Source organism: Platalea leucorodia, assembly GCF_965183815.1.
Source record: "Platalea leucorodia genome assembly, chromosome: 26".
Classification (NCBI taxonomy): Eukaryota; Metazoa; Chordata; class Aves; order Pelecaniformes; family Threskiornithidae; genus Platalea; species Platalea leucorodia.
The window spans coordinates 2,076,010-2,143,830 of record NC_138848.1 but is presented as its reverse complement, the minus strand read 5'-3'; the positions used below and the strand labels follow the sequence as shown (position 1 = coordinate 2,143,830).

The following is a 67,821-nucleotide window of genomic DNA, read 5'->3' as shown; positions in this document are numbered from 1 at the left end:
CCTGCCCCCTGTGAGTGGGTCCCAAGCCCCGTGGGCACCCATGGGTGGGTCACCGCCCCCCCCGTGGGTGGCTCTCTGCCCCCCGTGAGTGAGTCCTAGGCCCCATGGGCACCCATGGCTGGGTTCCCATCCCCCGTGGGTGGTTTCCTGCCCCCCCGTGGGTGCCGGCCGCCCGTGGGGCTGACCTCAATAGGAAGTCGCCCATGCGCAGCCCCGCTCGCCAGGCGCCGCCACCTTCGTCCACCGACTCCAGGTACGGCAGGGCCGGGAAGGCCGGGGGGGGGGTGAACTCGATCCCCTTTTGGGTCAGATTTGGGTGCCCTGGGTCCCTTTTTGGGTGGGATTCGGGTGCCTCGGTGTCCCGATCCAACGTCGGGGGAGGTTTCGATCCGATCCCAAGGACGAGATGAAGATGCTGGGTGAACTCCTCGATGGGGGTCTGCGCTGCGGGGGGGGTCAGCCCCCGGCACCCCTCCCCCATCGGCAGCCACCCCCTCCCCCCGCCTCACCCCACGGACGCCCTTGACCCCCCCAGGTGACCCCACGGATGCCCTTGACCCCTCAGGATGCCCCCAGCCCCCCCAGGTCACCCCACTGATGCCCTTGACCCCCCCAGACCCCTCAGGAGCCCCCCCAGACCCCTCAGGGACCTCCCTACGAACCCCCCCCAGATGCCCTCAGGGACCCCTAGGGACCCTCCAGACCCACCCAGACCCCTCAGGGACCCCTAAACCCCCCAGGACCCCCCCAGGGACCCTCCAGACTCCCCCAAGAACCCTCAGGGACCCCCCAGAGACCCCCTCCAGACCCCACAAATCCCACAAATGCCATCGGAGCTCCCCCCAGAGCCCCCCTAAACCCCCCCATATGCCCTCAGGGACCCTCCAGACCCCCCCGAGACCCCCTCAGGGATCCCCCAGGACCCTCTGGGACCCCCAGAAGCCTCAGGACTCCCCAGGACCCCCTCCAAAACCCCTCTGGGACCCTCCAGACCCCCCCCAGGTGCCCTAGGACCCCCCCCCCGAGCAACAAGTGAACCCCTGGTACCCCCCAGGGACCCTCCAGACCCCCCAGACCCATGCCAGGTGCCCTCAGAGCCGCCCCCGAGCACGCAGGGGCCCCCATGGACCTGAGATCCCCCGCCATGGCCCCAGGACCTCTACCCACGGACCCGGGACCCCCCCCATGGCCCCAGGACCCCTACCCAGGGACTGGGACCCCCACCCCAAGGGACCCAGCTGTTGGGGACCCCCATCCCCAGGGGACCCATGTGTCAGGGACCCCCCCACCCACCCGCAAGGGACCCAGGGCTCTGGGACCCCCCACCCCCAGGCATCTGGGACCCCCCAGCCCCAGCCCACCCAGAGGTTTGGGACCCCCACCCCCAGGGCACCCAGGGGCCACCCACCTCGGGGCTGAAGAAGCCCTTGGGGCGACTCTTGCCCGGGGGGGGCAGGGGGGCCCCGGCCCCTCCCCCGTGCTGATGCTCTGCTGGGCAGCGGCTAGGATCTCGTCCAGTTTGTGTGGGGGCACCCAGGGGTCCGAGAGGGACCCCCACCCCCCACACAACCCCCCCGGGGCACCCACCCACGGGGGATGGGAACCCACCCACGGGCACCCATGAGGGGCAGAGACCAACCAACGGGGGGCGGGGACCCACCCGCGGGGGATGGGAACCCACCCACGGGTGCCCACGGGGCCTGAGACCCACCCACGGGGGATGGGGACCAACCCACGGGAGATGGGAACCCACCCACGGGCACCCACTGGGGGCAGGGACCCACCCACGGGGGATGGGAACCCAACCATGGGTGCCCACGGGGCCGGGGACCCACCCACAGGGGATGCAGACCTACCCACGGGGGCTGGGATCGACCCATGGGCACCCACGGTGGCAGGGACGCACACACGGGTGCCCACGGGGGATGGGGAGCCACCCACGGGGGATGGCAACACACCCATGGGTGCCCATGGGGGGCGGGGAGCCACCTTGCACACTCGTTCCCCCCCCGTGCACTGCTCGCACAGGCCTTGCACACTCATTGCACCCCGGGCCTTGCACCCCCATTGCACCCCCATCACCCATCGCCCCCACCGCCCCCACCCCTCCCCCTCACCTCCATCCCCCCCCCCCCCGGCCACCGAGAAGCAGCGGAGGGTCTGTCAGATGGCCCTCGGGAAGGGGGGGGCATGGGGGGGGCAGGGGGGATTGCCTGAGGGGGGGCCATGGGTGGGGGGGTCCCCTGGGGGGTCCCTTGGGGTGGGGGGGGTTCCGGACACCTGGGTGCCCTGGGGGGGTTCCCTGGGGGGGTCCTGAACACCTGGGTGTCAAGGGGGGGTCCCTTGGGTGGGGGTCCCCTTGGGGGGGTCCCCAGGCCCCTGGGAGCCCCGGGGGGGTGTGGGGGTCCCTCCCGGACACCTGGGTGCCCTGAGGGGGGGTGAGCACCTGGTTCCCAATGGGGGGGTCCCTTGGGTGAGGGTCCCCTGCACTTGGGGGTCCCCTGGGTGGGTGGGCGTCCCTCCTGGGCACCTGGGTCCCAAGGGGGGGGTGTCCCCAGACCCCTGGATGCCTGGGGTGGGTGTCTCTGAACCCTTGGGTGCCCTAAGGGGGGGTTCCCAGACCCTTAGGTTCCCTGGTAGGGGTCCCTGGACCCTTGGGTGCCCCGGGGGGGTGGGGGTCCCTCCCGGACCCCTGGGTGCCCCACACAAACTGGACGAGATCCTGGCCGCTGCCCAGCAGAGCATCAGCGCGGGGGAGGGGCCGGGGGCCCCCTGCCCCCCGTGGGCAAGAGTCACCCCAAGGGCTTCTTCGGCCCCGAGGTGGGTGGCCCCTGGGTGCCCTGGGGGTGGGGGTTCCAAACCTCTGGGTGCCCTGGGTGTGGGGGGTCCCAGATGCCTGGGGGTGGGGGGTCCCAGAGCCCTGGGTCCCTTGGGGGTGGGTGGGGGGGTCCCTGACACATGGGTCCCCTGGGGATGGGGGTCCCCAACAGCTGGGTCCCTTGGGGTGGGGGTCCCAGTCCTGGGTAGGGGTCCTGGGGCCATGGGGGGGGTCCCGGGGCCATGGGGGTGCAAGACGGGGGGGGCAATGAGTGTGTGAGGAGTCACAGATGTGCAATGAGTGTGCAAGGCCCAGGGGGTGCAATGAGTGTGCAAGGCCCGTGCGAGCAGTGAACGGGGGTGTGCAATGAGTGTGCAGGAACTGGGGGTCCAATGAGTGTGCAAGGAGTCACAGATGTGCAATGAGCGTGGGAGGCCCGTGCGAGCCGTGCACGGGGGTGCAATGAGTGTGCAAGGGCCAGGGGCTGCAATGAGTGTGCAAGATGGGGGGGCAATGAGTGTGTAAGGAGTCACAGATGTGCAACAAGTGTGCAAGGCCGAGGACGTGTAATGAGTGTGCAAGAAAGATGGGGGGTGCGATGAGTGTGCGAGGCCCAATCGAGTGGTGCACAGGGGTGCAATGAGTGTGCAAGACTCGTGCGGGCCGTGCATGGGGCGGTGCAATGCGTGTGCAAGAACTGGGGGTCCAGTGAGTGTGCAAGGAGTCACGGATGTGCACTGAGTGCGCGAGGCCGGTGTGAGCGGTGCATGGGGGGGACGCGATGAGTGTGTGAGGCCCGTGCGAGCCGTGCACGGGGGTGTGATGAGTGTGCACGACGGGGGTGCAATGAGTGTGGGAGGCCCGGTGAGCAGCGCACAGGGGTGCATGTGCGAGGGGCGTGCGAGGGGTGTGCGAGGGGCGTGCGAGGGGTGTGGGAGCCCCACTCAAGGCTCCGCTTTTCCAGGGGGAGACGGGAGAGGCCGTTACGGGGGCGGGGCTGGGGTCACAGGGGGTCACAGGGGTCAAGGACCCTTCAAGGTCAAAGGGGTCGCGGGGGGGAAGGGGGTCCTGGGTGGAGGAGGGGGGAACCCCGAGACCGCCCCTCCCTCCCCTTCGCCCCTCCCCCACTCACCCTTCTCCACTGCGGGGCCGATGGGGGGCAGAGGGCAGAGGTCAGAGACCACCCCCCCTCGTGTCCCCCCGGAACCCCCAGGTCTCCCCAGAGGACCCTAACTCCCCCGAGCCCTCCAGTCCCCCCAAGACCCCCCCCCCCCGGCACCCCAGGACCCCCCCCCCGCAGGGTGCCCCCGCCCAGGGACCCCTTAGCTCCCCAAACCCCCCAGGGACCCCCCAACCCCCCCAGGGACGCCTCCAAGCCCCCCCCCCAGCATCCCAGGATCCCCCCCTCCCCAGGGTGCCCCTCCCCCAGGACACCCCTCCCCCCCAAGGTTGCCCTCCCCTAGGGACCCCCCAGCCCCCCCAGACTCCCCCAGGGACCCGCCAGAACCCCCCCCCGGTCCCCCCCAGCCCCCCCATCCTCCCTGGCAACCATCCCCCACCACCACCACCCATCCCCCCCATCGCCCCCCCAGCACCCACCCCCCCCTCCCCAGAGCACGACCCCTCCTTGGCCACCGACAAGAAGCGGACGGTCTGTCAGATGGCCCTCAGTGAGGGGGGGTGGGGGCCCTGAGGGGGGGGCCATGGGTGGGGGGATCCCCTGGGGTTGGGGACGGTCCCCAGACCCCTGGGTGCCCTGGGGGGTTCCTTGGATTTGGGGGGGGGGGGTCAGGGAGACCTGGGTGCCCTGAGGGGGGGGGGTCCCTGAACCCTTGGGTGCCCTGGGGGGGGTCCCCAGACCCCTGGGTGCCCCGGGGGGGTGGGGGTCCCTCCCGGACCCCTGGGTGCTCCCACACAAACTGGACGAGATCCTGGCCGCCGCCCAGCAGAGCATCAGCGCGGGGGAGGGGCCGGGGCCCCCCTGCCCCCCCCGGGCAAGAGTCGCCCCAAGGCCTTCTTCAGCCCCGAGGTGGGTGGCCCCTGGGTGCCCTGGGGGTGGGGTCCCAAACCTCTGGGTGGGCTGGGGGTGGGGGGTCCCAGACCCCTGGGGGTGGGGGTCCCAGAAACCTGAGTCCCTTGGGGGTGGGTGGGGGGGGTCCCTGACACATGGGTCCCCTGGGGATGGGGGTCCCCAACAGCTGGGTCCCTTGGGGTGGGGGTCCCAGTCCCTGGGTCGGGGTCCTGGGGCCATGGGGGGGGGTCCCAGGTCCGTGGGTGGGGGTCCTGGGGCCATGGGGGGGTCCCAGATGCCTGGGTCTATGGGGGGGGGGGGTCCCGGATGCCTGGGTGCATGGGCGGGGGGGGTGCCCGGGTCCCCCGTGGGTGGGGGTCCCAGACGCCCACCCCCGCCCCGCAGCCGCCCCCCCGCAGCCCCGACGCCTCCCCGCCCCCGCCATTTCCCTGCACTAAGAGTCCATGACCTCGGAGCTGGAGGAGATGGGTGAGGGGGGCCCCGGGGGGGGCACCCTGGGGGGGGCACCTTGGGGCAGGGAGCACCCTGGGGGGAGGGGCACCCTGGGGTACGCCCCTGTGCGCTGCTTGCATGGGCCACCCACACTTATTGCACTCCCATCGTGCACACTCATCGCACCCCCGTGCACCACTCGCACGGGCCTCGCACACTCATTGCACCCCCTTGCGCTGCGCGCATGGGCCTCGCACAGTCATCGCACCGCCCGTCTTCAACACTCATCGCACCCCCTGGGCCTTGCACACTCATTGCACCCCCCCGTGCACAGCTCACACCGGCCTCGTGCACTCAGTGCACATCCATGACTCCTTGCACACTCACTGGACCCCCAATTCTTGCACACTCATCGCACCCCGTGCACCGGTCACATGGGCGTTGCACACTCATCGCACCCCATGGCCCTTGCACACTCATTGCACCCCCCTGGGCACCGCTGTGCTGGTTTCGGCTGGGACCGAGTTCATTTTCTCCCTAGCAGCGGGCACAGCGCTGGGGTTTGGATTTAGGCTGAGAATAACGTTGAGAACGCCCCGGTGTTTGAGTTGTTGCCAAGGGGGGCTCACACCGGTCAGGGCCTTTTCAGCTTCCCCTGCTCTGCCGGGGGCACAAGGAGCTGGGAGGGGGCACAGCCGGGGGGGCTGACCCCGACTGGCCCCAGGGCTGTTCCATACCCTATGGCCTCCTGCCCAGTATAGAAACTGGGGGGAGCTGGCCGGGGGGGAGCGATCGCTGCTGGGGAACGGGCTGGGCATCGTCGGGGGGTGGTGAGCAATTGTGTCGCGTACCACTCGCTTTGTGTATTATTACTGTATTACGTTGTTATTATTATTACTACTCCTACCATTCTGTTCCATTTGACTTCAGTTACTGAACTGTTCTTATCGCAGCCCACGAGTGTTTCTGACTTTCCCCCTTCCAGGTCTCTCCCCCGCCCCACCGGGGGGGCAGCGAGCGAGCGGCTGCCTGGTGCAGAGTTGCCGGCTGCGGTTAAACCACGACAACCGCTCACACCGGCCTCGCACACTCAGTGCACATACGTGACTCCTTGCACACTCACTGGACCCCCAATTCTTGCACACTCATTGCACCGCCCCATGCACAGCTCGCATGGGTCTTGCACACTCATTGCACCGCCCCATGCACTGCTCGCATGGGTCTTGCACACTCATTGCACCCCCTCGTGCACACTCATGGCACCCCCGAGCACTGTTCGCACGGGCCTTGCACACTCATTGCACCCCCTGCGCCTTGCACACTCATCGCATCCCCATGCACTGCTCACACCGGCCTCGCACACTCATTGAACATTTGAGAATCCTTGCACACTCATTGGACCCCCCGTTCTTGCACACTCATTGCACACCCCGGTGCAATGCTCGCACGGGCCTTCCACACTCATCGCACCCCCCCGTACACCGCTCACACCGGCCTCGCGCACTCAGTGCACACCCGTGACTCCTTGCAGACTCACTGGACCCCCAGTTCTTGCACACTCACTGCACGGCCCCATGCACGGCTCACACGGGGCTTGCACACTCATCGCACCCCCCGGGCCTTGCACACTCATTGCACCCCCCCGGCCTTGCACACTCGTTGCACAGCTGTGACTCCTCACACACTCATTGCCCCCACGTCTTGCACACTCATTGCAGCCCCTGGGCCTTGCACACTCACTGCACCCCCGTGCACGGCTCGCACGGGCCTCCCGCACTCAGTGCACATCCATGACTCCTTGCACACTCATTAGACCCCCAGTTCTTGCACACTCATCGCACCCCCGTGCACTGCTCGCACGGGCCTCGCCACTCATTGCACCCCAGGTCGTGCACACCCATTGTGCCCCCATCGCCACCAGCACCCATCGCCCCCAGCACCCCCGCCCCCACCAGGCCCCCGGCACCCACCCCCCCCCGCCCCCCTCCCCCCCAGCCCCCCCCGCCCCTACCCCCCCCCCACCCCATCGCCCCCCCAGCACCCAGCCCCCCCCAGCCCCCTGTACAGAACCGGTACCAAATGCGGCCGTGTCGCGACACGGCCGCTGCGGCGCCCCCCGCCTCGCGCTCCGAGAAGCCGCTCTTCTCCGCGGTCCCGAGCACAGCGCCCGCGTGCGCCTGCGCGGGGACGAAAGGCGCGAAAAGCGCCGAGGCGGGGGCAGCGCGGCCGTGGCGAACCGCACGTGCGCACTTGTGACCCGCGCGTGCGCGCCAGCCCCGGCGTGAGGAGCCCCGCGGTGCCCCGCGGCGGGGGGCGGCGGCGCGAGGCCGCTCCTTCCGTTCCTGCGCCCCCAAGGCCGCCCCCCCCCCCCCCCCCTTCGGTCCCCGACGAATCCCGAGGCCGCCGCAGACCCCGCGGAAGATCCTCGGACCGAGGCGGTGGTGAGAAACTCCTCCTCCTCTTTCTGACTCTCTCTCCCCTGTTCTTTCCCTCTCCGCCCTCGCCCGCCCTCCTCCCTCCGTTCTCTTCTCCCCTCGAGCAGAAGTGAGAGGTGGTGCGGCATCTGGCCGCTTCCAGCCTCTTCATCTCGTCCTTGGGATCGGATCGAAACCTCCCCCGACGCTGGATCGGGACACCGAGGCACCCGAATCCCACCCAAAAAGGGACCCAGGGCACCCAAATCTGACCCAAAAGGGGATCGAGGCACCCAAATCCCCCCAAAATGAGACCAGGGCACCCAAATCCCACCCAAAACTGGACAAAGGGCACCCAAATCCCCCCCCCGCCACGGGACCCAGGCACCCGGGCCCTTCCCCCGCCCCCCCCCGGGGTCTGGGGTCCCCGGCCCCCGCACCCAGCACCCACCGATGGGTTTCTGGCGCAGCATCAGCCCGGGGGGGCCCGGGGGGGAGGAAGGGGCGGTCGCAGCCCCCCGGCCCCATGCAGGGCGCCTCGAAGGGCGCCTGGGCGGCTGTCAGGGACCCGGTGTCCGGGACCCCCCCCCCCAGGGCACCCACCCAGCAGGGACCCCCACCCCACCCCCGGGGGACCCCGGTGTCCGGGACCCCCACCCTAAGGGACCCCAGGCATCAGGGACCCCACCCCAAGGGACCCAGGGGCTTGGGACCCCCACCCCCAGGGCACCCAGGGGTCCGGGACCCCCCCCATCAGGGGACCCAGGTATTCGGGACCCCCACCCACAGGTTTCTGGGACCCCAGGGGTCTGCGACCCCCACCCCAAGGGACCCAAGCATTCGGGACGCCCACCCACAAGGGACCCATGGATCTGCGACCCCTCCACCCCCCCCGGCATTAGGGACCCCCCACCCCCAGGGGTCTGGGACCCCCCCACCCCCAGGGCACCCAGAGGTTTGGGACCCCCACCCCCAGGGCACCCAGGGGCCACCCACCTCGGGGCTGAAGAAGCCCTTGGGGCGACTCTTGCCCAGGGGGGGCAGGGGGTCCCCGGCCCCTCCCCCGCGCTGATGCTCTGCTGGGCGGCGGCCAGGATCTCGTCCAGTTTGTGTGGGGGCACCCAGGGGTCCGGGAGGGACCCCCAACCCCCGGGGCACCCAGGGGTCTGGGGACCCCCCCTTAGGGCACCGAAGGGTTCAGGGACCCCCACCTGGGCACCCAAGGGTCTGGGGACCCCCCCTCAGGGCACCCAGGGGTCTGGGGACCTCCCCCAGGGCACCCAGGGGTACAGAGACCCCCCCCCCCTCAGGACACCCGGGGGTCTGGGGACCCCCCCCCTTGAGACCCAGGTGCCCAGGAGGGACCCCCACCCACCAGGGGACCCCCAAGTCCAGGGGACCCCCACCCAAGGGACCCCCCCATTGGTACCCAGGTGCCCAGGGCCCCCCCTCACGGCACGAGGGGGGCACGAGGGGTGGGGGGGCGGGGGGGTCCCAGACCCCGTGGGCACCTATGGGTGGGTTCCCATCCCCCGTGGGTGGGTCCCTGCCCCCAGTGGGTGCCCGGGGGTGGGTTCACATCCCCCGTGGGTGGGTCCCCATCCCCCGTGGGTGGGTCTCAGGCCCCGTGGGCACCCGTGTGTGGGTTCCCAGCCCCCGCTGGTGGGTCCCTGCCCCCCGTGGGTGGGTCCCCATCCCGCGTGGGCGCCCATGGGTGGGTTCCCAGACCCCGCGGGTGGGTCCCTGCCCCCCTGGGTTGGTCCCTGCCCCTCATGGGTGCCCGTGGGTGGGTTCCCATCCCCCGTGGGTGGGTGCATTCCCCCCAGTGGGAGCCCGTGGGTGGGTCCCTGCCCCCCGGCAGTGGGTCCCAGCCCCTGTGGGCACCCATGGGTGGGTTCCCATCCCCTGTGGTTGGGTCCCTGCCCCCCGTGGGTGGGTTCCAATCCCCGTGGGCACCCATGGGTGGGTTCCCAGCCCCTGCGGGTGGGTTCCAATCCCCGTGGGCACCCATGGGTGGGTTCCCAGCCCCCGCGGGTGGGTCCCCGCCCCCCGTGGGTGCCCGTGCTTGTGTTCCCATCCCCCGTGGATGGTTCCCTGCCCTCATGGGTGCCCATGGGTGTGTCCCTGCCCCCCGGGAGTGGGTCCCAGCCCCCGTGGGCACCCATGGGTGGGTCCCCGTCTCCCGTGCGTGGGTCACTGCCCCCATGGTTGGGTCCCTGCACCCCATGGGTGGCTCCCGGCCCCCGTGGGCACCCATGAGTGTGTTCCCAGCCCCCGTGGGTGGGTCCCTGCCCTCATGGGTGCCCATGGGTGGGTCCCTGGCCCCCGGGAGTGGGTCCCAGCCCCCGTGCGCTCCCATGGGTGCGTCCCCGTCTCCTGTGGGTGGGTCTTCGTATCTCATGGGTGCGTCCCCGTTCCCAGTTGGCGCCCAGGGGTGGGTTCCCAGTCCACGCGGGTGGGTCCCCGCCCCCCGTGGGTGGGTCCCTGCCCCCATGCGTGCCCGTGGGTGGGTCCCCCTCCCCCGTGTGTGCCCATGGTGGTTCCCTGCCCCCCGGGAGTGGGTCCCAGCCCCCGTGGGCAGCCATGGGTGGGTTCCCATCCCCTGTGGTTGGGTCCCTGCCCCCTGGGAGTGGGTCCCAGCCCCCGTGGGCACCCATTGGTGGGTTCCCATCCCCTGTGGTTGGGTCCCTGCCCCCCGTGGGTGCCCGTGGCTGGGTCCCTGGCCCCCGGGAGAGGGTCCCAGCCTGTGTACGCACCCATGGGTGCGTCCCCGTCTCCCGTGGGTGGGTCCCCGTATCTCACGGGTTTGGTACCCGCATCCATTGTCAGCTCACTGCCCCACATGGGTGGGTCTCAGCCCACGCGGGCACCCATGGGTGTGTTCCAAGCCCCCATGGGTGGGTCCCTGCCCCCCGTGGGTGCCTGTGGGTGGGTCGCTGCCCCACGTGAGTGGTTCCCAGGCCCCGTGGCCACCCATGGGTGGGTTCCCTACCCCTGTGTCTGGGTCCCTGCCCCACGTGGGTGCCCGTGCTTCGGTTCCCATTCCCCGTGGGTAGGTCCCTGCCCTCATGGGTGCCCATGGGTGGGTCCCTGCCCCCCGGGAGTGGGTCCCAGGCCCCGTGCGCACCCATGTGTGCGTCCCCGTCTCCTGTGGGTGGGTCCCCGTATCTCGTGGGTGCGTCCCCGTTCCCAGTTGGCGCCCGTGGGTGGGTTCCCAGCCCCCGTGGGTGGGTCCCCGCCCCCCGGGGGTGGGTCCCTGCCCCCATGGGTGCCCGTGGGTGGGTCCCCCTCCCCCGTGTGTGCCCGTGGTGGGGTTCCCATCCCCCGTGGGTGAGTCCCAGCCCCCCTGGGTGGGTCCCAGGCCCCGTGGGCACCCATGGGTGGGTTCCCAGCCCCTGTGGCTGGGTCCCTGCCCCCCGTGGGTGCCCATGGGTGGGTCCCTGCGCCCGTGGGTGGGTGCATGCCCCCAGTGGGAGCCCGTGGGTGGGTCCCTGCCCCCCGGCAGTGGGTCCCAGCCCCCTTGGGCACCCATGGGTGGGTTCCCATCCCCTGTGGTTGGGTCCCTGCCCCCCGTGGGTGGGTTCCAATCCCCGTGGGCACCCATGGGTGGGTTCCCAGCCCCTGCGGGTGGGTTCCAATCCCCGTGGGCACCCATGGGTGGGTTCCCAGCCCCCGCGGGTGGGTCCCCGCCCCCCGTGGGTGCCCGTGCTTGTGTTCCCATCCCCCGTGGATGGTTCCCTGCCCTCATGGGTGCCCATGGGTGTGTCCCTGCCCCCCGGGAGTGGGTCCCAGCCCCCGTGGGCACCCATGGGTGGGTCCCCGTCTCCCGTGCGTGGGTCACTGCCCCCATGGTTGGGTCCCTGCACCCCATGGGTGGCTCCCGGCCCCCGTGGGCACCCATGAGTGTGTTCCCAGCCCCCGTGGGTGGGTCCCTGCCCTCATGGGTGCCCATGGGTGGGTCCCTGCCCCCCGGGAGTGGGTCCCAGCCCCCGTGGGCACCCATGTGTGCGTCCCCGTCTCCTGTGGGTGGGTCCCCGTATCTCGTGGGTGCGTCCCCGTTCCCAGTTGGCGCCCAGGGGTGGGTTCCCAGCCCCCGTGGGTGGGTCCCCGCCCCCCGTGGGTGGGTCCCTGCCCCCATGCATGCCCGTGGGTGGGTCCCCCTCCCCTGTGTGTGCCCGTGGTGGTTCCCAGCCCCCCTGGGTGGGTCCCAGCCCCCGTGGGCATCCATGGGTGGGTCCCCGTCTCCCGTGGCTGGATCCCGGCCCCCATGGTTGGGTCCCTGCCCCCCGGGAGTGGGTCCCAGCCCCCGTGGGCACCCATGTGTGCGTCCCCGTCTCCTGTGGGTGGGTCCCCGTATCTCGTGGGTGCGTCCCCGTTCCCAGTTGGCGCCCAGGGGTGGGTTCCCAGCCCCCGTGGGTGGGTCCCCGCCCCCCGTGGGTGGGTCCCTGCCCCCATGCATGCCCGTGGGTGGGTCCCCCTCCCCTGTGTGTGCCCGTGGTGGTTCCCAGCCCCCCTGGGTGGGTCCCAGCCCCCGTGGGCATCCATGGGTGCGTCCCCGTCTCCCGTGGGTGGGTCCCCGTATCTCACGGGTGGGTACCCGCATCCATTGTCAGCTCACTGCCCCACATGGGTGGGTCTCAGCCCACGCGGGCACCCATGGGTGTGTTCCAAGCCCCCATGGGTGGGTCCCTGCCCCCCGTGGGTGCCTGTGGGTGGGTCGCTGCGCCACGTGGGTGGTTCCCAGGCCCTGTGGCCACCTCTGGGTGGGTTCCCTACCCCTGTGGCTGGGTCCCCGCCCCATGTGGGTGCCCGTGCTTGGGTTCCCATTCCCCGTGGGTAGGTCCCTGCCCCCATGGGTGCCCGTGGGTGGGTCCCCCTCTCTCCCGTGTGTGCCCGTGGTGGGGTTCCCATCCCCCATGGGTGAGTCCCAGCCCCGATGGGTGGGTCCCAGCCCCCGCGGGCACCCATGGGTGGGTTCCCAGCCCCTGTGGCTGGGTCCCTGCCCCCCGTGGGTGCCCATGGGTGGGTCCCTGCGCCCGTGGGTGGGTGCATGCCCCCAGTGGGAGCCCGTGGGTGGGTCCCTGTCCCCTGGCAGTGGGTCCCAGCCCCCGCGGGCACCCATGGGTGGGTTCCCATCCCCTGTGGTTGGGTCCCTGCCCCCCGTGGGTGGGTTCCAATCCCCGTGGGCACCCATGGGTGGGTTCCCAGCCACTGTGGCTGGGTCCCCGCCCCCCGTGGGTGCCCGCCGTTGGGTTCCCATCCCCCGTGGGTGGTTCGCTGCCCTCATGGGTGCCCATGGGTCTGTCCCTGCCCCCCGGGAGTGGGTCCCAGCTCCCATGGGCACCCATTGGTGGGTTCACATCCCCTGTGGTTGGGTCCCTGCCCCCCGTGGGTGCCCGTGGCTGGGTCCCTGGCCCCCGGGAGAGGGTCCCAGCCCGTGTGCGCACTTATGGGTGCGTCCCCGTCTCCCGTGGGTGGGTCCCCGTATCTCACGGGTGGGTCCCCGCCCCCATTGTGAGCTCACTGCCCCACATGGGTGGGTCTCAGCACACGTGGGCACCCATGGGTGTGTTCGCAGCCCCTGAGGGTGGGTCCCTGCCCCCCGTGGGTGCCCGTGGGTGGGTCGCTGCCCCACGTGGGTGGTTCCCAGGCCCCGTGGCCACCCCTGGGTGGGTTCCCTACCCCTGTGGCTGGGTCCCTGCCCCACGTGGGTGCCCGTGCTTGGTTTCACATTCCCCGTGGGTGGTTCCCTGCCCTCATGGGTGCCCATGGGTGTGTCCCTGCCCGCCGGCAGTGGGTGCCATACCCCGTGGGCATCCATGGGTGGGTCCACGTCACACGTGGGTGTGTCCCTGCCCCCCGTGAGTGCTCGTTGGTGTGTCCCTGCCCCCCGTGAGTGGGTCCCCGTCCCCCTTAGGCGCCCATGGCTGGGTTCCCAGCCCGCGCGGGTGGGTCCCCACTCCCCGTGGGTGCCCGTGGTTGCGTTCCCATCCCCCGTGGGTTGGTCCCTGCCCCGATGGGTGCCCATGGGTGCGTCACTGGCCCCCGGCAGTCGGTCCCAGCCCCCGTGGCACCCATGGGTGGGTCCCCGTCTCCCGTGCGTGGGTCACCGCCCCCATGGTTGGGTCCCTGCACCTTATGGCTGGCTCCCGGCCCCCGTGGGCACCCATGAGTGTGTTCCAAGCCCCCGTGGGTGGGTCCCTGCCCCCCGTGGTTGCCCGTCGGTGGGTCTATGCACCACGTGGGTGCATCCCAGGCCCCGTGGGCACCCATGGGTGGGTTCCCTACCCCTGTGGCTGGGTCCCCGCCCCACGTGGGTGCCCGTCGTTGGGTTCCCATCCCCAGTGGGTAGGTCCCTGCCCTCATGGGTGCCCATGGGTGGGTCCCTGCCCCCCGGGAGTGGGTGCCATACCCCGTGGGCATCCAGGGGTGGGTCCATGTCACCCGTGGGTGAGTCCATGTCCCCCGTGGGTGCCCGTCGGTGTGTCCCTGCCTCCCGTGAGTGGGTCCCCGTCCCCCGTGTGTGCCCGTGGTGGGGTTCCCATCCCCCGTGGCTGGGTCCCCGCCCCCCGTGGGTGCCCGTCGTTGGGTTCCCATCCCTGCCACCTCTCAGGGCACTGCCTCCTGCCTGCCAGGGACAAGGCAGGGCAAGCTAGAAGGCACATCTCTTTCTGGTAAAGGTCCCCTGCACTGTCCCAGGCAGCGTGCACGCCCCCGCCCCGCCACACGCTGACTCACTGTATCTCCACGCGCATCGTGGAGCACAAGGCGAAGATCTGAAGAGCGCTCTGTAAGGCGTGAAGGCTCTCACAGGGCAGCTTTACTCCAGGGAGTCCAAACAGACAGAGGAACGTGCAGCCCTGCCAAGGACAGATGCAGCACGCCTTGCTACAATGCCCAAGAGGGAGTCGCTCCCTCTTGCTCGCTGCCCACCCTCTCGGGGCGCGGGGAGGCGATCGCTCCCCCACGCTCACTTTATCAAACAGGAGGACTTTGTTCACTTCAGCCTTGTGAGGACTGAGGATTTCTAGCGTCATCCTGCTGACGTTGTGGAGGATGGTGCACAGATCCACTGCGTTGATATCTGCAGCCAGCTGCAGGTGGACGAAGAGGCTGGTGACTGGCCGTAGCTCAGAGAAGAGGTCCAGCGGCACTCTGTCATCAAGCTGTAAGACAAGAGCACGACAGCTTCGCCATCCTGCTCTCCCGGGGGCTCGCTGCCCACACCAGATACCGAGGAAGAGCAGGCGTACTGGCAAGAGCAGGTACTACCGGAGGAAGGGATAATCCTCCTCCCGGTGCAAATGGCGGGCAGGCTGCCCAGCCTGCGGCAGGCAGATACTGAACCATAACACAAATGACAAAGGAGAGAAAGGCGCTCCGGTTACACCCCATCTTGGGACAGGCATGGACATGAGGGAAGACCCTCAGGGATGCTCTAGGCGCTTCAGGAGAATCTCCCTTTTAGCCCACCGCCACGTCCGCAGCACATCCAGAACCACACCCACGGAAAAGACGGAGCCGACGCAAGACCGCCTCCCGCCACCCGTCTCTCTCCGAGGACAACGCACGCAACGGTGCGGCACCGGTGCCCCTCGGCTCCGATTCCCTGCCATGTCGTCTCAGGGTGCGTTTTCTTTTGTTGGTCTGTTCTCGTGAGAACTCCATCTCTGCCACGCACCCCTTCTTCTGCCCTCCAAAAATGCAGCAGCCCCCCCGCAGTGGTGGCCTGGCCGTACCTTCCTGAGAGCAGCTTCTGGGATGTACTTCATAATCACCTCCTCCGCATCAGGATCAGTGGGCAAGAGAAGAGCAGGACTCGGGGCACCTGAGGAGAGAAAACGCAGGTGATGGCTGGGAGGATGGGACTACGAGGTGTTGGAAAGCAGGGGCCGGCACTGGAAATGGGGCAGAAAGAGTCTTGTGCGTTTGCTCGTGTTGCCACCTCCAGACGCTCAGGGCGGAGCTGTCCCCTGGAAGGAGGCGGCGGCAGCAGCGATGCCCCAGCTCACGCACAGGAGGACCAAAAGCACGAGTGCTGCCCGAAAGGGGGAAGAGGGTGGCGGTGCTTCCTCTCTGGCCCCCGAAGCGGCCAGGCCCCCCCCTTCCTCGGCAATCGCAGAACAAGGGGAAGGTTGCACTCACTTTCCTCTTCCGAGGGGCGACTCATTTGGCAGTGTACAAGCTTGCGTAAAGCGTCTTGGCATTCTGACTGAGACATCTGATCCATGCCTGTAACCTGAAGACACACAGAATGAAAGCACTGCCACTGGCCTCCCCAGCAGTCCCAGGGGACAGAGCCTGCCCTCCACCGTCACTGCCCAGGAAAGGGGAGAACAAGCCCACCCGGCGCGATGGGACTGCAGCGCTTCCTCAGAAGCACCGGAGCTGGGCAGGCATCCTCCAAGCATCCCCAGCTGTCAACAACAGCTCCGTGACCCACAGAGGACACTGCTGGTGGGCCCAAAACCCGTCCAGTGCCTCCCGACCCCTCACACCAAGCAAGCCCGGCCCACAGTTACCCCTGAGAGGGAAGGACAAGAGCTTCAGCCGCCTGCCCGCTTTCACAGCTACAACTGTGAGCCACATTCAGCTCCTCAGCCTTCTGACACCTCTCTCCTTTGTGGCCAGGTCCGGCTCCTCAGAATGGCTCTAGAGGCCGTCCCATCCACCTACCTTCACAGCTCTTTTGCCTTCAAGACGCTTGGTCCTGAGCCGGCGCTGCACACAGAGCTCCCAGGCGGTGGCTGAGAGGACAACTTCACCTGCATTCGCAAGCTCCTCGGCCTCACGAACTTCAGCCAGGGCCTGGCCATAGATACAGAAGTACTGCCGCCTCCCGTCTCCAGCAATCAGGAGGCTCATGGGCCCCGCAGAGATGCCTGGTGAGAGAGAGAGAGGGAGAAGCAGAACTGACACAGGGAACGTTTGGAGCTCTACAGTCCCCAGCATCTCAGCTGTTCAGAAGCTCATCTGAAGCCCAAGCGGGGAGACGGGCGTTGTGGAGGGGGAGGGCTTCCTACTCGGGGGGTACCGACACAGGTCCCTGAAACGGGGGTCTAGAAACGGACAAAGTCGACGTTGACAACGTGTCGCTGAGACGCGAGAGTGCCAGGCGTCTCACCCAGCTGCCCGTCCCAGACGCCCAGCAAACCAGCGGGCTTGAGCACCGCCTGCTCCGTTTACATGCAGGCAGGTTGGAGCTGTCTGCTGGAGACAACACAGCGGCCTGCAAAAGCCCTTCTCACAGCTGTAAGCAAAGCGGGGCCCTTTTGCTCTTTGTCAAAGGCAGGGGAGAATCCAGCAGGGGAAAGGATGCAAAGCTGCCCCAGCTGGAAAAAGGAAAGGCTAACTGCCTCCCCCAGACATCTGCGCTGAAGCAGCCATTCAAAGACCCCAATACTTGATCTGAGCCCCGCTCTGCCTTTAAGCTTCCTCTGCACCTGCAAAGGCACGCAAACCCAGCAGTCCTGGTCTCCCATCCCTGCTCCGACTACAGCTGGCCCCTTGAACGCTGGCAGGAGATGCTTTCCTTTGGCGCTAGCCCCAGCAGGGATCCCCGCGTTCCCTGCCGGTGCGAAGCACCCTGTGGCACGGCAGAGTGCCACGCATCTGCGCCTGGCACAGCACCCGTACCTATCTTCAGCTGGATCTTCAGACCCACGGGCGTGTCGCGACTCCCATACTTCTTCTGGATCTGCTGGCTACATTGCAGCACCAGGCTGATGGTCTTAGCCAGCTCCTGGAGCGATGTTCTCCACAGCACCAGCACAGCATCCCCTGGGGAAAGCGAGGGGAAGGCAAAGGCTCTGCCGAGACCTGACTCTCCCCGACCTACGCTCAGTGGCAGGGACGGCAGAAACCGCACAACGTGCGGAGGAAGATGGGCTCGTGGGAGGGCAGCGTCCTGGAGGACCACGCCCTGGGCGCCGGGCCACCTCTCCTCTCCCGGGCCAGCCACAGCAGCAGCCAGCCGGCGGCGGTGCCAGCCCCTGCCCCGAGCGCTCCTCTGCAGCTGCGGCACGCCAGGGACTCCTCCTCCCCTCGCGGCCTGGCAGCCCCAGCTCTGCATCACCAGGGCCTCCCTGCCCCTCGCTGCCACCCCAACACGCGCCTGGGGCTGCGCTTTCTAGGGGGTCTCCTCCTCTCAGTGCTTCCTTGCCCCCAAGGCCCTGCAGGCGGGGGCAGAGGGAGGGGAGCCACAGCCCTTGCAAAGCCAAACCGCAGGCAGGCCCGGGGGCAAAGGGAAGCCTGGGGAAAGGGCGCTGCAGCGGGGGGGGTGTGCGTGGCCAGAAAGCTGGCTCAAGGTGCTGCACAGAGCCTCTTGAGAAGGAGAGCAGAGCAAACGGCCGCCACATCAGTTAAATGCTGCAGATCAGTACGCGTGGGCATCATCGTCCCGAGTACGTACCGGCAAACTTCAAGATGTCTCCTCCAAAACTCAGCATCTCTGCGGACAGAGGGAGGAAAAGGAAGAGTCGTGCGGCCACCTTCTTCCAGAAGCCACAGAGCAAGCCCCTCTGCCCGGAGAGGAGCACCTGGGCGAGGGTGCACCGTGGGGCACAGCTCAGGAAAGCACCACTCCGGCCCGTCTCCCAGGCTCACAGTGGCCCCAGCCCTGGCACCCACACAGCAGGCAGGGCCTCGAGATGCCACCAAGTCTCGGAAAGGTGGAGGCTGGAAGGGACCTCTGGGGTCTGTCTGGTCCAACCACGCTGCTCAAGCAGGGCTGCGCGGTGCCAGCTGCCCAGGACGGTGGCTAGATGGCTTTTGAATAGCTCTGAGGAGGGCGACTCCACAATCTCCCTGGGCAACCTGGGCCACTGCTCAGTCACCCCCACAGTCAAAAAGTGCTTTCTGACGTACGGAGGGACCCTCCTGTGTTTCAGCGCGTGCCCACGGTGTGGCCTCTGCTGCTGACACTGCGCACCACTGGAAAGAGCCTGGCTCTGTCCTCCTTGCACCCTTCCTTCAGCTTTTAGACACATTCCTAAGATCCCCCTGAGCCTTCTCTCCTCTAGGCTAAGCGGTCCCAGCTCTCTGAGCCTTTCCTCGTAGCAGAGATGCTCCAGACCCTTCCTCACCTTTGAGGACTCCCTTGCTTTGCTCTACAAGTGCTGCTGAAGGGGTGGCCACGATGTGCTCACGGTCAGCTCGGAAGGGTCACGATGTCCCCTGTGCTGAGGGGCTCATGAGGGTCACACACAAACACACACACACATCAGCGCCAGCATCCTCGGGTCGCTTGCGCACTGGCACTTGCCGGATGCCCTCAGCCTGCTGGGGGCCCTAACGCATCACGGAGCCGGGTGTTCACGCCAGAGGCACAGAGGTGGCTGCTGAGAAAGCGGGGAGCAGAAAGGACCTGCGCTGGTCCCGACTCGCCAGGAGACCCTGGCTGCTCTGGCTGTTCCTCTGGGCCACAGAAAGCCCCAGCCCTTCCTCGGAGGCAGGACCAGGCTGCCCAGCATGTCGGCCTCCACCCTCCACGAGCAGCCTCACGGCCCAATGCCAGAGAGTCCGACAGCACGGCCCTTACCCTTCAAAATGTCACACATGTAGTAATTGAGGGTTTGCGCCAGCTCATCAGTGCCTCTCTCTGTGCTGCTCCGCTGGAGGAATTTCTCTGTCAAAGCAGTGAAACCTGTAAAAGGGACAGCCAGCAATCACGAAGTGCCCGTGTGGGCCTAAGGACCTGGCAGCCAGTTCCACGCTGTTCTCCAGGATGAACAACTCCAGCTCTTTCAGCCTTTCCTCATAGCAGAGGTCTTCCAGCCCTCTCATCATTTTTGTGGCCTCCTCTGGACCCTCTCCAGCACCTCCAGGTCCTTCCTGTGCTGAAGAAAAGAGCTACCATCCAGAGCTACCTTTCCGTGCCACCGCACAGTTCCACTACCAATGGTGTGCAGGGTCATCCATAAGGAAAATAATACAACCCACCAGCCTAGGAGTCAGACAGGTATGGAGGGAGGGCAAAAGGAAGGAGGAGGCGAGTACGTCAAGGGTGCAGAGAGGATGACGCGTGCTTGTCCAACTTAAAGCCAGCACCTACAGGGAGACCGCTGCCATGGCCTCCATAGAAGGACACAGTCCATTCCACTTCCCACCCACCACCAAGCTCTCTTGTGGTCGCACTATACACTTTTAAGTCCCTTTTAAGTTCTGTGTCTAATAGAAAACACCTGGCTAAGCCTGGGTGCCACCAGAAACACCCCAGCCTTCACTCTAGATTGTCAGCACATCAACATTCAGGGATGAGCACCAGCCACGTCCGTCGCCTTTGGGCATTCCCAAAAGCCAAGCCTGCTGGTGAAGCCCTTCCTCACAGCAGTCGTTCCCCATGGCGGACATCACCCCTCCAAGGAACAGAGGGGAAGAGACAGAGGCACACCCGCCAGAGGGACCCCAGTCCTGCTTGACTCCGGTGTGAAGCAACGGAAGCTTTTGGAGCAGGAGGTGCGGCACTGCTGTAAGCTCGGCCTGCCTGGCGTTCCTGGGGTGGCCATGGCAATTCTGTGCTACGGAGGGTGCCAGAAGCAAAGCTGCATCTGCAGAGCTCCTGCAGGTGACTGGAAGCTCCCGGAATGAAGCCCCTGCCATCCTGCAGGTCCCAAACGGAGCTGCAATTAATAGGTAAAGCCAAAGTGAGCTACAGCGGATGTGCGGGAACAGACTCCCCAGCCCGTAAGGCTGTAAAGTAGGTATGTTTATTCAGCGCTGAGCAGCACGGGGGTCATCCCGCCAAAGTCGTGCGCGCCCACGTGCTGGCTTGTCCCGGATTTATACGACAAAGTGTTACATATACATAAGGTTTCCCAATACGCCTACACATATGCACTGCCTGTCCCCGCTTCATACTAAAATTCGCCCCCAGAGGTCGTTTCCATAAACCCCTCCCAACTGCGCTTGCGCGGTGCCTCCTGGTGGGGGTCGCGGGGGGTCGTGGGGATGAAGGCTGAGGACTCTTCCTCCTCACCGCTGGTAACCCCTTGTTCTTGTGCAGACTCAGTTGCTCCTTGACTCTTGTCCAAGCTGCAGGGTCGGTTTCAGCTGGTTTTTAGGACAAGTTGCTGTTCTGATCAGGAACTGTCCTTCGCTGAGAGATTGCAAGACTTCAATCCTTTTGTACAATAGGTAAACTTTTGTAGTTACACTCTAAAGCCCCTTTGGTTAAGCCCCTTTTCACAGCGAGCGGCTGTGTGGGGCTTAGTTGCCGGCTGGCATTAAACCACGACAGAAGCGCAGAAGACAACCTCCAGATGCAAACCTTTCTCCTGCCAAAGCCCTTGGTAGGCAGCTGGAGGGGACGAACCCAAGGAATTCTTCCGCCAGAAGGAGCGCGGCCAGCTGGAAGGGCAGAGGAGCAGACGTACGACCTGCCTGCGTGCTGTGTCCCCACATTCTTCCCCCGTCTCTGCGGCGCTGCTTATAGACCATAATTGCTTGCAGAGTTTTGGCACTGACACGGGGGCAACGCTAGGCACAAGGGTGTGTTGTTTCACGCCCCCCGATGAGCTCAGTCAAGGCAAAACCTTTGGAGATACCTGCCCAAAGTCCCCTGGGCGTCTGGGGCGTTTCCTGTCACCCTGGCCTTATTAAACAGGTTTCTCCTCCCCTTTAGCTGGGGAAAGGTGGGGAGCAGCAGTAGGCGGCTGACCGTACGTGGGTGGTGAGGAACAAGAGCAACAGAGAGGGCTAGGCTTTGAGAGGGTCTCTGGCTTTAATGTGACCTCCAATCAGCAGCGTCTTCAATCACGACTCTGCACCTGCGAGAGAGCTGTAGGCATCACAGCTGGAGCCACGGTAGCCCTCAACAGAAAGAAGACAACAGCGTGTCTTTTCGTGCCTCAGAAAGAAAGGCCCGACAAGAAAGGTCTTCCAAAAGGAGATGTTTAATGAGAGAACTTCATTTCCCCCCTTCTGTTCTAACGCTGTCTGTGGTGGGAGTCTGCCGCCTGATAGGCGTCTGCTGCCCTGTCCGTGTTGGCCTTCATGCGCGCTGCCAGGCGGGAGAACGTCCGTCCGCTGGAAGTGCCCTCCAGGCTGAAGAGGTGCTCCAGTAAGGAAAGGCAGCAGCTCTGCCGCAGCAGCCAGGCGAGCCTCTTCCTCCTGCCACACAAGAGAAACTGCTGGGCCCCGAGGCACCGGACACCTGGCCCGGAGGCAGGGTGGCCGATCAGCCAGGAGACACCTCCCTGGAAGAAAGGGAGCTGCTGGAGCGAGGGCTGCTGGAGCGGAAGGGGGCAAACAAAGAAGTGCTGCTGGGGGAAGCTGACCGCTCGAGGGGGCGTCTTGGCACTACAGCGCCGGGGGGGCACCAAGCAAAGCCGGGAATCGGCAGGAAAAGGGGCATCGCCCTCGGAGCTTCCTCACCCTCACACCTCCCCTCCACCTACTGCTCCTTCCCCATGTCCTGCTCCTGCCTCCAGACCCCCTGCCCCTCTTCAGCCTCTGCTCCCTGCTTACAGCTCTCTCTTCCCAGCCACCCCCAACCCCCTGCCGCAGCCAACACCTGCCGGCAGACGCATCCCCAGCTGCAAGCTGCTTTTTGCCCAAGGGCGTGCTTTGTTCCCATGACTGCGCAGGGAGGGAGGGAGGGAGTGTGGGGCTCTGCAGTTCCCTGTTCTACCCGCACATGGCTCCTTAATGCCTCCGTCCGGCGAAGGCCTATGCGTCTGGTTAGGCGCGGCCTCAGGTCCAGGCAGGTCTGGGCCCGGACGCCTGCGACCGGGCAGGACATGGCTCTTCCTCCCCTGAGCTCTCAGTTCTGCTTCTCACCGGGCCTCCTGCGGAAGGGAGGATGCTCTTCTGGCAGCAAAGGCGGCACACGGCAACTTTTCCACCTGAGACTTGACAAAGGCTCCAACGGAGGTCCGGGGGAACTGCCTTCTGAGCAGGCGCAAAGCCTCCCTGATCATTTTCTTTGCCAGCTTCGCGTGTCCCATACGACAGCAGACCTGCACGGGGAAAGGGAAGCATCCCGATGTGGACGAGTTGCCCAAGAGCCTGCAGGAATCCGCCAGTGGCGGGAGAGGCCGGGGATATCCCCTGCAACCGGGGAAGACATCCAGCCCTGTCCCCCAGGAGATCCCTCCAGACCTCCCCGTCTCTTTACCTCCCCTTTGAGGCTGAAGAAGGTGGCCTCTTCAAAGCAGGCTGTCCCATTCCCATCCGCTTTCTTCTCTAGTGAGTTCCTCAGGACCTCCGCTTCATTCAGCTTCAGCAGGGCCTTGCGCAAGCACACAGAGAGCAGGTGAGCGTGGGCGCAGAGCCCGTGGCCAGCCTCGTCCTCCCCCGTTGCCTCTGGCATCTGTCTTAAGAGGGCCTGTTTCTGCCCCTGCTGATGCCCGCCCAAACGCAGTCCCGCTGGCTCAGAGCACAGGCACCAGGGATCCTTCTGCCCGCCTCCCTGCTAACGCCCCTGGTGCTAAGGGCACGGTGCCCTGTGTCTCTTACTGCACAAGAGGCAAACCAGAGGCGAAAGTCAGGGTCCGACCCCAGCGGTTCCCTTCCAAGGCCCTGCGAAGGCACGCCCTATTGCAACGGGGAAGTTGTCCTGCCCAGAGCCAGGCGCCTGAGAGGACTCCACGCGCAGCGGGTGCTGGCAAGCAGGGCAACTCACCATGTAGCTGTTGGAGACGTGCAGGTAGGCAGCCGCACACTCCAGAAGGTAGTAGAAGGCTCTGGCAGCGTCGCCCATTGCCATGTAGTGGCGAGCCAAAGGCACAAGCACCGATTCCACGATGGCTTTGCATTCACACGAGCGCGTGCCGCTGTGCTGCCCCTTGGTCTTGCTGGGCAGCTCAGCTGTCTGTTCGCTCTTTGCCAGAAACCACCCTGCCGCACTAGTCAGGGGCCAGTGCCCAGGGGAAGAAGAGAGCAAAGAAGACACGGCCGTCACTTGTACTGCTCTTTCTCCCCCCAGAGACGGCATCAAAAGCCCTTTGTTCAAAGCAGAGCACGAGGCCACGGGCAGGCGTGACTCCTACGGGTGCTTTGTAGGTAGGGAGAAAAAGACAAGCTGGGCTTTCTGTCACCTCCCACAGGCAAACCACCCGAGTCCCTGGGGTGGCTTTTGCCCTGCACATTTTGCAGCACTGCTCTAGGAACTGGGAAGCAAGGGCTGCTCCAGTGGAGTGTGACGACCGCTCTGAGCCCACGGGCTGCCTCGAGCACTCCCTCCTCTCCATGGCCATCTCCTCCCAGCTCCCACCCCACAGAAAGCCTCTTCCCTAAGCTAGGCTCACAACCGGCAGCCAAATGCCAGCGCGTCCTTTGTCTCCTCTGGAGACCCTCAGCTCACTGGCTTCAAAAAGAATCAAAACCTTGTCCGCTCACCCAACATCCTCCTCCGGGAAAGCCTGCTGCTGCTGCAGAGCATCTGCAGCACCTGCAAAGAAAACGGGGGGCTAGAGACCTCCTCGCCTACCCTGGGCTAAGAGCTGCTCTCCCTTTCCCAGCAGGCTCGCAAGGAGCCTTGCAAGGGTCCCGACGCACTGAGGAAAGACTGTAGCGGTCGTCCTCACCGCCGGGGCTCATCCCTAGCAGATCTACTCCCACCCGATGCCCAGCACACACCCCTGGGCTCCTGGAGGGCCCGGGCTGCGGAGCATGGCGCGCAGCATACCCTCAGTGGCGCGGGTCCTGTCCCTCTTCAGCCGTTCTCCTGCCAGCACCAAGGCCTCCCAGCTGCGTGAGTCGCCCTGGTCAGCAGGGCCCTGACAGCTCCCTCCGTCCTGGGGGCTGGTGGCGGCGAAGCGGTGGAAGGCAACAAAGTCCCCTTGGCTGCAGCTCTTGCACTTGTGCGCGTGCTGCTCCAGGAAGGCGGCACACTTGCGGTGCAAGACCACCCGCTGTTTCTCGGGCCACAGCTCGTAGGCAGCCTCCCGCAGCAGCGGGACACAGAAGGCCAGGACGCCAGACTGCTGCTCCGCGGTCTTCTTGCTGGGAGAGGGCCTCTCCGCACCTGCAAGGCAAAGGGCCTTTGCATCAGCCAGGGCTGGGGCCACGGCTCAGGGCCGTCCCAGCCGGGGCACCAAAGTCGTGCCTTGGTGCGCATCCTTGGCAGCGAAGCAGCGCTGCTGCACACCGAGCCTTGCAGCGTGGGGCGAAAGGGCCCGGCTGGCCTTGCTGATGGTAGCACCGCCCTGGGACACAGCGCTCAGCTGCGCTCCAGGCGGGACCTGGGGACGTCGCCACCAGCCGAAGGAGGCCTCGGCTAGCGCTTTCTCCCCGCTCTTGGCAAGGCAGCCCCCGGCCTCCTGAGCTTCCCCTCCCTGCGCCACAGGGGAATCCAAGCTGAATAAGAGCCTGTCGAAGGCCTTGGGGCACTCTGGAGGGCATCTTTGATCCGGATGCGGCAGGCGGCTGGGAGAGGATGACAGGGATCCCTACGCCCTCCCGTGCCTGCGCTGCGAGCAGCGCTTGGAGGCAGGGGAGCAGGGGCACTTGGGACGGCTGGTGGGAACTTCCCTCCAGCGCAAAGCGAGCGTGCTTTGAGATTGACTTGGAAGATCTTTGAACAACCCGTCCCCAACAGCCATGCCTGCCTGAGCTCTGCCTACCCAGCAGCAAGGGGGACGCGCACCGTGCCCTGGGGAGCCCCGCCAGGACACAGCTGGGAGCTGCCTTGTCCGCCTTACTGCTACCACTTACTGCTCTCCGCCTCCGGGGAGGTGGCTGGCCCCGTGGGAGGATCCTGGACACCTCCTGGCACCTCTGGGTTTTTCAGCCACTTCAGGATGTTGTCGTGCACCAGCATGTCCAACAAGCAATTCATCTTGTGCCTGAAGCCCGTGGGCAGGATGTGCGACAGCAGCTGGGTGGTAAACACTGGCCCGATGACAGCTGCAAACTTCAGAAGCATCCGCTTCAGCGGCTTTATCTGGTCCAGCTGAGCCAGCACAATCTCTGTCAAAAAGAAGCAACGCGTCTCTCTCTTGCCTCTTCCCCATGCTGAGGCTGGAGTGGCTGGAACGGTTCCGCACATGACACGGGCTAGACTTTGGCCTCCTCTCCTCGGGACCGCGCCTGCTGGGCAATAGCAGCCCGGGGCAGGCGTCTTCAAAACGGCTCCGCTCCTGGTGGAATCGCAGGCCAGGGGAAAAGCGAGACGCTCAAACAAACACTCCCCCACCAAGGGTGAGGAGGGCAGGATCCAGCAGGCACCTGCATCCCGTGCCGTGCCCTACCAGATCTGGAGTAGGTTTTTGCCCAAGAGTGCACGCAGGGAACAGAGAACTTTCCCCCCCTCAGAGGGGGACTCAGAGCTCCCCACAATGGATATCTTAAGTATTCCTTTCTTTCCAAGCCAACCCACAGCAAAAAAAAGGGATTTGGTTAGGATGAAGTGCCTTGAGTCCAGCATTAGCTGGGGAGCTTCCCAACAGAACAGGGAGGTAGAAGCCACGTTCCAAGTTGAATCAGAGGCAAGGCAAAGACTTTTCCCAGCAAAGGCTTTGTTTCTCTGAGGAAAGGGAGTCATTTTAGTGTTGCACCAATAACCCTTTCCCTCCTGCCTGCTGCTGGAGAGCAGCCAGCAGGCTCACAGCTGGTCCGCAGCCAGGAGGGGAAAACGGCTGCCCGCAGCCCCAAGCCTGTTTCTGGTGGGACCGGAGCCACCTTCCCAGCAGAGCCCCCAGGCTGAGAGGGTGACTCTGCAGCACCCAGATGCCCAGCCTCCCTCTAGCTGATGCCCCGGGAAGGGGCCCCGGCACAGCCGCCAGCCGGCAAAGCGGCGCTCGGCCCCTCACCTTTCAAGGTGGCAGGCAGCACGGTGTTCTCCAGGTTCACGTCTGGTCTGACGACGCAGACCCTGCCGTCGTTCCCCGCGCCGGAGCTCGAGGCTGCTGCGAGGGCTGAAGCCTCGGCCGCAGAAGCTGGGTGGAGCAAGAGAGCACAAATAAGGCAATTTGCAAAGTGACTTGCAGCTTGCAAACCTTTCAAAACGCACCCGAGATGGGACAGGTCCCACCTTGCGTGGTCCAGTGCGGGCGCATGGACCTGCCTGCGCTGAACGTGGCCATTAAGCAGAGCAAAACAGTTCCCAGTGCGAGCGCCTCTTTGCGTAGCCCTCCCAAAGGCGTTCTGCCTTCAGACCCGCTTTCCCAAAGAGTCCTTCGGTCACAGCTTCCAGACTTCCCGGGGGGCGACGGAGCGCCCCGGGACAGAAAGCAGCAGCATTGCTGCCTTTGACAGCGCTACCTCCACGCCCAGGGAAATTGCTGGTGATAATGCAAAAGGTAGCGTCCGTCCTGGCTCTTCCCCAGGCCACGGCGCTCCGGCTGGCACTGCTCTCTCGGTGGCGTTACCGCTGCTTTCTTCCATGACCAGCACCCTTGTGGGGATTTATGGCTTTGGATTCAAGTTTCCCGGGCCTGTCCCTCACCTCAAGCTGGGATTTGTTCTCAAGTGAGCTGGCGTTTGGCCAAGGTTACTTGCGTGCCCATTAGAATGCTTAAGATATACCAGGAACACATGCGCTCTGGAACCATTTCCCCTGTGTTTTAGCCCCCCAGCCCCCACCCCAAGAATTCAGGCCCCTCCGAGCCACCACAACTCGCTAGTCCCCGCTTTGGCTGTCCCAACAGCAAGGCTTGCAGGAGCCCACGCCTCCGCCACACCAAGTTCTGCACTGCTGCAAGAGCCGACTCTGCCAACATCCACGGGGGAACAACGGGGCAAGACCGTGCTGCGGACAACGCGCCACAGCAACTCGCTAGTCAGCAGCAAAGATGCTTACTGATCAGGCTCTCCCAGTTGTCCTCTGCTTTTACACCCCGCCTCCGGGTGCGGAACAAGAGCACGTCGTTGCAACGAAGCCAGCGCAGCAGCTCCTCGCAGTAATAGGGGATCCCCGAGCTTCTTTGGATCAGGAACCTGGACAGGAGTAGATCCGGCAGTGAGCAACACAAGGAAAGTAAGGCGCAACACAGTTCAGGTGGGCGGCGAGGCACTCGAGCCTAACAGGGCAGCCAGCATCTTCGTCACAGCTACACCTCACTTTTGAAAGGGACGGTTCTCCCACTGGCTTGGGCTTTTTGGCCCCCGTGAACCTCCAGCCTTCGCTGAAGTCCACGGGAGAAGCATTGCGCACGATGCCCAAAGCACAGAGCAGCGAGCCCTGCCTTTCCTCTCCTCAGGAGCCTAGCTCCTCCCTGGCAGCAGGCCGGACCTCTGGCCCGGCGAATCTCCCCCACAGCCTGGCCACCCAGACCAAGGCCTTTTCACAGCCCGGCCACGCTTGGGTTCGAGACTCTTCCTCCCTTCCTCCCTCCCTGTGCAAGAGCGAAGGGCTGACAGCTCCCACACGCTGTGAATAGGGGATTGCCCGCTCTCAGCTCACACCTGCCAGGGCGAGGCGTAACAAGCAGCCCACGGCCGCTGCTCGCTAGAGCCAGCCATGCTTCTAGCGGCCCTGCGCTCCCTCTCCTGGGGGGTTGATTCCCTCCCATGGTCTGCATAGGTTCAAGCCCTCTGGAAGAGCTCCTCGAACTTACCTCGCTAGATCCCTGGCGATGCTGACCACTCCAAGGGCCTGGCAGACCTTCTGCACCACAGCGGAAGGTTTCAGCTCGGCCAGATGAAGATAGGCGATTTCCTGGGATGTTGCGTTGCCTGCTGCGGCTTTGCAAAAGCTCTCCATTCTCACGCAGCCTGGAGCTAAGCTCATGACCATGAAGTGGGAGACATTTTGGAGCGCACGTGACATGAGAGACCAGGAGGCAGGGTCGATGAAATGGGCGTTGTCGATGACAAATATGCCAAATTCTCCTCCAATGACCTGAAAAAAGCAGGTTGTTCTGAGGGGAAGCCGGTGGATTCTCACGGGTCTTCCAGGGGAGGAGATTTAGCCTCTGTCTCTTGAGAGGATGCTCGGAGGTCTCTCCCCAACCACTTCCCTGCTCAGAAGCTTACCGACTCTTAATTTCTTTGAGACTTGAAGGTCACACCTAGCATCACTTGCCCTGCACAAGGAGGGAGCTTGGGCAAGGGAACGCAGAAGACATCGTTCCTCCTCCAGGGCCACTTTCCAGGAAGAAAATTATTGGGTGTGTTTTTCCCGGCGGCTCACACTGCTGTGGTACAGAGCCCAGAGGCAGCAGGGCTGTTGTCCTTCTCTGACCCAGGAGGAAGGAAGGAAGGAAGGCGAAACGCTCACCTTCTCAAGCACCTTCACCCACGTCGAGCACAGTTCTGCTTTTCTTTGCATTTCACACATCTCGCGAACCTTGTCCGAAACGGGAAACTGGCCAGAAAAGCAGCAGAGTCAGGGAGCAACATCACGCCGGGGCTAGGCACACCTACCCGCCAAGCAAGGGCGCCGAGCAAACCGCCACTGCTGGCCTCGGCACCTTAACTCTCCCCAACAGAGGTGCAAGGAGCCCCACTGGGGCCTTCACCTAGAGCCTAAAGCAGAGGCCCTCTGCTGAGGGTGTCTGGCAGAGCTGGGGCTTGGGGGTGGCCTCAAGAGCTGCTTCTCTGGCTGCGGGAATCTTGGGCTGGCTGGAGCAGACCACTCGCACACCGGTGACCTCAGCACGAGGTCAGCAACAGCCTCTCTCCAATGCCACTTCCAGGGTGCTGAACAAGGCAGCGGGCACTGCCGCATGCAGCGCGGGACATGAACTCGGCACAGAAAGCGAGCCCCCCGGGCCCGGCAATGGGAAACGTGTGCTATGACCCCTGCGACTCCCACCCCCGAGCTAAGGCACTCCTCCCAGCAGCGTGCCCACACGACGTCAGACCCAGAAAAGCTGAGGAGAAGGCCTTCTCCAGGGCCAGAGAGGCCTCTCGCTCTCACCTGGACAAGGAAGCTGTCGTTGAGGAGGCAATAGCTGCTCTCTTCGATTGCCCCTCGGAGCTCTGTCCGCAGCACGCGCTGCTTGTCGCTGCAGTTTTCACAGTCCTGGAGGCCCAGGGCCCTGGCCACCAGCGTAGAGACGGCAGAGAAGGACTGCCTGACGTTGACCTCTAGCAGCTCCATGGCAACCACCCTGCCGTGCAAAAGCAAAAGGGACTGAGATCCCCAACAGCCCAAGCCTTCTGGACAAAACGGGTGGAGATGTCCTTGGCGGGGGCTCTTCTGCCACCCATCCCAAGGTGCTTCCCAGAGAAGGCCAAGCTTCTCACTCCTCGTACGAGAAAGGGCACAGAGGGGCGCTTGCTGCCAAGGCACTGGGAGAGCCGGGTCGAGAGCCCGTGTCTCCGCAGCGCCGGCCCAGCTCTCGCTACGTCCCCGCTGCAGAGGAACTGACGGGGCTAAGAGGCAAGGATGGAGCGAGTGGTGAGTTTGCCTTTGGGCTCCAGACCTCAGCAGTCTGCCTGCCAGACCGCAGGAAGGCTTTTCTGCCCCAGCGCTCCTCCTGGGAAACAGGCAGAGGGCAAGCAGGGCTTCTGAGACAGGCCACTGTGCTGTCTGTTGGGTCTGGAGTCGGATGAAAAGCCCTGAGCTTGGGCTCTTTCCTTCCAGCTGTGCCCAGCCCAGAGGTGAGGAGGAAAGGCCATGGCTCAAGAAGCCACCGCCAGCTCCCCGAAGAGCTGGCAGAGCACACGGGAGCTCCTAGGGAGTGTCTCCAGGAGGCTTTTTGGGGAGGCTGCAGTCCAAGGGCCAGGCGCACCGGCAGAGGGGCGGGAGCGTTCCATGGCTGTCAGGGGACGGGCAGGGGCAGTGTCCCAAAGCTACACATTCAAAACCCGTACGTGTGGCCAGCAGCCTGGCCTAAATAGGCCAGTTCAGTAAGTAAGTGGCTCTTCCCGGAGCCCATCGTGCCCTCAAATGCCAGGATGTGCCTTTGTCCTAAATCCTCATAGGCTTTCAAGCAGCTGACAAAGAGGTCAATCTCCTTCTCCCGACCTGTGAAGACAAACAAGAAAACGAGCTGCTGGGGCGTGCCGACAAGCAAAGAGTCGCCCCTCGTGCTGGCACCCTCCACCGCAGCTTCCCTCCCCGCCACCACAGCCGCCAGCCTGCCTACACCCAGGCCTCCTTCCCGCCCGCTCATCCCAGCTTTTGTACCTCTGCCTTCCTGGGAGCGGCAGCGGGACCCCCTGCCCGCCTGCCCCACGGCACACCTCCCGTGCCCTCTTCCCCGCCTGCCCCCCTCCCAAAGGCCCAGAGATTCAGCCGGCCCCGTGCAACTCCCCACAGTGATCCAGCACCAGACTGGAAGGGATGCTTTGAGTCGCTGCAGGCAGCTGCGTCCCAAACGGACTCAAAGCATCTCCTCACCGCACCATGAGCCACAGAGCACTTCCCAGTAGCTAAGGCAGCGTCTTCAGGCCTGGACTGGTTTGGGCTGGGCTAGAGTTAATTTTCTTTGGTAATAGCTCGTGTGGTGCTATGTTTTGGACGGCTGACCAAACATCGGTGGGGCTAACACAACGATGTTTTAGTTATTGCAGAAGAGCGCTTGCGCAGCGTCAAGGCCTTTTCCGTTTCTCACGCCGCCCCGCCAGCGCGCAGGCTGGGGGTGCGCAAGAAGCTGGGAGGGGGCACAGCCGCGACCGCTGACCCCGACTGCCCAAAGGCCTATTCCACACCATAGGACGCTGTGCTCAGCAAGAAAAGCTGCGGGAAAGAAGGAGGAAGGGGGGACGTTCGGAGTTACGGCGTTTGTCTTCCCGAGGCACCGTTACGCGTGATGCTTTCCTGGAAATGGCTAGACACCTGCCTGCCGACGGGAAGCAGGGAACGAACGCCTGAGTCTGCCTTGCGCGCATGCGCAGCTTTTGCTTTACCTACGAAGCTGTCTGTATCTCAGCCCACCAGCGTTAGGGCCGCTGCAGGCAACACCATCCCTGGCAAAAGCTTCTCCCTTCCCAGCGTGGCACTAAAAGTTACCAAGGGGAAGAACCCGGGGTTCAGAAGAGCAAGGCGTTCTCTACCTACCCAGCAAGGGGACGTACTCTGACCTCTCCTTGGTAAGACCCATGCCAAACATGCTAGAAGCAGGGCAAAAGAAAACACAAGTCAATTAGCTGGCGAGAAGCAGCCTGGCCTGGAGGGGCAGGGCGTGCTCCTCGGGTACCTGCTTTTCTTTCGAGCAGCGTGTTATTCTCTGCACGCTCCCCCAGCCAAAGTTCAGGCTGCACGCTAGGACAGCTTCAAGCATACCGAAGCCCAACGGCCATGGCGGGACGGGAGAACGTATCGAGAGCCCATCACCAGAGGCCAAACCCAGAGAAACCGGAGACACGCAAAAGAAGCCAGGCCGTGTTGTTGGCTAGCAGACAGCTCTACCCCATTGGCCAACAAAAACAAGTGTCTTGGAAAGAAGGACTTGTGTCCCTGAATGGGTGGGGATGCCAAGCACCCGGCACCTTTGGCTCAAGTCTTCCTGTAGCTTCCAAGAGATGGCAATGTTAACGTTCAAACCGTCATCCAAAGAGGTGGTCAAATCCTGGCTCAGAGGAAGAGCCGGAGACTTCAGCAGGAAGACAGGAGGAAGAGTGGCCCGTTAAGTCCCCGTGTCCCCATGGGAAACTGGACTGGTTGGCCTGTGCCGGAGGTGAGGCACAGGCCATGGACACGGACATGGACAACATGGACTGGCCTAAAACTTCCCGCTCAGAAGCAGCCGGGACAAAAGCCTCCTTGGGCACGTGGTGGAGCAAGCACAGTCAAAAGCCATTTGTACAGAGCCTGCGAGGCCAGGTTGCGTCTACCGAGACAGACGAACCTTCTCCATCCCTGTGGCTTCGCTCCCGCCCTCTCAGCAGCAGGAGACAGCAGGGGAGAGAGGCAAAAAGCCTCCCACGCCAGGGCTTCCGACCGTCTCAGCCAGAGGGAGGGGAGAGCAGCTTGGTCTCTCTCTGCAGGACTCCTCTTTGCAGGCCAAGGCTGCGCCTTTGGTGCCACCGTCCCCTCAGGCAGCCCTCTCAGAGGACCCTCACCTCTCCTTGGTGATCCCCACGTATTGATAGAGAGTGCCAGCATGGCTAACGCCTTTCATCTCTCTCTCCGGCAGCTCCTTGAAGCAGCAAGGGGGCAGCCGAGAGGCGGCGTAGGTCACTGCATCACAGGACACCAGCCCAGGGTAGTGCACCATCATCCGGGCTGCCAAATTCACCTTCTGGCCAATGGCTGGAGACAGAGAGAGGGAGAGCACGTGTTGCTGGACCTGTGCCACCAGCCCTGCGGTGCCCTTCCAGGCCAAGGGCTGCCTCGCCTCCGGCACAGGCCAACCCCACAACGGGGTCAGCAGAACCCAGGGGAACAACCGGCCACGGAGCCCCTTCTCCCGCCCCGCGCCAGGACCGGCGCTGCCTAGGCCCCTCCTGGCCGGCTGCTGGGCAAGCCCTCTCCCAGCGCGCCTTCCTCTTCCAGACTGCTGTGCTTAAGCAGGCCCACGCCAGCCTCCCGCGCCTCTGACACACGCCTCGTACCTGTGTATTCATGCCTCCGAGGGTGGCCAGTGACTCCGCAGAACACCGTCCCGCTGGTCACCGCAACAGACACCGCCCTGGCACATCGGGAAACAGAGTGGCTTCAGCAGCGCGCCAGGCGCGGTCCTGCCCACCCAGCTTCATCCCTTCCCGCACCTCCCCTCGGCGCTAGCCTGGGCCGCCTGCTGTCCTGCCCTGCCGGCACGGGTCTTGGGGCCATGGAGAGCTCGGGGGCGCAACATACCCATGTTGCAAGGGACAAGGGACAGGGGTAGAGCGCACGCAGGAAGTTTTGGACACTTCCCCCGAGGCCACGTTCCCTGAGCTGCGACCTGCAGCAGGCCGCAGCCCTCTCGTGAGCAAAGAGGGAGGGAAGGTGGCGCCCACGATGTCACCACCTGTGGCGACAGAAACTTGACCTCAGGTGGCTGGGCCCTGCCACCTCTCAGGGCACTGCCTCCTGCCTGCCAGGGACAAGGCAGGGCAAGCTAGAAGGCACATCTCTTTCTGGTAAAGGCCCCTTGCACTGTCCCAGGCAGCGTGCACCCCCCCGCCCCGCCACACGCTGACTCACTGTATCTCCACGCGCATCGTGGAGCACAAGGCGAAGATCTGAAGAGCGCTCTGCAAGGCGTGAAGGCTCTCACAGGGCAGCTTTACTCCAGGGAGTCCAAACAGACAGAGGAACGTGCAGCCCTGCCAAGGACAGATGCAGCACGCCTTGCTACAATGCCCAAGAGGGAGTCGCTCCCTCTTGCTCGCTGCCCACCCTCTCAGGGCGCGGGGAGGCGATCGCTCCCCCACGCTCACTTTATCAAACAGGAGGACTTTGTTCACTTCAGCCTTGTGAGGACTGAGGATTTCTAGCGTCATCCTGCTGACGTTGTGGAGGATGGTGCACAGATCCACTGCGTTGATATCTGTAGCCAGCTGCAGGTGGACGAAGAGGCTGGTGACTGGACGTAGCTCAGAGAAGAGGTCCGGCGGCACTCTGTCATCAAGCTGTAAGACAAGAGCACGACAGCTTCGCCATCCTGCTCTCCCGGGGGCTCGCTGCCCACACCAGATACCGAGGGAGAGCAGGCGTACTGGCAAGAGCAGGTACTACTGGAGGAAGGGATAATCCTCCTCCCGGTGCAAATGGCGGGCAGGCTGCCCAGCCTGCGGCAGGCAGATACCGAACCATAACACAAATGACAAAGGAGAGAAAGGCGCTCTGGTAACACCCCATCTTGGGACAGGCATGGACATGAGGGAAGACCCTCAGGGATGCTCTAGGCGCTTCAGGAGAATCTCCCTTTTAGCCCACCGCCACGTCCGCAGCACATCCAGAACCACACCCACGGAAAAGACGGAGCCGACGCAAGACCGCCTCCCACCACCCGTCTCTCTCCGAGGACAACGCGCGCAACGGTGCGGCACCGGTGCCCCTCGGCTCCGATTCCCTGCCATGTCGTCTCAGGGTGCGTTTTCTTTTGTTGGTCTGTTCTCGTGAGAACTCCATCTCTGCCACGCACCCCTTCTTCTGCCCTCCAAAAATGCAGCAGCCCCCCCGCAGTGGTGGCCTGGCCGTACCTTCCTGAGAGCAGCTTCTGGGATGTACTTCATAATCACCTCCTCCGCATCAGGATCAGTGGGCAAGAGAAGAGCAGGACTCGGGGCACCTGAGGAGAGAAAACGCAGGTGATCGCTGGGAGGATGGGACTACGAGGTGTTGGAAAGCAGGGGCCGGCACTGGAAATGGGGCAGAAAGAGTCTTGTGCGTTTGCTCGTGTTGCCACCTCCAGACGCTCCGGGCGGAGCCGTCCCCTGGAAGGAGGCGGCGGCAGCAGCAATGCCCCAGCTCACGCACAGGAGGACCAAAAGCACGAGTGCTGCCCGAAAGGGGGAAGAGGGTGGCGGTGCTTCCTCTCTGGCCCCCGAAGCGGCCAGGCCCCCCCCTTCCTCGGCAATCGCAGAACAAGGGGAAGGTTGCACTCACTTTCCTCTTCCGAGGGGCGACTCATTTGGCGGTGTACAAGCTTGCGTAAAGCGTCTTGGCATTCTGACTGAGACATCTGATCCATGCCTGTAACCTGAAGACACACAGAATGAAAGCACTGCCACTGGCCTCCCCAGCAGTCCCAGGGGACAGAGCCTGCCCTCCACCGTCACTGCCCAGGAAAGGGGAGAACAAGCCCACCCGGCGCGATGGGACTGCAGCGCTTCCTCAGAAGCACCGGAGCTGGGCAGGCATCCTCCAAGCATCCCCAGCTGTCAACAACAGCTCCGTGACCCACAGAGGACACTGCTGGTGGGCCCAAAACCCGTCCAGTGCCTCCCGACCCCTCACACCAAGCAAGCCCGGCCCACAGTTACCCCCGAGAGGGAAGGACAAGAGCTTCAGCCGCCTGCCCGCTTTCACAGCTACAGCTGTGAGCCACATTCAGCTCCTCAGCCTTCTGACACCTCCCTCCTTGGTGGCCAGGTCCGGCTCCTCAGAACGGCTCTAGAGGCCGTCCCATCCACCTACCTTCACAGCTCTTTTGCCTTCAAGACGCTTGGTCCTGAGCCGGCGCTGCACACAGAGCTCCCAGGCGGTGCCTGAGAGGACAACTTCACCTGCATTCGCAAGCTCCTCGGCCTCACGAACTTCAGCCAGGGCCTGGCCATAGATACAGAAGTACTGCCGCCTCCCGTCTCCAGCAATCAGGAGGCTCATGGGCCCCGCGGAGATGCCTGGTGAGAGAGAGAGAGAGGGAGAAGCACAATTGACACAGGGAACGTTTGGAGCTCTACAGTCCCCAGCATCTCAGCTGTTCAGAAGCTCATCTGAAGCCCAAGCGGGGAGACGGGCGTTGTGGAGGGGGAGGGCTTCCTACTCGGGGGGTACCGACACAGGTCCCTGAAACGGGGGTCTAGAAACGGACAAAGTCGACGTTGACAACGTGTCGCTGAGACGCGAGAGTGCCAGGCGTCTTACCCAGCTGCCCGTCCCAGACGCCCAGCAAACCAGCGGGCTTGAGCACCGCCTGCTCCGTTTACATGCAGGCAGGTTGGAGCTGTCTGCTGGAGACAACACAGCGGCCTGCAAAAGCCCTTCTCACAGCTGTAAGCAAAGCGGGGCCCTTTTGCTCTTTGTCAAAGGCAGGGGAGAATCCAGCAGGGGAAAGGATGCAAAGCTGCCCCAGCTGGAAAAAGGAAAGGCTAACTGCCTCCCCCAGACATCTGCGCTGAAGCAGCCATTCAAAGACCCCAATACTTGATCTGAGCCCCGCTCTGCCTTTAAGCTTCCTCTGCACCTGCAAACGCACGCAAACCCAGCAGTCCTGGTCTCCCATCCCTGCTCCGACTACAGCTGGCCCCTTGAACGCTGGCAGGAGATGCTTTCCTTTGGCGCTAGCCCCAGCAGGGATCCCCGCGTTCCCTGCCGGTGCGAAGCACCCTGTGGCACGGCAGAGTGCCATGCATCTGCGCCTGGCACAGCACCCGTACCTATCTTCAGCTGGATCTTCAGACCCACGGGCGTGTCGCGACTCCCATACTTCTTCTGGATCTGCTGGCTACATTGCAGCACCAGGCTGATGGTCTTAGCCAGCTCCTGGAGCGACGTTCTCCACAGCACCAGCACAGCATCCCCTGGGGAAAGCGAGGGGAAGGCAAAGGCTCTGCTGAGACCTGACTCTCCCCGACCTACGCTCAGTGGCAGGGACGGCAGAAACCGCACAACGTGCGGAGGAAGATGGGCTCGTGGGAGGGCAGCGTCCTGGAGGACCACGCCCTGGGCGCCGGGCCACCTCTCCTCTCCCGGGCCAGCCACAGCAGCAGCCAGCCGGCGGCGGTGCCAGCCCCTGCCCCGAGCGCTCCTCTGCAGCTGCGGCACGCCAGGGACTCCTCCTCCCCTCGCGGCCTGGCAGCCCCAGCTCTGCATCACCAGGGCCTCCCTGCCCCTCGCTGCCACCCCAACACGCGCCTTGGGCTGCGCTTTCTAGGGGGTCTCCTCCTCTCAGTGCTTCCTTGCCCCCAGGGCCCTGCAGGCAGGGGCAGAGGGAGGGGAGCCACAGCCCTTGCAAAGCCAAACCGCAGGCAGGCCCGGGGGCAAAGGGAAGCCTGGGGAAAGGGCGCTGCAGCGGGGGGGGTGTGCGTGGCCAGAAAGCTGGCTCAAGGTGCTGCACAGAGCCTCTTGAGAAGGAGAGCAGAGCAAACGGCCGCCACATCAGTTAAATGCTGCAGATCAGTACGCGTGGGCATCATCGTCCCGAGTACGTACCGGCAAACTTCAAGATGTCTCCTCCAAAACTCAGCATCTCTGTGGACAGAGGGAGGAAAAGGAAGAGTCGTGCGGCCACCTTCTTCCAGAAGCCACAGAGCAAGCCCCTCTGCCTGGAGAGGAGCACCTGGGCAAGGGTGCACCGTGGGGCACAGCTCAGGAAAGCACCACTCCGGCCCGTCTCCCAGGCTCACAGTGGCCCCAGCCCTGGCACCCACACAGCAGGCAGGGAGGCAGGGCCTCGAGATGCCACCAAGTCTCGGAAAGGTGGAGGCTGGAAGGGACCTCTGGGGTCTGTCTGGTCCAACCACGCTGCTCAAGCAGGGCTGCGCGGTGCCAGCTGCCCAGGACGGTGGCTAGATGGCTTTTGAATAGCTCTGAGGAGGGCGACTCCACAATCTCCCTGGGCAACCTGGGCCACTGCTCAGTCACCCCCACAGTCAAAAAGTGCTTTCTGACGTACGGAGGGACCCTCCTGTGTTTCAGCGCGTGCCCACGGTGTGGCCTCTGCTGCTGACACTGCGCACCACTGGAAAGAGCCTGGCTCTGTCCTCCTTGCACCCTTCCTTCAGCTTTTAGACACATTCCTAAGATCCCCCTGAGCCTTCTCTCCTCTAGGCTAAGCGGTCCCAGCTCTCTGAGCCTTTCCTCGTAGCAGAGATGCTCCAGACCCTTCCTCACCTTTGAGGACTCCCTTGCTTTGCTCTACAAGTGCTGCTGAAGGGGTGGCCACGATGTGCTCACGGTCAGCTCGGAAGGGTCACGATGTCCCCTGTGCTGAGGGGCTCGTGAGGGTCACACACAAACACACACACACATCAGCGCCAGCATCCTCGGGTCGCTTGCGCACTGGCACTTGCCGGATGCCCTCAGCCTGCTGGGGGCCCTAACGCATCACGGAGCCGGGTGTTCACGCCAGAGGCACAGAGGTGGCTGCTGAGAAAGCGGGGAGCAGAAAGGACCTGCGCTGGTCCTGACTCGCCAGGAGACCCTGGCTGCTCTGGCTGTTCCTCTGGGCCACAGAAAGCCCCAGCCCTTCCTCGGAGGCAGGACCAGGCTGCCCAGCATGTCGGCCTCCACCCTCCACGAGCAGCCTCACGGCCCAATGCCAGAGAGTCCGACAGCACGGCCCTTACCCTTCAAAATGTCACACATGTAGTAATTGAGGGTTTGCGCCAGCTCATCAGTGCCTCTCTCTGTGCTGCTCCGCTGGAGGAATTTCTCTGTCAAAGCAGTGAAACCTGTAAAAGGGACAGCCAGCAATCATGAAGTGCCCGTGTGGGCCTAAGGACCTGGCAGCCAGTTCCACGCTGCCCGGCCCGAGAGCCTGTAGGTCACACCTTGCCATGCCCCGGCTCAGGGCCGGTGGCAGCAGTGGTTGACCGCCCAAGATAACCCATCCTGCTCTCTCTGGGCATCCCAGCAGAAGAGCTCAGCAGCGACAAGATGGCCACTCTGCTGAGGGGCAAGGGCACGGCTCCAAAGGGCCTGCTCTGTCCCAAAATGGCTCATGTCCATGGCTGCTCCTCCCTGCTCACCCCACCTGAAATGTCCGCAAAGAGCAGCACTCCGTGGACGGGCTGAACGAGGTGGCTGCTCTGGAGGGAGTCCTCAGCAAGGAGACTGGGGAGGAAAGCTGCTGCTCTGTCCAGGATTGAGTGGTGACGTTTGCTGTCCCAGGCAGAAGCCATCGTCGGCGCCCTGTGGCACACGGGGTCCCTCAGGAGAAGACGGCCGTGCTCAGCTGGAGGAGGACGAGGACCTCACCGCACAGTGCGAGTCGCACAGTGAGCCCGGGGCCTCTGCGGGACGACTGGCCCTCTGCCCTCACGGGGGTAGTCACAATCGCCTGGCAGTGACCTCCTCTGTAGGTCACCGCTTACCCGTCAGCTGTCCTCGGGCGACACAACCAGCTAACAGTGACATCGTCCGTATGTCATCGCCTGCTGAGCGGCTGCCTCCTTGCTGCTGAGCCACTCGCTCAGAGGTGGCCAGCGCCACCCCACTTCTTCGAGGACAGTGCCAAAGGGAGGCTCCTGCAGCGACCGCTTGCTCAATTTGCAGCTCCTTCCCCCGTTCCCAAGGGCCAGCTGCCTCGGGCACACACAGCTGTTGGCTAGCACTGGTCCTTCCCCCTGCAGAGAGGCAGCCTGTGGCCATCTTCCCAGCAGGCTCGCTCCTTTCTTGCTCCCGTGCTCCCTCCCCGAGCCCCCAGCTGCCTCAGCTCAGACAGGGCAGCCCTCCAGCTCCCCCATCCCTCCGGCCGCACAGTGCCTGTGACGGAGGGTGGCCTGCCTCTGGCAGAGACAGCAGCTCCTGAGCTGCCCCTTTCCCTGGGCTGGGAGAGAGCTCCAGCATGCGGAGGCAGGCCTCTCGCCTTGGAGGGCTATCAGCCCTTCTTGGGAAGACAAATGCCATCACGCCGACTGTCCCCCCCCTTCCTTCTTCTTCCCCCAGCTTCATACGCTGACCATGACGCCATACGGTAGGGAATAGCCCCTTGGCCAGTCTGGGTCAGCCCCCCTGGCTGTGCCCCCTCCCAGCTTCTCGTGCGCCCAGCAGAGCAGGGGAAGCTGAAAATCCTTGACTGGTATCAACACTACTGAGCAACAACTAAAACATCAGGGTGTTCTCAACATTGTTCTCAGCCAAAATCCAAACCACAGCACCGTACCAGCTACTAAGAAGAAAATCAGCTCAATCCCAGCCGAAACCAGGACAGCTTCCCATGGAGGCACCTCTAAGTTGGTGGCAGAATTCAAACTTGTGGGCATAGCTACGGGTGTGCTCACGGAGATGGGCAGGAGCTCACAGGCCCATTGCAGCTCCGTTTGGGAACTGCAGGATGGCAGGGGCTTCATTCCGGGAGCTTCCAGTCACCTGCAGGAGCTCTGCAGATGCAGCTTTGCCTCTGGCACCCTCCGTAGCACAGAATTGCCATGGCCACCCCAGGAACGCCAGGCATGCCGAGCTTACAGCTGTGCCTCGCCTCCTGCTCCGAAAGCTTCCGTTGCTTCACACCGGCGTCGAGCAGGACTGGGGTCCCTCTGGCTGCACATAACGGCCTCCCTGCTGCCAGCGGGGACCGTCACTACGTACGTGGCATCTGCTTCGGTGGCCACTTGTGCCTTCAGCTAGGAAGGCTGTGGCTGTGCCACAAGCGATTGCCTTCCTCCTCACGTTTCTGTCTTCCAGGGCATGGATTTGGACGTCCACCTGGCTGTTTGAACGCTGTAGATTTTCACCGGCACTGGCATGCGCTGCTGTCCTCAGACTAGCTCCTTGCAAACTCCACCATCTTTTCCATCCTTTCAAAAAGGTTGAGATATATTGCAAAGGGACACCTGCACGTACCTGAGAGTAACATAAAGGGCTGGTGGGAAAAATAAAATCAAATAATAGAAACATATCTACTTGTCCATAGCCCCTTCTTCTTCTTCCTCCCGCTTTTTCCTCTCCCCTCTTCTTTCTTCTTTAATTTCTACTCGGCCTCTGTTGCCAGCTACCCTGTGTCTGGTCTCTCTCTGAAGCCCACCCTTGCACTTGGAACAGCATCCCCACCCCACGCTGCTGCCATTGCCCCCAGTACCTGCAGCCCCCACCCCGCTAGGAGCCACCCCCACAAGTACCTCCCGGGGTCCCCCACAAGGGGACACCCCAGGGGCTCCCGTAGGAAAATCTCATGCCCCAGCTATGGCACCAATTCATCTGGAGAGGATGGAACTGGATCAAGTTCCTTAAGTGACAGAGAGAGAGAGATACAGCTAGTTGACACTGTACACTGCACAGCCACGGTTCAGTCAGCATGACTAAGGGACCCCAGCTCATTGCAAGGAGAAGGACGGCCCCCACCCCAAAGAAGAAAGGACACCCCTGGACTACCCAGATCACGCCAGCATCCCAGCCCCTCCGACACCTCTGGGAAACCCTCCCCTTATCTGGCATCAGAGATAGGGAACCGCAGCAAGACCGACTGCAGGGACGCCTGGATCAAGAAAGACGCAGATGGATGACGACGCCACAGAATGAGAGTTGCTTTGCAAAGCAGCAGCTTGTGTGTGTGTTAAGTAGCGATTGGTCAAATGGCGTTGGACCTGAACGCTTGAAAGGTAGAAGAACCATGTGTACGGCCGCATTTGGGGTGCCCCTGAGTGGATGGGACAGCTCGTAGGCATGAATGCCAGAATTCCTCTTGTCATGCTATGCTTTGCCTCCCAGCGTATCTCCTCGGTTGGCACGGGCCACTTGCCGAATTTTCCTGACAGCTCCCCCTCAGGGCCACACGGCACCCGCACCGGCACCGCCACAGCTGGGAGCAGCAGTTGCCTCCCTGGGGCAGAGAGGGGGAAGACCAAAACAAACCAAAAGCGCCCCATCCCCACCAGCAGCACAGACATGGTGGCATTGCAGGGCCACCAGTGCCAGCCCCATCCCTTCCCCTTGGGCAGGAAATCCACCTCCCCACAAAAATCAGGTGTGGGATGGGAAATCGTGGGGATGGGAAACCATCACGGGGCTGGGAAAATATCATTGGGATGGGCAACCATGGTGGGGATGGGCAACCAGCTTTCAGGACAGGAAACCATCAGCAGGATGGGCAATCCTTGAGATGGGAAGCTGTTGTGGTAGGAAAAATCAAACCAGCGCAAGGCTGGCTGAAGGAGGTGCTGGCGGAATCGTCACCATGGGGACGGACCCCCCCAGAACACTGTTTGCCAAACAAACCCCACCCTGACCAAGCGCCATGGCAGGTACAGCAGCAGGCTCCCGCTCCTCCTGGTGCTCCTGCCCTCCAGGTAGCCCCCCAGCCAGCTCTGCCCACCCATATCTCACGGCATTGCTCCTCTTCGCTCCCCGCAGCAGAGAGGTTCCCTCTCCGACTGCCGAGGGCATCGGAGGTGCCCAGCGTGAGCTCCACTGTCTGGCAGGGGGTGCCGGCGGGGCCCCTGGGGGGCCCCGGGCAGCTGATGCAGCTCCCTGGCGTGGTGCCGCTTCCCCCTGTGGTGTGGCTCCTCCCGATGGCGCGGCTCCCCCATGGGGTGCAGCTCCCTCGCGGGGTGCACCTCCCCACCGTGCCTGCTCCCTGTCCCCCTGCCTATGGCTGGGGACAGCAGGTGCTGACAGGGACGCTGCTGCCCCGCCAGCCCATGGGCCTGGGACCGTGGGCCGTGGTCCAGGGGGAGCCCCTCTACCCCACGGGCTCCTGCCTGCTGCACGGCCCTGCCTGCCCCGGCCCCCCGCCACCCCGCGGCTCAGCACTGGCTGCAGGGCCCCCCTGTGCTCCACACCCTGCCCCACAGTGCCCAGAAGCCGCCAGAGGCCTTCAAGAAGGATGCGTCGGCCATCCAGGACAGCCACCCTGCTGCCAGCCCCCACCAGCCTGCCCTGGCTCCGCTGACTGGCAGAACCACGATGAAGCCCAAAGGTGAGGACCTGTGGGTGGCAGAGCCTGCGGGCAGGTGGCCCGCGCCCAGGAAAGCTTGCATCGCCATGGGCTTGAGTTGGCTTTGTTTGCTTTTTCAGCAGCGGTGACCAACCTGGCGGCCCTGGAGAAGCCCGCGGACCTGTCCGAACAGGGGCCACGCACCTTCGCTGAGGCCTTTCCTCAGCAGCCGGCTGACACCAACGTTAACGAGACGCTCGCCTGCCTCAAAACCGCGCACGGCACGGAGACCGTCCCCGACATCTCTGACAGCCCCAGCTTGACTGCCATGGTCCATCAGCTCCCTGACCTCTCCCAGTATGTGGCAAAGGGCGGCTGCCCCAAGGAGCGAGCAGTGCTGGCGGGGCTGGGGGACGGCGAGGACACCGTCCCCGATGGCCCCGACGGCCCTGACTTGACCACCCCCCTCATCAAGCTCCCTGACCTCTCCGAGTACAGGGCAGGGGGCCTTGGCACCAAGGAGCGAGCAGCGGCGCCCATGCTGGGGGACAGCGAGGCCACCGCCCCCGATGTCCCCAGTGGCCCCAACAGCACCGCCTTCCTCAACCGGCTCCCCAACTTCCCGCAGTACAGGGTGGAGGGCGACTGCCCCGAGGGCCAAGCGGCGGCAGCGATGCTAGGGGACGCCGACCCCTCCTGGGCAGGGCTGCCGACGTCCCCCTCGCTGGACCCCAAGAGGAAGCCCCACCAAGAGGAGGCAGCCCCGCGTGGTTTTGACCTGCTTGCTGCTGCCGCCGGGCGTCACCTCCTGCTGGGTGGTGCCCAGATCGGGCAAGGCGGGCGGCAAGCAGGCCAAGCGCCCTGTGCCGGCTGGCACCCCCAAGATGCAAGACACCTCCCTGTGGGACAACATGCCGCCCAAGAACAAGAAGATGGTGGCGTGCCGGGTGGCAAAACACTCAAAAACCCCGCGGGAGGGGAAGCCGGACAGGGACGGCAAGGCGGCGGGTGGCAGCGGGCAGCAGGTGGGTGGCGGCGGGCACCAAGCGGGCGGCACCAAGCACAGGGCATTTGAGGACACCAATGGGCGTGCCTTGGTGCTCGAGTGACCCAGAAGCCCTGGGGACGCCGGGGGGCAAAGCGCCCCGCCCACCCCACCCGCTGCTGGTCGAGAAGGCGCGCAGCACGCATCCCCGCGCCATGCGACCCCTCGACAGGCTGCTGCGCAAAAAGGTCCAGGCCAAAACACTGCGGGGGCTGAGGATGCCCCGCACCGACCTGAGGGTCCACCTGCTGGCCTCCATCCAAAGCTTCCACCCGCTGGGGCAAAGGGTGAAGGCGGTGGGGCCGGTGCGCCAACCGCCCGAGCCGGAGCCCCAGGCCGGCCCCAGCGTGCCCCCCAGGGTCCCCAGGCCCCTGCCCCTGGCCCCGACACCCAGCGCGGGGCTGGCTGCCTCCAAGCCCCCGGCTGACGGCGAGAAGGAGACGGCACTGGCGGCGGCATCGAGCAGCAAGGCGCGCACCGGGGCTGCCGCCAAACCCAAGCGGCCCAGCTGGCTGCGCCTGTCACCCACGGGGGGCCAAACCCCGCGGGAAGGGCTGCCACAGCAGCTGCACATGCCGCCGCAGCTGCCGCGCCCTCCCGCCAACTCCGCGCTGCCGGCTGACTCCCGCTGGCCCCGGGCTATGCCCACCCCGCTGGAGGAGCAGGAGGAGTCGGTGCCCATCACGCCTGAGCAAGGGCCCGAGCGGGAGCGCCTGAAGAAGCTGGCCCAGGAGGAGCGGGAGCAGGCGGCCCTGCAGATGACACTGGGGCAGCTGCAGTTTTTTTGCAGAGGGAGATCGACATGGAGATAGCCGACGCATATGGTTACCCATAACCCACCGCTCCAGCACCGTCCCCCCTAGCACCCATGCGCAGAGCAGATCCACAGGCAGGGACCTGCACCCACCCGCTCCAGCCCCAGCCCTCTCCCACATCCCCCCATTTCATGCTTAATTCATTAAAAGGGATGGGGTTTAACGCAGCCTCTGCCCACCCCGCGGGTGGCTGAGCTGGGCTGGGGATGGCCACCGAGACCATGGGTAGACGGGGCATCGCTCCGGGTGGCGGGCGCCCGTGGGAGAAACCGCACTGATTCGCACCAGCGCCGGGAGGACGGAGGCCTCCATCACCGCCCCGGTACTGGCATCACCAGCACTGCCCCAGCACCAGCATCACTGCCCGTGAGCTGGATCCGGCCCTGGGAAGCAGCCGCAGCCGCCCCAGAGGGACAGGCAGAGACTGGCTGAGCGCAGAAAACGCACCTCGTCCCTGGCCGGCGAGCAGGCACTGCTGGCTGAGGCTGGCGTGCCGAAATCCTGCAGCTGCCGCTGCAGTGGCTGCACGGCTCGCTCGGCCCCCCTCGTCTGGTGCTGCCCGGACCTCATCCAGCAAAAACCCCTGCCCACAGGCCAGCCCGGAGCTGCTCTCACGAGCAATTCGCAAACGGCCCGTGCCGACCGAGGCCAGAGGCTAGGACGCAAAGTATAGCAATACAAGGGCCAATATTCTTTCACGCACGTGCCGTGTGCCAGCCCAACTGGGGCAGCCCCAGTGTGCCTTTACACACGGTTCTTGTACCCTTCAATCGTTCAGGCACCAGACGACTTGACTGATCACTCCCACCCACACTACTGATTACCAATCCCAGTCAAACTTTGCAAAACAGCTCTAGTTTTGCAGCATTCTTGCTGCTTGTCTGCTGAGCCGCATGTCCCTGGAGTCAGTCTCCCTAGAGTTACTGATCTACTGATGCCGGACGACGCTGGGAGGGTTTCAAAGACTTTCCAACATGGCCACCTGGCAGCCCCATACCCCAGGGGTACAGCTCCCGGCGTGCCCTGGGGTGCTAATTCCTGCTGTCTGACCCTGCTGGGACGCTGCCTGCCGCCGCGGCTGGGCCCCGCCCCCCCGCAGGCCCCATGGCCGCCTCCCTGGGGCTGCCTGGGTCCCAGACCCTGGTGGGGCAGGGAGGAGAAGGAGAGAGGGACAGAGTGGTAGAGAGGGGTGGGACAGGGTTGTGGGACGGCCAGAGAGAGGACAGGAGCAGGACAGAGGGACAGAAGACAGACAGAGGGATGAGGAGGACTGGGGGATGGAGCTGGGCAGGGAGTGGAGAAAGGAAAGCCCTGGTGAGGAGCGAGCACAGGGACAGGGAGAAGGGGACGGCGGGGAAGGGGGCCGGGGGCAGCCAGGATCACGGTGATGAGCAGCGGGACAGAAGGACAGAGAGAGCAGAGCAGGGCAGGAGGAAGGACAGAGGGACGGACCAACACAGGCAGGGTGAGGGAACCAGACAGAGGGAAAAGGACGAGAGGGAAAAGGAAGGGGAGAGAGAAAGGGAGAGGCAGGGACGGAGAGCCGGACACAGAGAAGAGAAGCAAAAGATCTGTAAAGCAGCCAGTACTGTAAACTGGCAGCCAACTGCCTCTTCTCTGAAAAGATGTGAAAACTGCTCTTAATGATGACACAAGCAGTTGCACAAGCCAGGGGCCTGCTCCTGCCCTATCACCTGCTCAGCAATCGGTGACAGCAGAAGAAGCGTCGCAAGCCAGCTGACTTCTCATACCTAGAAAGCTAGTCAGGCACCAGGGACCTCACAAGCACCCGCACAGCAGGAGCGTCCTCACTTCCAACACCCTGGGTGTCTCCCATCTCCCCGTGCTCTCCTCTCTCCCAGGTTGGGAGGGGACACAGCTGGGACAGCTGACCCCCGCTGACCCAAGGGCTGTTCCGTACCATATGACACCGTGCTCAGCAATAAAACTGAGGGGGAGAGTGGCAGGGGCTCCCTGCTCAGGTACTGACTGACTATCGGTCGGTTGGTGATGAGCAATTGTTTTCATTTGCATCCCTTGTTTTTCTTGGGCTTTATTTTCCTCTCTCTTTTTTAAAAATATTGTAGGGAAAAGGGGAAAAAAAAATTTCTTTTCAATTATTAAACTGGTTTTATCTCAGCCCACGAGTTTCTTTCTCACTTTTACCCTTCTGATTCTCAACCCCATCCAACCGGGTTTTGTTATTACCATCATGTCAATGACACACTAGATCCTGCCAAACCTACAACCTGCAAAACCAAAAGACCAACTTATGCAAGACACGTTCCAGAAATTACCATCAGCACAGAGAAGCATACGTATCCATCTTGTTCTGTCCTTGCCAGAACTGCTGGCTGACCTGTCATCAGCCTCGGTGACTAACAGCAGGCAAGACGCTCTCATCTGCCTTAGCTCAGATGCAGCTCCTAGGAAGACAGCTATTTCAGAAAGTCATGCCTTGTTATTTTGGGAAAGTGTTTCAAGGAAATGTTTTTAATACTCTAGAATGGTAAGACTAAGCATGGTAATCTCACTCCAAGTTCAAGCTCTGCTACAGATTACCTTCCCCCCCCCCCCCCCCCCCCCCCCCTTTTCCCCAAAAGGGTGGCACTTCTTCCTGAACACAAGATGAGTTACATGGGGTATACAGATAGCCCACGGAAAACTGAGAAATGAGCCTGTGATCACTTCCATCCCCATTCCTTGGCACTCCAGCACTCCTTTCACACTCCTCTCCTCGCCAGCAGTCAGGCCTTATGCAGGCTGTGCCACACGTACAAGACGCCGACTTCGCCAGATATTGCCCAAATCATTTCCTACTTGAGATCTGATGGGCTCAACTACTGCCACAGCCTTTTCTGTCCCTACATGCAGTCTTGCCCCCTTCTGACCCATCCAGAAAGCTCCTCAAAGGATCATCTCACTCACTGCCTTCATTGCAACTAACAGTCTCCTTAACACCCCAAAGTTGTTTCCCTCACTCACACATCGAGTTAATATGGCCTTTCAAGACTTAGCTTCCTCCCTCGTTATTTCCCACCGAGTACCACGACGACAGCTCCTAATTACAGGCCCCGAGAGCAGCTTCCACCGACTGCCGCCTGCTACACACCAACAGGAATGGCACGGTCTTCTCCCATGCCCGTCTCCATGCTCGGGAGGACCTGCTCACACCCCCCGGCAGCCGGCCTTGGTGCCTGAAAAGCCTTGCTGTGCTGCTCAAGGCCATGAAAACTGTCACGCTACGGCTGTACCCACATCACTGTTCCTCTTTCTGAGTAACACTGCCCATTTCTGTCTATTCCCACCTGCCCACAGCCATCTCTTGTTTTCAATCTTTTTTTTTTAATACCTTCTTTGGACCTCACTACGGTACAGGCTCAGAGTCCATGACTATGGCTGGGAAAGTCTGTAGCAATACAGAATTGTGTAGGGATGAAAAATCCCCAGTAATTCAGCTCATTTCAATTGTTTAAGAGAAGGCTTTCGGCTAGAACACAGTCAAGAAAATTAAAAACCATAGAATCATAGAATATCCTGACTTTGAAGGGACCCACAAGGATCATCGAGTCCAACTCCTGTACCTGCACAGGACAACCCCAAAAACCATACCGTATGGCTGAGGGCGTTGTTCAATTGCTTCTTGAATGTTGTCAGGCTTGGTGCCATGACTACCTCCCAGGGGAGCTTGTTCCAGTGCTCCACTACCCTTTGGGTGAAGAACCTTTTCCTAATGTCCAACCTAACCCTCCCCTGGCATACCTTCCTGCCGTTCCCTCGGGTCCTATCATTGGTCGTCAGGGAGAAGAGATCAGCGCCTGCCTCTCCTCCTTCCCTCGTGAGGAAGCTGTAGACCGCGACGAGGTCTCCCCTCAGTCTCCTCTTCTCCAGGCTGAACAGACCAAGTGACTTCAGCCGCTCCTCATACGGCTTCCCCTCTAAACCCTTTACCATCTTTGCGCCTCTCCTCTGGACGCTCTCTAGGAGCTTTGTATCCTTTTTCTACTGTCGTGCCCCAAACTGCACACAGGACTCAAGGTGAGGCCGCACCAGTGCGGAGCAGAGCGGGACAATCGCCTCCCTCGACCGGCTAGCAATCCAGTGCTTGATGCACCCCAGGACACGGTTGGCCCTCTTGGCTGCCAGCGCACACTGTTGGCTCATCTTCAACTTGCCGTCGACCAGAACCCCCAGATCCCTCTCCGCAGGACTGTTCTCCAGCCTCTCGTTCCCCAGGCTGTAGGTACATCCAGGGTTGTTGCCATGTCCCAGATGCAAAAGCCAGCACTTGCCCTTGTTAAACTTCATATGGTTGGCGATTGCCCAGCTCTCTGATTTGTCCAGATCTCTCTGCAGGGCCTCTCTGCCCTCGAGAGTGTCAACAGCTCCTCCCAGTTTTGTGTCATCGGCAAACTTTGATAACGAACCTTCGAGTCCTCCGTCCAAGTCATTTACGAAGATATTGAAGAGCACTGGCCCCAAGATGGATCCCTGTGGAACCCCGCTAGTGACTGGTTGCCAGCCCCATGTAACCCCATTTACCGTAGCCCTTTGAGCCCGACCCGTCAGCCAACTGCACGCCAACCAGAACTAACCTACACTCCCTCCTTGACTGGCACCTCTTTCTTCATCAGGTCGCTGCATTTCTATAGTTCCTGGGGAGTACATATCAAGATTTTCCTGTTCAAAAGAAACAAGAAACATCAGTCACAAATATGCAGAAAACCTGCCATTCACATACACGGGGCCCGCGCAGGAGCATTATCAAGGCCCTGCACATATGCAAAAGATTAAATTCATGCACCGGGGAGGAGAGAGCAGGAACAGCGCTCCGGCGCCCATGATGAGTAACAAGAATTTCTGCTCTGAACTGGGGCTTAGTAAATGTGCAAGTACACTGCTGATCCGGACACAAAACTAAGCCTGTCACTTCATCCCAGGTGCCACACACACCGTCCGTTCTTCCATCGCCTCCCGCCGGTGAATTGTTTTCCAGGCTCTTCCATCTCATCGCAGCTTAGACACCTGCACTCTGGCTCCGGGCTGACTGGGGGAACTTCTCAGTGCCTTAACTTTGCTTTGGGCTTGGTACGAGCACGAGGCTTCATCCCTCTGGCTTGGGCCCCAGCAGAAGGTGGGCAAGCGGCAGGTTTGCAAGTGGCTTGATGGAACGGAGCTTGGACACCTACCGGAGATTAAAAACCAACCAAAGAAAAAGCCCAGAGAAACTGTGTTAGAGAGGAGCAGAAAGAAACCTCAGGGCTGATCCCTGTTTAACACACAGGGTTTGGAATTTCTGAGACTGGAGCTCCCAACAGACTCGGCTCTTGCAATGGAAACATCCTTTAGCTTTTGAGCCTGACAGAAATATTACAGACTGCCCCCAGCTCTACTTTGCAGCTGCCTGAAGCGTTTGCTTGTCCATGCCCAGTGCTCTTCCATGCTTACAAGGTATGTTTAATCTGCAAAACAGTCAGTACTACAAACTGGTAGCCGCTTCTCTCAAAGATGTGAAAACTGCTGTGAAAGACAACACAGCTACCATGACAAGCCTTCTGCTCTGGGCTAGGTTTTAAAAAGCAAGCTCTTCTGAACCTCTGTTTTCCAGCTGCCACCAACAGCTGCAGAAAGGGTCTGGTTTTGACCAGCTGGATGATCAAGGCTACCTACCAAAATCCAGTACAGGACGTTACACCTCAGGCTTCAGATTTTGAGTCTAACCCAAAGGACTGAATAACCTCCCTCCTGCCATTGGGCTGACGGCAGTATTGCACATCCCCTGGCTTCTCCAGCTCTTCCCCGGCAGCCTCCTCCTGACCACTCTGCTATAGGCTGCTATACGGTCTCAGGGAACCATGTTCCGGATCCACTCTGGCATCTCCCGTCAATGAGGATGCAGAGATGCTCTCCCAGCACACTGGGCTCCTCTCACCTGTTCTGCTCTCTCTGCATTGTCCTTTCCTCATCTCCAGGCACCGGTTTGGACCTTCAGCCAGATCTCCACTGCTTGTAAAATTCCCCTGTCTCAAGGAAATCAGCAAGATGACCACGTCCTCCTGATCCCCGGCTCTCATGGGAACTTTGCTCTGGCAACCGATACAGAAACTGGCAGTGGGATCACAAAACCATCAAGGCTTGCACCGCAGTAGGTGGGATGAGATTTGCTGCTGTTCTGCAGGGAAGCACAGCACAAAGAAAACCTGGTGAGGTCTGAGCATTAACAACTTTATTGGGCTTTACGGGGCTTTTGCTGCCTTCTGCAGACCTCTCGGCTGTTAACATGCCAAACTTCCCAGCCCCCTGGGTACTGAGGTGGCTCGTTTTGGCTTGGACTAGAGTATCGGTTAACACCTGCACTGCTGAACCCTCATAGACCCGAGCGCGCTCCTCACAGCTCCGTACCGCTGTACCCTGGGGGAAGGGAGGCTCAGGTGAGCAGCGCTGCACAGATATGTGCTGGAAGGCAGCGCAATGGGAATACAGATACGAGACTGGTGGGGGAAAGGTCAAGTATCGACACTGGGAAGCGTGATGCCAGTTCAGTGTCTGCAGCAGGATCCGGGCAGCCACAGAGCTGAGCAGCGACTCTCTCTGGAGACCAGGAGGCAACGGGTACCCTCACTCCCACAACCCGCTCTAGATGGCATCCCACTTCTCGCATCCTTGCCCTCCCTTTCCCCTCCAGCTTTCCAGACGGTGGCAGTCGTCCTCTGAGGGTAAGACAAGAGAAAGCACCCCTTGCTGAACCGCCTCCATTGCCTCCACTGGAACCACCCTGGCTCTGCACGCAAGGACGTACGGCAGTGGCAGCAGTTCACTCCCGTTCTGCTCCCTACAGACCCCCTTGATGACCTGGAGGAAGTCTGCTCCCGGCATCTTCCTCGTGCCCACACCAGCCTCCTTGAAGAAGTCGACTCTCAGCCACTTCTGCCTGCGCAGGAGCTTAGGCAGCATGACAACATCCTGGGGTGCACGAAGAAGGGGGGTGCTGCCCTTCCCCCAGGGCCATCGGCTCTCCGGTGGTGAGCGCTGGAAAAGGTGACAAAACACCCTGAGAGCACCCTTACCCAGAGTCACCGAGCCAGGAGGTGTGACACCATCGGGGGTAAAGCAGCGCAACTCTCCGGATCTGTTCTGCTCTCTCCAGCCTTCCTTTTCTCCCGAGGGTTTTCGTCAGCAGGGTTTGCTCCCGAGTTCTTGCAGATGCAAACAGAAACCCTTCTGTTACGGCTGAGGAACTAACTCACCCGTGAGCTATTTTTCAGAAAGGGCTACGGTTACTTGTCTGGCATAAGCAATGCCCAAACAGAGTTTCTGATGCCCCTCCTGAGCACGCAGACAAGGGACTGATAAGACTCAGAGTAACTCACATCATTTCAGAACCCACAATAGGCAACTGAATGTGAAAATGAGCACAAAGAAAGGGGTCTTTTCAGAATCACTATCTATTTCTTTTTCATGTCCATATTTTCCTCACCGCAGCGAGGAAACACAGACTCTGCAGCTCCTGCAGTCAAATACGGTTCTGTGGGACAGAGGGGAGAAGAAAGCAGAGAGACCTCAACAGGGAATTTTCAAACCTGTGAACAATCAAGTAGAAACGGTTGCAAAGCGTAGCATCAATTTACAGAAATTTAAACCTGATGGAGCCGAGTAGTAGAAGCGAGCGTTACAGAGAACTACAAGGGAGCACTGCAATCAAAAGGGTGAGCAACGCAGACAGCTCTAACGGCACATTTTCACCTGATTGCCTTAAACAGAACAGGCCTGGGATCCCCACTGCTCACTTCACCCTGGAACAGTCCCATTCCTCATCTGAAAGCTACCGCGTGCTTGGCTGAGGACAGACACAATCCACACAGAACACAATCAGAGCTCAACCCTGAACTTGCCTTGGTGAAGTTTCCTCGGAAAAAATACATTTCAAGAAAAACCCCAAACTGTTACTGCCAGAACCAGGCAGAAAAAAAATCCCTGACAGGTTGACTGGAACTTCCCAGCTGTGGTAAAACCATCCGCCCTCAGTACCCCCATTTCCCAAAAGCCGGCAGCACAGCTTGGGTGGGGGGAAAGGCAGGCATCAGACCCTGGGGCCCAGAGAGGGGCACAAGCATCTGCCAAGGGAGCTGCATCCAGCCAGGAGCGCTCCCCACTGCCTTCTCTGGCAACACAGCCCCGGCGCGTGCTCTCACCTGGAGAAAGAAAAGACTTCCATGTCTTATCCAAGGCTGTCAGCACAGATGGGGCTGTCCATCAGCACGAGACCCACACGAAGGCCCCCGGCCTGTCCCCACCACAGCATGCCTGCTCCAAAGCCTGCAGCCGCCTGGGGAGAGGAGGCCGCTCTGCCTTCCCCTGGCCTGCGGACATCAAACACCGACCCCCAGCTCTCAGGGCTGGGGCTGGCGACCCTCGGGGCAGAGCAGGGACCGCTCTGACCCTGCTGCTGGGGCCCAGGGCTGGGGACTGGGCCATGGCGGGGCCCGTGGGCAGCGAGGCCTCCACGTCCCTCCCCCCAGGCCCGTCCGCACCGGCAGATACCTGTTCCTGCTCCTGTTCCTGTTCCTGTTCCTGCAGCGGCCCCGGCCCCGGCCCCGGCCCCGGCCCCGGCCCCGGCCCCGCTCCCCCCAGGCCCCGGCTGCCCCCGCCCCGGCTCCGCCCCTTTCTCCTCAGGCCGCTCGGCCTCCGCCCCCTCCGGCCCCGCCCCACCCGGCTCTGACTGACCGGCCGCCTCCGGCTCCGCTGATTGGCTCAGCCGTGGCCAATGGCGCGGCTGTTGCCGGGCGGGCTCAGGCAGCCCGGGCCTCTCCTCCCAGCGCCGCCCTGCGCCCGCTGCCCCCGCAGCGCAGCGGCTCCTCAGCCCGCCGGGACACGGGGCCTGCGGAGAGACGGCCTCCAGAAGGGCCATGGCGCCGGGAGCGGCTCTCTCAGCAGCGCAGGGGGGTGTGTGTGCACAGCTCTGCCGTCCCTCGGTCCGCTCGGGGGTCTGGGCCTGCGCAGGGAGGGAAGGGAAGGGAAGGGAAGTGGGGGAAGGGCAGGGAAGGGAAGAGGAAGGAAGGGGAGCTGCCCTGGATTTGCTCTGGATCGACAAGTCTTTCCCAAACTGCGGCTCTGTCTGTGCTCCAGCCCCAGCCCTGGCCAGGAGGAGCTGCGTGGCGGGAGCCGCTGGCGTGGGCCAGGCCGGCAGCTGGCAGGAGACGGGGCTCTGCCCCCGGTCCCAGCGCCCGTGCTGAGCCCAGCACCCAGGGCCTCCCTCGGGCCTCGCTTCCCCCGGGCGCTGAGGAGGAGAGACGCCCTGTGCTGGCGGGGCCCAGGGCCTCCTCCTGCGGCCAGAAGGAAGGACGGAGCCCCGTCCCTCTCCCTGCAGGGGCTGACCACTGTCCTTGGCTTCTGTCCCCAGGGCTCCCCAGCGCTGGCAGGCCTCGCGGGGCCTCGGGGCCAAGCAAATGCCGGGGCACCAGGGGCTCAGGGCAGCCTTGGGCATCTGTGAAGCTGAGGTGTGGCTGCCCCTTTGCTTCTGCAGATGCAGTTGTTTTCCACGCCCTTAGTGGTCCAAGGTGTTTCTCCTCGTGGCACGTGGGCTGGACGGATGCCACATCCCTGTTAGTCTGGGAGGACGTCAGGGAAACGAGGAATTCCCAGTATGCACACAGGTAGGAGGAGAGTGAAAAGGAGGTGGGTCGAGGTTTTTCTGCTGTTTCACGTCTGAACTCGGACGCCTGCGTGCATCAAAGTCATCTCTTTTTCCTCCAAACTGCGCAACTTGTTGCCAGTAAAAGCAAGGTGGGCTGAGGTGGTCTTTGGGATAACTCTGCTCCTTTCTTTTTTAGTTGTGTGCCTACGCTTTTCTCCACCTTTTCTTTCTTCCTCTTTCTCCCCCAGTTGCATTCTCTGTTAAAGGCAATTCTGATTTGGCTTTCTGGACACATCATTGAGGAAGTAGATCCAGGAAATAGAGGCTGGTCTGTACCTTCAGAGCTGTAGGCTACAGACTACTGGATAGATACGGGCTCCAGGTAGAATTACTATTGGCTAATGATAATTTCTTTTCCATATTCTACACTAGCTAAGCATGGGGACAGCAGTGTAGTCCTCCTACTGAGAGGTTGGGCTCAGTGTAGAATGACAAGAAGCCCACCCTGAGTGATACGGTGGGAAACAAGACGGAAGAAGAGCGTGGCCAAGAGAGCCATTAAGGTAGCGGCTGAAAGCCAATCACTCCTGCATACAAAGTGGGAAAGGGTGGGTCGTGGAGCCAGAGGGCTCTGCTGCTAACGCTGGCAACAGGCAAGCAGCAGGTCCTCTTCAGAGAAGGTGACACGCGTCTGAGCCTTTCTAAAGGGCCCTGGTAATTGCTGGGAACTGGGGCCCTGTGACAGTGATGGTAGGGCCGTCAGCCTGAAGGGAATGAGACACGGACTCCGCATACGAGTTCAGGCGAAGACAAGCGAAGAGCCTTTACTTTTACAATCTATCCCTGTTATAATATGATCTAGTGTTCACGAGCAAGCAAACCCCATTTCATCAGCTACTGTCTTTCGTCCACGCGTCTCTTCAGCGTTACTTATTGGTTCTTCAGGCTGGTGCATGCGAATTCCTCTTTCAGGAATGTCTCCAATCTCATCCTTATTTTTCTGCCTCTAAGTTTCACAAACTTGTTTGTAACAAGCCTCAAGGGCACAGCTGCATTCCTGCGAACCTGTAACAAGCCTCAAGGGCACAGCTGCATTCCTGCGAACCTGTAACAAGCCTCAAGGGCACAGCTGCATCTCGTCAAAGTAAGACACAATGTCATTTATTCCTACAAAGCCCCCTTTTTGTTTTTCTGTCACAAAAGCTTGTTTAATCATATTCTATAGCATTTTCTGTACCCAAGACACTAGACAAGAAACTATCATTATTATAGTGCAAAATATTAGTAACAAGAAAAAACCCATTTTGATTAGAGACGTTATCCACCCGCCAATTCCCCAACTTGTTAGTAAGTGGTTCAGCCAATCAAATCCATCACTGACTTGTAATTTGCTAACTTCAAATCTTTGATTGCTTTACGGATTAATTTGGAGTTATCTAATAAGTCATTCCCCATCAGTCTTCTTGGAGTTCAGTGTCTTCTGCTGTTGGTTCTTGTTATCCGATGCAAGAGCCGGTCTTATGCACCTTGCAGGTACCCACTTAGGTCCTACATCTGTTGAGACACAAGCATACCCTCAACCCCAAGTTAGTAGCCGCTATGGCCCTTCCCACCACCCAGTATTTAAATTTTTCATCATTGCCATTGCCTTCTCCTGTGGTATATGTGCCATTCCCGACTCCATAGCTTTAAAATGTTTGACTATGGGTGTGACATCTTCATGTTGAAAAGGCAGCGATAAACGGTTTAGTACATATATAGCTTTTCCTAATCTGTTTTGGGGAGATTCCTGAGCTTCCCCCTCTTTTTGTTTTTGCAATAGAGTTTTTAAGGTTCTGTGTGCACGTTCTATAATAGCTTGCCCTGTGGGGGAATGGGGTATCCCTGTCTTATGAGTGATACCCCATGTGTGGAAAACTTTTTGTGTTGCATGGCTGACATATGCAGGGCCGTTACCTGTTTTTATTTCTTTTGGAATACCAAGCGCTGCAAAGGCAGCTCGGAAATGGCTTTGTACGTGCCGGCTAGTTTCACCTGTCATTGCAGTGGCCCAGATTGCATGGGAGTAGGTATCTATGGAAACGTGAACATATCTCTGCCGACCAAAGTCGGGTACATGAGTCACGTCGGTTTGCCAGAGCTGAAGGGAAGAGAGTCCCCTAGGGTTTGTCGCAAACAGTGGGCGGAATGGTTGTTGTTGACAGTCTGGACATGTTTGCACAACGAGTTTTGCATCCCCCCTAGAGATTGCCAATTGTTTCACAAGAGCTTTGGCAGATTGGTGGAAAAATTGATGCGATAATTGAGCTTGAGAAAGTGTGTTTGGTACTGGGGTATGTAATGCAATGTTCGTTAGGTAGTCGGCTCGTGCGTTTCCTTCTGTAAAGAACCCGGGTAAGTTTGTATGGCTTCTAATGTGGATTACACAAGAGGGATGTTTTTGTTGTTCTATTAAGAATAATAGCTCCTTAAACTTCAAAACCAAGGCTTCTTTCAGTATATGTTTTAGTTGTGCCCTTTCAATGCGTTGCACAATTCCTACAGCGTATAGTGAGTCTGATACAATATTTAATGGAGTTAGAGGCCATTCTCTAAAAGCCATGGTAATGGCGTGCAACTCGACTAATTGAGGTGAACCCTCAATTTGTTCTATTTTGTGTTGCCATTGACCTTCTTTTTGCCATGTGATGACTGCTTTTCCTGTTTTCCCTGAGCCATCGGTGAACACCGTTTGACCCTTAACCGGTTGCCACTGGTATAGTGGCGCCTCTTCAATTTTCACATTATTGTAAAAGGTGAACATTTGGGGGGGAGGGGGGGGGCGATGAGTATCAATTCTTCCACTAAACCCTGCTAAGGCCATTTGAAGCTCTAGACTATTTTGTAAGCACCAATCTAAGTAGTCCTTTACGACAGGAAGGACAATGAGATGAGGCTCTTCTCCAGCCATTTCTACAATTCGTTCTCTGCCCTTTTTTATCAAGGCGGCGAACGTTTCGATACGAGTAGCCAGGGTTTTCGCAGGTTGATGTGGCAAAACCACCCATTCCAACATCATGAGAGGGTCTACTCCTTTGTTCTCCCATTGTCCGACGGTTGCTAGAGGCTGTTGGTTTTGGTTGCAGATATATAATTGTATGGGTAAATTTTCAAGTCGTCGGTGACATTGTTGCAGTGAGAGTTTTTCATTTATGATTCTCAGTGCGTTTTTTGCTTCGGTCGTCCATTGGCGCAGTGCGTTAATATCGGTATCTCCTTTAAGTAGCTCAAATAAGGGTGTTAATGTGTAGTTATCAATACCACACTGCGCTCTAATCCAATTTATGTTTCCCAGTAGTTTTTGTACATCATTCGAGGTTTTTATGTCTGCTGAAATGATCACGTTTTGAGGTTGGATTCTTTGTTGTAAGATTTTCCACCCAAGATACTGCCATTTGAATTTTTTCTGGTGCGATTTGCAGTCCTTTGCTTTGCAATGCATATTTTAAAACAGGTAGTGCTTCACGCACCATGGTGTTCGTGGGGCCTGCTAGTAAAATGTCGTCCATATAGTGATAGATATACATTTCCGGGAATTTTAGTCGTACAGGACGTATGGCTTTAGCCACGTATGTTTGACAGATCGTTGGAGAATTCTTCATTCCTTGAGGCAGGACAGTCCAGAGGTATCTATCCATTGGCTCGCCTCAGTTAATTTTTGGTACCGAAAACGCAAACCGCAGTGCATCCATAGGATGTAGGGGGATAGTAAAGAAGCACTCTTTTAAGTCTACTATGATTATGTCCCAGTTTCGGGGTATCGTTGTTGGCGAGGGCAAGCCGGGTTGGAGCGCTCCCGTTTCTTCCATAGCTTCGTTTATTTGTCTCAAGTCATGTAGCAGTCGCCATTTTCCACTCTTCTTTTTTATAACAAATACAGGAGAATTCCAGGGGCTGGTTGTAGGAGTGATATGTCCTTGTTGAAGTTCTTCTTTGACCAGTTCTTGAAGGGCAGCGACCTTTTCTTTGGGGAGCGGCCATTGATCTATCCAAATGGCTGTTTCTTTTTTCCAAATAAGTTTCATTGTCGGTCGCTCATCAATGGCCGCTACTGAAAATTTTCAGGGCAATTTAAGGTGAAGCCGCAGTGGGACATTACGTCTCACCCGAACAGGCTCATGGGCAAATTTGTCACATATGGCCGTACAGTAAATGTAGACCCTTCTTGGGTATTGATATTGAGCAGGTGGGTACTTTGAAAGGTTTGAGAAAGGCCGCCGCCTCCAATCAAGCCCTCTGTGGGGGTGGCTATTAAATCTTTTGATTGAAGAGACAGAAAATGAGAGATAATAACAGGAATATTATTTTCGGACATATTCAGGTAGTTTAACACATCCGCAGCTTTACTTAGTCTGTCTGCTGGAGTGGCTCCTGGCATTCCCCCTTTTTGTTTTTGCAGGTTCAATGGCTCGTTGCAAGATTTTCCAGCCCAGATATTTCCAAGGCTCAGTTTTTTGCACTTTTTCAGGGTCTATTTCAAGTCCATATCTGTTTAGAGCTCGTCGTACCTCTTTTTCTTAGTTGTGGGCAATCTCTTTTAAAATGTCCGGTTTTACCACAGGAGAAACATGATTGCTGTACTTTCATTGCAGTGGCAAAAGCTGTAGCTAATGTTTCCATATGATGGGACATCGACTCCACCTTTTGGGTAGCTTCTATCATATCCATTAAGGAGGGATTTTTTTAGAGGCAAAAGCACTTTTTTTACAGTCCATATTCGCATTTTCAAAGGCTAATTTTAAGAGTAGGACCTCTCTTGCTTCTGCATTTTCGACTTGTTTTTCCAAAGCCTCCTATAGACGATCTAAGAATGAGATAGATCCCTCTCCTCTCCCTTGCTTTATTAATGTAAATTATTTTGTCGCTCTTCCGGCATCCGGCACTTTTAGTAATGCCTGTAAAGCAAGGTCTCTGCCTTGTGCTAATATCTCTGGTCGTAATCGTGCCCGTAACATTGGGTGATTTAACGGCGGATCCCCCATAAGCTGGGGGAGTCCTGCCCCTTGTAAAGGGTCGCCTTGTTGTCGCTGCATATTGATAATTGTGGCGTTTTGGCAGGCGGTACGCCAGGTGCTTTCAAAGATCACCTTTTGCGTTGGGGTCAATATAAGATTAGTAAGCGTGCATATATCCAATGGTACTATTTCATTTGTCAATATTCCCCGTAGCAGGGATTGTGTAAAAGGAGAACCCAGTCCATGCGCGGCAACTGTTTGTCGTAGATCTTTTAAAACATTATAGCCAAAAGGTTCCTGCTCATCGGGGACGTTTGCGTTGCTGCGTATGACAGGACACGCTATCGCTGAACAAAAAGCTGTATCTCCCGCTTGCAATGCTTGGTGTCTAATCTTTTGCCACCTTGTAGCAGGGGCTGACACCCCCCCATTCCTCGGGTGGCAATTGATGATGGGTTTGTGGAGTATCGGTATCAGGAGCGGTAGAGAAAGGCAGTAAGAATGCTGACGCAGCAGGGGCCGGGGGCGGGCAGGCGGGGAAGTGGAGGGGTACCGATCGCAGGGATCGGAAGGTCTAGCAGAGGTGTTGAAGCCATAGGAGCAGGTGAAGGAGAAAACGGCGCGGAGGGTAGCGGCGGGGCGGGGGTGGCTGCTGTTATCTTGTACCCGCACCGGAAGCGCAAACCCCGCGGTTTCTCCATCTTTCAACGCTTCCCTACGGAGCTGCTCCCACCGATCCCGGGGGTCGAAGGCTCGCTCAGGCTGTGCTACAGCCTGCGGCACGGGTGGCTGCATCGGACACGGGGGACAGGACGGAGGGGATTTCATTGGAATGGAACTTGGGGGAGGCGGTCTGAGTCCTGCTCCCTTGGTTGTTTCACCCAAGTTCTCAGACTTTTCATTTTCCCCCGAGTCTATAAGAGCTTCCTTGTCTTGGGGCTTGCTTTCACTCACTTCATCATTCCTTATCTGCGCCGCTTGAGCGACTGCGTTTTGTACCTTTTTTCTTTTTTTTCTTTTTTTTTTTTCCTTTTTTTTTTCTGTTTTTCAGCTTGTCATGAGCACAAGGTCTCAGTCACTAATCACCAAGTGGTCATGACTTCAGTGGTGGTGGTGTCCCCTCTGGACGCCGCCTCCCAAATCGTCTGCCCTCCTGTTCCCAAGTTTTCACATCAAATACTGCAGAGACTGTAGAAGGAGTCCCTTGCTTTTGTAAGAACATCAGTAATAATTTTATTTTATACGCGTCATACTTCACTCCTCGTTTCGCTAATAGCTGCATTAAAAGTTTAACTATAGCTGCTTCTTGAGCTGATATGTTAGCTCCCATGATTACTGCCCAGCTGCTCACCTGTTTCTTAAGGTGATGTCCCGGGATTAAAGCCGCGGTCCTGCCGTCAGCTTGAGTCGTTCAGCTGGGGTTCCCTCCGGACGCTACTTGCAGCGCTGCCTCCTCCGGATCACGTCGTGGTCACCATTTGAAGGGAATGAGACACGGACTCCGCATACGAGTTCAGGCGAAGACAAGCGAAGAGCCTTTATTTTTACAATCTATCCCTGTTATAATATGATCTAGTGTTCAAACCCCATTTCATCGGCTACTGTCTTTCGTCCACGCGTCTCTTCAGCGTTACTTATTGGTTCTTCAAGCTGGTGCACGCGAATTCCTCTTTCAGGGATGTCTCCAATCTCATCCTTATTTTTCTGCCTCTAAGTTTCACAAACTTGTTTGTAACAAGCCTCAAGGGCACAGCTGCATTCCTGCGAACCTGTAACAAGCCTCAAGGGCACAGCTGCATCTCGTCAAAGTAAGACACAATCTCATTTATTCCTACAGTCAGCCTGCAGCTCTGTGGCAGTTAAAACTCCCACTGAAACAGTTTGGATGGTGGATGCTGTTCTGTTTTGTTTTGGGTACTCGTTTCATTGAGCTAGAATTATTTCTTTGCAATTAGGTGGCGGGGATCTTCTTGCACGGGTTTTCTCTTGCTGGAGCACGTCCTGACAGCCTTTGTCATCCAGAGCTTTCCCCTCTGTTCCTTGGAGGGGTGATGTCCAGAAATGGGGAACGACTGCTGTGAGGAAGGGCTTCACCAGCAGGCTTGGCTTTTGGGAATGCCCAAAGGCGACGGACGTGGCTGGTGCTCATCCCTGAATGTTGATGTGCTGACAATCTAGAGTGAATGCTGGGGTGTTTCTGGTGGCACCCAGGCTTAGCCAGGTGTTTTCTATTAGACACAGAACTTAAAAGGGACTTAGAAGTGTATAGTGCGACCACAAGAGAGCTTGGTGGTGGGTGGGAAGTGGAATGGACTGTGTCCTTCTATGGAGGCCATGGCAGCGGTCTCCCTGTAGGTGCTGGCTTTAAGTTGGACAAGCACACGTCATCCTCTCTGCACCCTTGACATACTCTCCTCCTTCTTCCTTTTGCCCTCCCTCCATACCTGTCTGACTCCTAGGCTGGTGGGTTGTATTATTTTCCTTATGGATGAGCCTGCACACCATCGGTAGTGGAACTGTGCGGTGGCACGGAAAGGTAGCTCTGGATGGTAGCTCTTTTCTTCAGCACAGGAAGGACCTGGAGGTGCTGGAGAGGGTCCAGAGGAGGCCACAAAAGTGATGAGAGGGCTGGAAGACCTCTGCTATGAGGAAAGGCTGAAAGAGCTGGAGTTGTTCATCCTGGAGAACAGCGTGGAACTGGCTGCCAGGTCCTTAGGCCCACACGGGCACTTCGTGATTGCTGGCTGTCCCTTTTACAGGTTTCACTGCTTTGACAGAGAAATTCCTCCAGCGGAGCAGCACAGAGAGAGGCACTGATGAGCTGGCGCAAACCCTCAATTACTACATGTGTGACATTTTGAAGGGTAAGGGCCGTGCTGTCGGACTCTCTGGCATTGGGCCGTGAGGCTGCTCGTGGAGGGTGGAGGCCGACATGCTGGGCAGCCTGGTCCTGCCTCCGAGGAAGGGCTGGGGCTTTCTGTGGCCCAGAGGAACAGCCAGAGCAGCCAGGGTCTCCTGGCGAGTCGGGACCAGCGCAGGTCCTTTCTGCTCCCCGCTTTCTCAGCAGCCACCTCTGTGCCTCTGGCGTGAACACCCGGCTCCGTGATGCGTTAGGGCCCCCAGCAGGCTGAGGGCATCCGGCAAGTGCCAGTGCGCAAGCGACCCGAGGATGCTGGCGCTGATGTGTGTGTGTGTGTTTGTGTGTGACCCTCACGAGCCCCTCAGCACAGGGGACATCGTGACCCTTCCGAGCTGACCGTGAGCACGTCGTGGCCGCCCCTTCAGCAGCACTTGTAGAGCAAAGCAAGGGAGTCCTCAAAGGTGAGGAAGGGTCTGGAGCATCTCTGCTACGAGGAAAGGCTCAGAGAGCTGGGACCGCTTAGCCTAGAGGAGAGAAGGCTCAGGGGGATCTTAGGAATGTGTCTAAAAGCTGAAGGAAGGGTGCAAGGAGGACAGAGCCAGGCTCTTTCCAGTGGTGCGCAGTGTCAGCAGCAGAGGCCACACCGTGGGCACGCTCTGCAACACAGGAGGGTCCCTCTGTACGTCAGAAAGCACTTTTTGACTGTGGGGGTGACTGAGCAGTGGCCCAGGTTGCCCAGGGAGATTGTGGAGTCGCCCTCCTCAGAGCTATTCAAAAGCCATCTAGCCACCGTCCTGGGCAGCTGGCACCGCGCAGCCCTGCTTGAGCAGCGTGGTTGGACCAGACAGACCCCAGAGGTCCCTTCCAGCCTCCACCTTTCCGAGACTTGGTGGCATCTCGAGGCCCTGCCTCCCTGCCTGCTGTGTGGGTGCCAGGGCTGGGGCCACTGTGAGCCTGGGAGACGGGCCGGAGTGGTGCTTTCCTGAGCTGTGCCCCACGGTGCACCCTTGCCCAGGTGCTCCTCTCCAGGCAGAGGGGCTTGCTCTGTGGCTTCTGGAAGAAGGTGGCCGCACGACTCTTCCTTTTCCTCCCTCTGTCCACAGAGATGCTGAGTTTTGGAGGAGACATCTTGAAGTTTGCCGGTACGTACTCGGGACGATGATGCCCACGCGTACTGATCTGCAGCATTTAACTGATGTGGCGGCCGTTTGCTCTGCTCTCCTTCTCAAGAGGCTCTGTGCAGCACCTTGAGCCAGCTACCCCCCGAGTAGGATGCCCTCCCCCTCCACAACACCCGTCTCCCCGCTTGGGCTTCAGATGAGCTTCTGAACAGCTGAGATGCTGGGGACTGTAGAGCTCCAAACGTTCCCTGTGTCAGTTGTGCTTCTCCCTCTCTCTCTCTCACCAGGCATCTCCGCAGGGCCCATGAGCCTCCTGATTGCCGGAGACGGGAGGCGGCAGTACTTCTGTATCTATGGCCAGGCCCTGGCTGAAGTTCGTGAGGCCGAGGAGCTTGCGAATGCAGGTGAAGTTGTCCTCTCAGCCACCGCCTGGGAGCTCTGTGTGCAGCGCCGGCTCAGGACCAAGCGTCTTGAAGGCAAAAGAGCTGTGAAGGTAGGTGGATGGGACGGCCTCTAGAGCCATTCTGAGGAGCCGGACCTGGCCACCAAGGAGGGAGGTGTCAGAAGGCTGAGGAGCTGAATGTGGCTCACAGTTGTAGCTGTGAAAGCGGGCAGGTGGCTGAAGCTCTTGTCCTTCCCTCTCGGGGGTAACTGTGGGCCGGGCTTGCTTGGTGTGAGGGGTCGGGAGGCACTGGACGGGTTTTGGGCCCACCAGCAGTGTCCTCTGTGGGTCACAGAGCTGTTGTTGACAGCTGGGGATGCTTGGAGGATGCCTGCCCAGCTCCGGTGCTTCTGAGGAAGCGCTGCAGTCCCATCGCGCCGGGTGGGCTTGTTCTCCCCTTTCCTGGGCAGTGACGGTGGAGGGCAGGCTCTGTCCCCTGGGACTGCCGGGGAGGCCAGTGGCAGTGCTTTCATTCTGTGTGTCTTCAGGTTACAGGCATGGATCAGATGTCTCAGTCAGAATGCCAAGACGCTTTACGCAAGCTTGTACACCGCCAAATGAGTCGCCCCTCGGAAGAGGAAAGTGAGTGCAACCTTCCCCTTGTTCTGCGATTGCCGAGGAAGGGGGGGCCTGGCCGCTTCGGGGGCCAGAGAGGAAGCACCGCCACCCTCTTCCCCCTTTCGGGCAGCACTCGTGCTTTTGGTCCTCCTGTGCGTGAGCTGGGGCATCGCTGCTGCCGCCGCCTCCTTCCAGGGGACAGCTCCGCCTGGAGCGTCTGGAGGTGGCAACACGAGCAAACGCACAAGACTCTTTCTGCCCCATTTCCAGTGCCGGCCCCTGCTTTCCAACACCTCGTAGTCCCATCCTCCCAGCGATCACCTGCGTTTTCTCTCCTCAGGTGCCCCGAGTCCTGCTCTTCTCTTGCCCACTGATCCTGATGCGGAGGAGGTGATTATGAAGTACATCCCAGAAGCTGCTCTCAGGAAGGTACGGCCAGGCCACCACTGCGGGGGGGGCTGCTGCATTTTTGGAGGGCAGAAGAAGGGGTGCGTGGCAGAGATGGAGTTCTCACGAGAACAGACCAACAAAAGAAAACGCACCCTGAGACGACATGGCAGGGAATCGGAGCCGAGGGGCACCGGTGCCGCACCGTTGCGCGTGTTGTCCTCGGAGAGAGACGGGTGGCGGGAGGCGGTCTTGCGTCGCTCCGTCTTTTCCGTGGGTGTGGTTCTGGATGTGCTGCGGACGTGGCGGTGGGCTAAAAGGGAGATTCTCCTGAAGCGCCTAGAGCATCCCTGAGGGTCTTCCCTCATGTCCATGCCTGTCCCAAGATGGGGTGTCACCGGAGCGCCTTTCTCTCCTTTGTCATTTGTGTTATGGTTCGGTATCTGCCTGCCGCAGGCTGGGCAGCCTGCCCGCCATTTGCACCGGGAGGAGGATTATCCCTTCCTCCGGTAGTACCTGCTCTTGCCAGTACGCCTGCTCTCCCTCGGTATCTGGTGTGGGCAGCGAGCCCCCGGGAGAGCAGGATGGCGAAGCTGTCGTGCTCTTGTCTTACAGCTTGATGACAGAGTGCCGCCGGACCTCTTCTCTGAGCTACGTCCAGTCACCAGCCTCTTCGTCCACCTGCAGCTGGCTGCAGATATCAACGCAGTGGATCTGTGCACCATCCTCCACAACGTCAGCAGGATGACGCTAGAAATCCTCAGTCCTCACAAGGCTGAAGTGAACAAAGTCCTCCTGTTTGATAAAGTGAGCGTGGGGGAGCGATCGCCTCCCCGCGCCCCGAGAGGGTGGGCAGCAAGCAAGAGGGAGCGACTCCCTCTTGGGCATTGTAGCAAGGCGTGCTGCATCTGTCCTTGGCAGGGCTGCACGTTCCTCTGTCTGTTTGGACTCCCTGGAGTAAAGCTGCCCTGTGAGAGCCTTCACGCCTTGCAGAGCGCTCTTCAGATCTTCGCCTTGTGCTCCACGATGCGCGTGGAGATACAGTGAGTCAGCGTGTGGCGGGGCGGGGGCGTGCACGCTGCCTGGGACAGTGCAAGGGGCCTTTACCAGAAAGAGATGTGCCTTCTAGCTTGCCCTGCCTTGTCCCTGGCAGGCAGGAGGCAGTGCCCTGAGAGGTGGCAGGGCCCTGCCACCTGAGGTCAAGTTTCTGTCGCCGCAGGTGGTGACATCGTGGGCGCCACCTTCCCTCCCTCTTTGCTCACGAGAGGGCTGCGGCCTGCTGCAGGTCGCAGCTCAGGGAACGTGGCCTCGGGGGAAGTGTCCAAAACTTCCTGCGTGCGCTCTACCCCTGTCCCTTGTCCCTTGCAACATGGGTATGTTGCGCCCCCGAGCTCTCCATGGCCCCAAGACCCGTGCCGGCAGGGCAGGACAGCAGGCGGCCCAGGCTAGCGCCGAGGGGAGGTGCGGGAAGGGATGAAGCTGGGTGGGCAGGACCGCGCCTGGGGCGCTGCTGAAGCCGCCCTGTTTCCCGGTGTGCCAGGGCGGTGTCTGTTACGGTGACCAGCGGGACAGTGTTCTGCGGAGTCACTGGCCACCCTCAGAGGCATGAATACACAGGTACGAGGCGTGTGTCAGAGGCGCGGGAGGCTGGCGTGGGCCTGCTTAAGCACAGCAGTCTGGAAGAGGAAGGCGCACTGGGAGAGGGCTTGCCCAGCAGCCGGCCAGGAAGGGCCTAGGCAGCGCCGGTCCTGGCGCGGGGCGGGAGAAGGGGCTCCGTGGCCGGTTGTTCCCCTGGGTTCTGCTGACCCCGTTGTGGGGTTGGCCTGTGCCGGAGGCGAGGCAGCCCTTGGCCTGGAAGGGCACCGCAGGGCTGGTGGCACAGGTCCAGCAACACGTGCTCTCCCTCTCTCTGTCTCCAGCCATTGGCCAGAAGGTGAATTTGGCAGCCCGGATGATGGTGCACTACCCTGGGCTGGTGTCCTGTGATGCAGTGACCTACGCCGCCTCTCGGCTGCCCCCTTGCTGCTTCAAGGAGCTGCCGGAGAGAGAGATGAAAGGCGTTAGCCATGCTGGCACTCTCTATCAATACGTGGGGATCACCAAGGAGAGGTGAGGGTCCTCTGAGAGGGCTGCCTGAGGGGACGGTGGCACCAAAGGCGCAGCCTTGGCCTGCAAAGAGGAGTCCTGCAGAGAGAGACCAAGCTGCTCTCCCCTCCCTCTGGCTGAGACGGTCGGAAGCCCTGGCGTGGGAGGCTTTTTGCCTCTCTCCCCTGCTGTCTCCTGCTGCTGAGAGGGCGGGAGCGAAGCCACAGGGATGGAGAAGGTTCGTCTGTCTCGGTAGACGCAACCTGGCCTCGCAGGCTCTGTACAAATGGCTTTTGACTGTGCTTGCTCCACCACGTGCCCAAGGAGGCTTTTGTCCCGGCTGCTTCTGAGCGGGAAGTTTTAGGCCAGTCCATGTTGTCCATGTCCGTGTCCATGGCCTGTGCCTCACCTCCGGCACAGGCCAACCAGTCCAGTTTCCCATGGGGACACGGGGACTTAACGGGCCACTCTTCCTCCTGTCTTCCTGCTGAAGTCTCTGGCTCTTCCTCTGAGCCAGGATTTGACCACCTCTTTGGATGACGGTTTGAACGTTAACATTGCCATCTCTTGGAAGCTACAGGAAGACTTGAGCCAAAGGTGCCGGGTGCTTGGCATCCCCACCCATTCAGGGACACAAGTCCTTCTTTCCAAGACACTTGTTTTTGTTGGCCAATGGGGTAGAGCTGTCTGCTAGCCAACAACACGGCCTGGCTTCTTTTGCGTGTCTCCGGTTTCTCTGGGTTTGGCCTCTGGTGATGGGCTCTCGATACGTTCTCCCGTCCCGCCATGGCCGTTGGGCTTCGGTATGCTTGAAGCTGTCCTAGCGTGCAGCCTGAACTTTGGCTGGGGGAGCGTGCAGAGAATAACACGCTGCTCGAAAGAAAAGCAGGTACCCGAGGAGCACGCCCTGCCCCTCCAGGCCAGGCTGCTTCTCGCCAGCTAATTGACTTGTGTTTTCTTTTGCCCTGCTTCTAGCATGTTTGGCATGGGTCTTACCAAGGAGAGGTCAGAGTACGTCCCCTTGCTGGGTAGGTAGAGAACGCCTTGCTCTTCTGAACCCCGGGTTCTTCCCCTTGGTAACTTTTAGTGCCACGCTGGGAAGGGAGAAGCTTTTGCCAGGGATGGTGTTGCCTGCAGCGGCCCTAACGCTGGTGGGCTGAGATACA

At 61.0% G+C, this 67,821-nt stretch overlaps 2 protein-coding genes and 4 long non-coding RNA genes across 6 annotated transcripts in view; 2 read left to right on the top strand and 4 right to left on the bottom strand.

Moving 5' to 3' along the window:
* Positions 1 to 14,834: 14,834 nt before the first annotated feature.
* On the bottom strand, positions 14,835 to 15,881 carry LOC309600941. The gene is made up of 3 exons (XR_014230499.1): positions 15,842 to 15,881; positions 15,436 to 15,524; positions 14,835 to 14,862 (listed from the first exon to the last, which is right to left on the bottom strand). It is a non-coding gene; the product is annotated as an uncharacterized lncRNA (long non-coding RNA).
* A 1,456-nt stretch (positions 15,882 to 17,337) lies between these two features.
* On the bottom strand, positions 17,338 to 19,341 carry LOC309600853. The gene is made up of 3 exons (XR_014230481.1): positions 19,236 to 19,341; positions 18,108 to 18,146; positions 17,338 to 17,476 (listed from the first exon to the last, which is right to left on the bottom strand). It is a non-coding gene; the product is annotated as an uncharacterized lncRNA (long non-coding RNA).
* A 2,280-nt stretch (positions 19,342 to 21,621) lies between these two features.
* LOC309600896 (adenylate cyclase type 10-like) lies at positions 21,622 to 33,999 on the bottom strand (the record flags this gene model as incomplete). The annotated part of the gene is made up of 18 exons (XM_082333525.1): positions 33,893 to 33,999; positions 33,657 to 33,778; positions 33,083 to 33,159; positions 32,591 to 32,780; positions 31,587 to 31,639; positions 30,398 to 30,551; positions 29,499 to 29,691; positions 28,857 to 28,943; positions 28,195 to 28,478; positions 27,438 to 27,574; positions 26,449 to 26,574; positions 25,352 to 25,606; positions 24,324 to 24,662; positions 24,035 to 24,086; positions 23,319 to 23,541; positions 22,812 to 22,925; positions 22,475 to 22,653; positions 21,622 to 21,805 (listed from the first exon to the last, which is right to left on the bottom strand). The coding sequence occupies exons 1-18, from the start codon at positions 33,953 to 33,955 to the stop codon at positions 21,622 to 21,624; spliced, it is 2,832 nt and encodes a 943-aa protein (XP_082189651.1). The 5' UTR covers positions 33,956 to 33,999.
* A 44-nt stretch (positions 34,000 to 34,043) lies between these two features.
* Positions 34,044 to 35,664, bottom strand: LOC309600940. The gene is made up of 4 exons (XR_014230498.1): positions 35,595 to 35,664; positions 35,064 to 35,157; positions 34,658 to 34,746; positions 34,044 to 34,084 (listed from the first exon to the last, which is right to left on the bottom strand). It is a non-coding gene; the product is annotated as an uncharacterized lncRNA (long non-coding RNA).
* A 29,570-nt stretch (positions 35,665 to 65,234) lies between these two features.
* On the top strand, positions 65,235 to 66,123 carry LOC309600918. The gene is made up of 3 exons (XR_014230488.1): positions 65,235 to 65,377; positions 65,492 to 65,613; positions 66,111 to 66,123. It is a non-coding gene; the product is annotated as an uncharacterized lncRNA (long non-coding RNA).
* The window catches only part of LOC309600895 (adenylate cyclase type 10-like), a gene marked incomplete at both ends in the record, with an annotated part of 9,929 nt that continues 8,231 nt past the window's right edge, over positions 66,124 to 67,821 (top strand). The window contains 3 exons of the mRNA XM_082333524.1: positions 66,124 to 66,187; positions 66,490 to 66,679; positions 67,631 to 67,683. Coding sequence (XP_082189650.1) covers positions 66,124 to 66,187; positions 66,490 to 66,679; positions 67,631 to 67,683 — 307 coding nt within the window. The remainder of the gene's footprint in view (positions 66,188 to 66,489; positions 66,680 to 67,630; positions 67,684 to 67,821) is intronic.